Source organism: Xenia sp. Carnegie-2017, unplaced genomic scaffold (assembly GCF_021976095.1).
Source record: "Xenia sp. Carnegie-2017 unplaced genomic scaffold, XeniaSp_v1 HiC_scaffold_4, whole genome shotgun sequence".
In the NCBI taxonomy this organism is placed as follows: Eukaryota; Metazoa; Cnidaria; class Anthozoa; order Malacalcyonacea; family Xeniidae; genus Xenia; species Xenia sp. Carnegie-2017.
This window is the reverse complement of record NW_025813504.1, coordinates 6,825,061-6,897,149: the sequence shown is the minus strand read 5'-3', so window position 1 is coordinate 6,897,149 and position 72,089 is coordinate 6,825,061. Positions and strand designations below refer to the sequence as shown.

General features: G+C 36.3%; 4 protein-coding genes and 2 long non-coding RNA genes across 8 annotated transcripts; 2 read left to right on the top strand and 4 right to left on the bottom strand.

Moving 5' to 3' along the window:
* Nucleotides 1–10,001: 10,001 nt before the first annotated feature.
* Nucleotides 10,002–11,396, bottom strand: LOC124455474 (heparan sulfate 2-O-sulfotransferase 1-like). The gene is given in 3 exon segments (XM_047006106.1): nt 10,002–10,172; nt 10,174–10,670; nt 11,379–11,396. Coding segments are annotated over 2 exon segments (639 nt in total). The 5' UTR covers nt 10,642–10,670; nt 11,379–11,396.
* Nucleotides 11,397–35,262: 23,866 nt separating this feature from the next.
* Nucleotides 35,263–35,688, top strand: LOC124455402. The gene is made up of 2 exons (XR_006951829.1): nt 35,263–35,328; nt 35,540–35,688. It is a non-coding gene; the product is annotated as an uncharacterized LOC124455402 (long non-coding RNA).
* A 3,805-nt stretch (nt 35,689–39,493) lies between these two features.
* On the bottom strand, nt 39,494–40,225 carry LOC124455472. The gene has a single exon (XM_047006105.1). The coding sequence runs from the start codon at nt 40,223–40,225 to the stop codon at nt 39,494–39,496; it is 732 nt and encodes a 243-aa protein (XP_046862061.1).
* Nucleotides 40,226–40,420: 195 nt separating this feature from the next.
* LOC124455401 lies at nt 40,421–41,257 on the bottom strand. The gene is made up of 2 exons (XR_006951828.1): nt 40,971–41,257; nt 40,421–40,730 (listed from the first exon to the last, which is right to left on the bottom strand). It is a non-coding gene; the product is annotated as an uncharacterized LOC124455401 (long non-coding RNA).
* A 3,721-nt stretch (nt 41,258–44,978) lies between these two features.
* On the bottom strand, nt 44,979–50,293 carry LOC124455400 (retinol dehydrogenase 8-like). Its single transcript, XM_047006050.1, has 3 exons — nt 49,935–50,293; nt 46,087–46,360; nt 44,979–45,345 (listed from the first exon to the last, which is right to left on the bottom strand). Exons 1-3 carry the CDS (start codon nt 50,191–50,193, stop codon nt 45,039–45,041), a joined length of 840 nt encoding a protein of 279 aa, XP_046862006.1. The 5' UTR covers nt 50,194–50,293; the 3' UTR covers nt 44,979–45,038.
* Nucleotides 50,294–50,574: 281 nt separating this feature from the next.
* Nucleotides 50,575–57,932, top strand: LOC124455399 (uncharacterized oxidoreductase SSP0419-like). 3 transcript variants are annotated; one of them, XM_047006049.1, is made up of 4 exons: nt 50,575–50,593; nt 51,424–51,720; nt 54,744–55,017; nt 57,561–57,932. In XM_047006049.1, the coding sequence occupies exons 2-4, from the start codon at nt 51,441–51,443 to the stop codon at nt 57,865–57,867; spliced, it is 861 nt and encodes a 286-aa protein (XP_046862005.1). In that variant the 5' UTR covers nt 50,575–50,593; nt 51,424–51,440; the 3' UTR covers nt 57,868–57,932. The 3 variants fall into 3 exon arrangements, with proteins under 3 accessions (XP_046862005.1, XP_046862003.1, XP_046862004.1); XM_047006047.1 differs by lacking the exon at nt 50,575–50,593 and adding an exon at nt 50,620–50,758; XM_047006048.1 differs by lacking the exon at nt 50,575–50,593 and adding an exon at nt 50,875–50,935.
* Nucleotides 57,933–72,089: the final 14,157 nt, after the last annotated feature.

Sequence of the window (72,089 nt, the reverse complement as noted above, 5' to 3'; positions counted from 1 at the left end):
AGATTCAGCGAAGCGTTAAATCATTTTGGCAAATAGAAAAGATTGAATATTTCAAAACAACAAAAAACTTATTTGAGCAATGCTCAGCCTTTAAAAAATTCAAAAAACCTTTAAAATGAAAACAAGTAATTTAGCCTGATTTGAAAATTACGAATAAATTGACTTATAATGGTTACGTTTTGCGCTTAAAGTTTTTACTCCTTTAGTGAAAATCATTTCACGTCTCGCTGGGTCCAGGTTTCCGGGCTCATCTAAACAGCCCCATCTATGATTCACCCTTTCCCTCCGCATTTTCTTCATTGAGCAATGGATTCCAGACACACGAGCGACGGAATTGCTACATCACAAGGAAAAAAATTATTGTAGCGAGAGACTTGCCGAGCGGAAATCGAATTCGTGTGATAAAAATTAATGCCCAACATAAAGTTCTGATGAGAGCCATAGAAATAGACCAGAAAAATTGTAAATTGTAAAATTAAATTTATTGTGACGTTTCGTCTTTACTCAAGACATCTTCAGACAAATAATAAATGGGATGTGAAGAAAAGATATTATATTTACAAAAAAGTGTTAAATTACTACTAAAGGAAGTGGTGTCGAATGATTTAATGAAAGAAATGCTAAAGGAAGCGGAAAGAATGATTTAATGAAAGAAATGCTAAAGGAAATACTAAAGAATGATTTAATGAAAGAAATACTAAAGGAAGCGGTGTCAAATGGATACATGATAAGGAAGTTAGGAAGTGAAATAAAGAGAAATTAAAAGAGGTTAAGTGGAATGGAGTTTCCTTGCACATTAAGTGAAGGATTGTGTTTATTGATTAGAAGGCTTTCATGAATGGAGAGTTCATAAGTATCGTTGGAAGAGGAGATTATTTTAAAGTCGTCTAAGTTGGGTGTGTGTCCAGTTGTGTTAATGTGAGAAAGAATACTTGATGATGCAGGGTGGGAAACTTGGTTGCCTGTAAGGGGGGATATTCCCAAGTGCTCCGAAAATCTGGTGTGCAGATGACGTGTGGTTTGACCCACATACGAGGCGTTGCAGCTTCGACACTTGAATAAATATACTAAACCAGATCTCAGAGGCTTGGGAATTTTGTCCTTAAAGGGGAAGAAAGAAGAGATACGTTGAGAAGGGCGGAAAACAAATTTAATGGATATATGTGGGAAGGCTGCAGCACAAAGGCTATTGATTTGTGTGCGAATTTGAAGGGAGTGTATGCCGGTGAAAGGAAGACAGAAATAGATGGGCATTTTGTGAGCAGTCAAGACAGGTGGTTTAGGGGCGAAGATGTTGTTAAGGAAGCGACGTGTGATTTGGTCAATTATACGTGAAGGAAAACCGTTTTTGGTGAGTGACTTTCTTTAGTATTTCTTTCATTAAATCATTCTTTAGTATTTCCTTTAGCATTTCTTTCATTAAATCATTCTTTCCGCTTCCTTTAGTAGTAATTTAACACTTTTTTGTAAATATAATATCTTGTCTTCACATCCCATTTATTATTTGTCTGAAGATGTCTTGAGTAAAGACGAAACGTCACAATAAATTTAATTTTACAATTTTTCTGGTCTATTTCTATGGCTCTAATCAGAACTTTATGTTGGGCATTAATTTTTATCACAAAAAAATTATTAAGTCAGTCAGTCAGTCAGTCAGTCAGTCAGTCAGTCAGTCAGTCAGTCAGTCAGTCAGTCAGTCAGTCAGTCAGTCAGTCAGTCAGTCAGTCAGTCAGTCAGTCAGTCAGTCAGTCAGTCAGTCAGTCAGTCAGTCAGTCAGTCAGTCAGTCAGTCAGTCAGTCAGTCAGTCAGTCAGTCAGTCAATCAGTCAGTCAGTCAGTCAGTCAGTCAGTCCGTCAGTCAGTCAGTCAGTCAGTCACAGGGGCGGATCTAGAGTATGTCAAATCCGTCGCGCGACTGATGTTTGAAATTCAAAAATTACGTATTCATATTAATTAAAAATTCATTAATTATTATTACTTTATTATCGCATTTAATTCGTGATAAAAATCCAGCTATATTTATTATTGAAAACTAATGACTAATGCAATGAATATCTCGTTGGTAACCAGATCAGTTGAATTTTAATTGACCTGAAATAATCGACTGATAAGCGGGGTGGCTTGACTGGCTCGACTGATAAAGGAGTCTATGAACGCCAAAAACGCTTATTTCATTGGTCAATAGCCAGATCAGTGGACGATCTGGAATAATCTTGACCGATAAGCGGGGTGGCCGGACCTATAAGTGAGTCCACTTGCTATCGTGTAATTGGTTCGTTTAAATTTTTGTCTTACTGTTTTGGGTTTGACCAATTTCGACTTATAGCCAACTGAACTAACATAGTCAAGCTCACTGTCTGAATTGAATGTTTGATCGTTTCATAGTAATTTTCTAAAGCATGATAGAAACTAAACTACAAACAAATGGAATTTATGGAAATCTTTTACAAATTCATATATTGACATGAATGCTGCTTTCCAAACTGGGAATTTTTTCAAGAGGGCGAAAAATTTATGGATGAATTGTAAATGCTTGGCAAAGACGATCTCGCGAGCGACATTTCAGTCATTGATGTTCAAAAGCAAGCCAACATTGTTTTGAGTTTTATCAGCAGAAATTTACATCCAAAATCGTAAGTAAAGGACAAGTGAAGTGTATGCATGAATGTAATATATCAAAGTCAATTTATGCGAGTGTGTGATGCGATTTATGTTAATATGGCGTATGGTAAACAGATTGATGCTTCTAAAATTGTTGTTGCCGACGGACTTTTAGCTATGATTTCTTTAGTGCTTGGGGAATCGTGACCGTTATATGGCAGCAAAATCCTACATTCCTGCAAATATATTTCAATGGACAAAAAATCTGTAGCCATAAGGCGCCATACTATTATTTACGTTATCATAAACAAATGTTTGGGGCTTTTCAGTTTATGATCATTGATCATTCAATCATTAGACAGTTATACTACATATTGTTTAAGATTTGAGAAAACTAACATTGATTACATGAGAAGCTGTTTACTATAACCTGTGAATTTGAGTCTTCTGATCCATGAAGCTTTTTATTTTGACAATTTGACTGGAATGGTATTAAACCTGAGTATTTCACATACATGAAATGTTGTCCCATGTTACATATTGTCCCCTTTTCTAACTGAACACCTCATGTAGAGATGTAAAGGTGTGTTATTCTACGGCTCATACCAGATTGTTTGCCATAAATTCCAAAGGGCTATTGATGTATGAAAAGCATTTTCTATAAAGTAAAAATATCTTCCTATGTTTGCAGATAAACCTTGAAATTTGGCAAAACAGCAAAGTATTTTTCATGATCACTAGGTTATTTTTCTGATGATCATTATAATTTCTAAACTAAATTATTTCAGATTTACATTTAAACGAGCTTTGATCATATGAAAAGATATTTATCATAGCCAGTAAGCATGACACACGAAACAATTTTAACATTCATGTAATTATGTAATTAAAGACATGTTGGTTAGATTCTGTTTGTATTTGATAATACAATGCTACTAGTGATTGCTATATAGCACACCTTGCAGAAGATAATAGTCAAGTGAAATGCCCAATAAACATTTATGGCATTAAGCTGTCCTTAACTGAAAATTTTCACTCTGATAATGTTTGCTTAGTCTTTGGCAGAAAAAAATTTTGAGTTTTTTCTTAAAAGGTGAATTTGCTGGCACTGATGTGGAGATGGGTAAAGGGTTACAATAAACTTGCATGGTTTGAAGTCTGAGCTTTTCTATATCTATGAACTGTCACTTGTAGTACCAAATTTCTAACTTAACTCATTACATAGAGGTTTAAATGGGGGTCTCTAAGGGGGTCTATGCCTGACAACTTGGTGGAAATTTTTAAAGACTATATCTGTTTTTGAATAGCAATATTGTAAAATAAATTTTACGTTCCTAGACATGCTAATGAGCCCTATATTTGGCATGATAATGAGCCTAAATATTTGGCAAAACATTCAAGTATTGTTCACTTCATTTTTTTTTTGAAAAAAACGTAAGCAAAATGTGTTGTTTTTACGCAAAAACGATGACCACAAAATACATTTTGTAATGCTCTAAAACGCTAAAAATGGCATTTTTAAGGCTCTGAAATTCAAAATTTCTCAGGGGAGAATGCCTCAGACCCCCCCATGTGCGTAGCGCCTCCGACGTTTTATGACTGATGTTTGAAAAATCCTAGATCCGCCCGTGGTCAGTCAGTCAGTCAGTCAGTTCCGTCAGTCAGTCTAGACATGTGAGCTATGCGTGCGGCGCTTTTACTCCTAAAGAATTGTAAATAGGAGTTAGACAACTGCAAGTTTCATGTATATATGAAGATTTAACATAGAGCAATACACCCAACTTTTACAGTACTGTATAAAATTAGGCTTACTATTATGTAAACTGGATCACCTGACGTTAAGCTCTTTGAAACAGCATTAATTTGAAATGAAAATACTATTTACCTCAAATACGAGTTAAATGCTTATGACAATCTATAAATTGTTATTAAAATGAATGAAGAATGGATAACATAATGTCGATAAACGAACAAAAAATATCAGCATTCACGTCTTTATATTCATGTGCTAAGTTGTGATTAGTTTGCAGCTTGTGTTTTACACTTAAATCTTGTTGAAATTATGCTTTTACACTAAAATCATATACATTTTTGAACTCTTAATGTCATGCTTTAACTCAAAGCGCTTTACCACTTGTCTAGGCATGTGTCTGGTAGGATATGTGTACCTTGAAAAGAATGTCAGAAGTATTATGGAGTGTGCACAAATTTGTTAATAAAGAAATAGAATATGCCATTCAGCCAACATAAATAAGATGGTCAGTACTGAAGATAACGCGTGTTTCAAATGTCAGTTGAATAGTACACATTCAACTGACATTTGAAACACGCGTTATCTTAATTCGTATCTTAATCCCCCATTTCTACCATAAGCATTGCACTTCAGTCATCGTTAGTTGTCTCTATAGGCAAAGGCCTATGATATGTTAATAAATAAGTTATAAATGAGGCATCAACTATGTACACAATACAATAAAAATGCAATAATTTATTGACATTCCTTTTTTAGAACTGACACTTTGTCCATTGAAATATATTCGCAGGAATGTAGGATTATGCTGCCATATAACAGCCATGATTCCCCAAGCACTAAAGAAATCACAGCTAAAAGTCCTTTGCAACAACAATTTTAGAAGCATCAATCTGCTTACCCTACGCCATATTGACATAAATGGCATCACATACTCGCATAAATTGACTTTGATATTTTACATTCATGCATACACTTCTGTTGTTCTTTACTTACGATTTTGGATGTAAATTTCTGCCGAGAAAACTGAAAACAATGTTGGCTTGCTTTTGAACATCACTGACTAAATTGTCGCTCGCAAGATTGTCTTTGCCAAGCATTTACAATTCATCCACATAGTTTTGGACAGCATCATTCGTGGCAATATATGAATTTGTAAACGATTTCCATAAATTCCATCTGATTGTAGTTTAGTTTCTCTCATGCTTTAGAAAATTACTACGAAACGATCAAACATTCAATTCAGACAGTGAGCTTGACTGTGTTAGTTCAGTTGGCTTTCAGTCGAAATTGGTCAAACCCAAAACAGTAAGACAAAAATTTAAACGAACCAATTACACGTTAGCAATGGGACTCCCTTATCGGTCCGGCCACCCCGCTTATCGGTCGAGATTATTCCAGATTGTCCACTGATCTGGCTATTGACCAATGTAATGGCTTAAATAAGCGTTCTTGAACTCCGTTATCCGTCGAACCAGTCGAGCCACCCCGCTTATCAGATAGCCAGTTAATAAAATTCTAGATATGTTTTTATCTATTGATATGTTTGCTAAGTTGGTATTTGTATAAGTTTTCATACATAAAACAGCATTTTGACGATGAAATCCAAACGATTACAGAACGAAAATTTAATGATCAAAAAAATTGTAATCATTAAACTTGATTAATAATTTTTGAACTATAAACATAAGTCGTGTGACTGATTTGACATACCCTAGATCCGCCCCTGAAGAGGAGGGCTGAGTGTTTTTTGAGAAAGAACTGTGAGCCTATGGACTGGCGATAACCTCAGGATTGATAACTTTCGCATGTCCAGGAATTTCTTTTTTCTAGTATGTAAGGAATTGCATAAAGCATTACTTAAAAAGCATACAAAATTTCGTATAACAGAATTGTTAAATGAGGTGTGTGAGGCTGTAGTCGAAGTGCTTTTACGTAGTGTTATTAAATGGCAGCAGAAGCACTGAAATCAGTCATTATTGGATTTCCGACTCAATGGCAATTTACTCAGTGTCCGCATCTCCATTACTGCCCCTATTAGAATACTAAGAAAATTACTAAAATAGGAAGTGTTTCTATTCCAACGTCAAAAATAATAAAATACAGTAGCTATGAACTTAAAGGCTCTAAGGATTGTGCGTTTTGCCATTTTACAGGAAATGTGTGGTAAAATCAAAAGCTAGGATTTGTTTGTTCTCTCACTGGAAACATATGGTATTTGAGTCACCAGTAATGAAGTTTCAGTAGCAATGTCGAATAGCCTAATCATCTTATCTCTATTTACTACTTTTCCTCGTAAATATTTTTGTTGACTAAAAAATAAATAATCTGGCCAATTCAAAATTACATCAAGTGAAATTAACTTATTTCTTACATCCCATGCATCCTTTTTCTAAGAATATATCTATGCAGTATTATTCAATGGTATGGTGTTCTTAAATTGATCACTGTTTTTTAAGGAGCAACAAACAACCTTTTTGCTTGGCTTTTGAAGTACAAATGTGCAAAAGTGCAGAAACTTGATGAACATTGCTGGGTTCATTCACAAGGCATGGGAAGTGACTTCCGGTAGTATTTTTGTGCAAAATTTTAAGTGTTTCATCATTATTGAGGACTTAGTATTGCTATAAGTATACAGGAATACAAATATAAGGGTACTTAATTAATTAGTGCTATAAGTATTATTAGCGAAAGTATAAAAGCTAAATCTTCCCAAATGCCAAATTGCAATATTAAAGTTAAGAAGGTGTGAAACTTTGCAAGCGATAGAGTCAAAATACGTTGCAAATTAAGTTTGTCTTCTGTGCGAATATATTTTGCATACTTTGTATTGTTTGTTAAAGGATAGCTTCGTTGTTTGCATTGTTACAAAATTATATTTCATCACTCATTTTAGCCACCTTATTGTAATAACTCAATCCATTCTGAGACAACAAAGTTGATTTCTTGACGTACACAAGACTAAACCTTTACTTGTGCCCCTCCAGAGCAAGAGCAGTAATAAAGAAGTAATCATTTGATGGTATATAGATAATATCATACCTAGTATTGTACAACTCCAAGAGGAGCATTAGAAGTCACATTGCTCACTGAACACACTAATGCATCCAGTCTCTCCAAAATTGACACTAAACGTTCTAATGTTGTTGATGCTTGAACAATTGAGGCATTTGTTTTCCAGCTTTTCCCCTTTATCCGTACTTAAATTCTGAAAATTACGAAAGATCCATGTTGATATTTCTATACCCATTATGTAGCACCAGTTGATGAGTAATCTTTGTTTATTTTTTACAAGCCAGAGAGGATATGATGTACCATAACAACAACCACTTTTAAGAAAAAGGTGCAATTTGAATAAATTACAAATATCATTTATTCATTTTGCCAAACATTAATTTTCCTATTTGACAGATTTTCAATATTTTCAGTTGAACTTGCCATGCCCAGAGACTTGATGGCTTCATCGATTGAAACAGCTTTCGATTGGTCACTCAGAAACAGATCCAACTGCTCAAAGAACTTAGGTGCCTTTGCTCTTTCTTCTCCATGTGATTTGCAAACTCATTTTGCCGTCTATTTCTACATTTTTGTGAGTTTTAGCCATCATTTTTCAAACATTCTCCCGGCTTAAAATATAAATTAGCGATAAGACTTCTTTGCTCCTTTGTGTCTCCCTCGTTTAGCCATTTTTTTTAGAAAAACTTTCAACATTTAACAATATAGCCCAGCAGAAAAGAATATTTCGTGAGTGGCGTGATTAATTTACGCTTATATAATTACACACTATAATTTTATGTATAACGTCACTTCCGGCTAAATGGTGCGCTTTGATTGGCTCAAAAACATATTTTGCCTGTACATAATTTTCCTGTAATCGAACACGGACCAGAACGTGTAATTTTACAGTCAAATGTGAACAAACTTCGCAATGCAGACAGGAAAACGCAAAATAAACGAAACAAAAAATAATTTACGAATGTGATTCGAAAAAAAAACACTTGGAAAATAGTTTAACTATCCAGACGATACAATTTGAAAAATATTTTTTTATGGCCGAGAACTAGAAAAGTGAAAGCCAACCGGTAAAAAAGCAATAAGGGCGAAAAAGAAAGCAAGCTTCGTTTCAAGTCAAATATTACCATATAATAAACCTATTAATAACCTCGCTTTCTTGGTCTTCACTGAGAAATATCAGAGCTCTGCATTTTTGTACAAACCTCGCCCTACGGGCTTGGTCTGAAGAAAAAAACTCCTCCGATATTTTTCCGTAAAGACCTCGTGCTCGGTTATTAAGGGCCTAAAGCTGGTCTTATTTAAATCGATCTTAATTGGGTCTTGGCTAGTTTTTGACTGTCTACACTTGGCCCATGGCTCGACATGAGTCAAAATTGATCTCGGATCGATCTATATTGCTAGTGTGAACAACCCCTACAACGTTTCCATATGACTTATACTTACAACTGTTTACGCAACTGCTGAATTTTGTAGCAAATGGCAAATTATTGCAAATATTGCCCATTCTGTAAGAAAATGATTTTTTCCAGTTTTTTTTTACACAGAGCAATATGCAATTCCTCAGGGCTCTTTGTTTTTTTGACAAATTATGGTGCCTCTAATATGAATTTTTTGACATCAATATGTAGAGTCGCTTGAGTCATTTATTGAAATTGTATTACATGATCTCTAAAGCACAAATTAGTCATAACAGATATCCACTATGATGCCTTCCAAACTATTGTTGTGGGATTTTTTCCTAGTAATGGTAATACACGTTACTTTTTATATAATTTTGCTAAATGGTGTTTTAAATAAGGTGTCAAGTCACAGTTTTTTCTGCTTTTATATCCTGCTAATTATGAATATTAACATTTTCATATATCTCATAGATGGCAAGATTCCTTGTAGTAGAATTCCAGTGAACAGAAAAGTATGCTAAGATAATACTGGAAATAGTTGAAAGCTGCAAGATATTAGTTTGGTGTGCCATAAGAATGACGGCGGAGTTCAAGGACGAAGGATTAGCTATATGAGTGCTTTCATGTTTACAATGGTTTGAAAAGACTTTCAAAGAGATTACACAAAAATGTGAATTTTGAAAAAATATTACAATAGTTTGTAGTAGCTATAATTTAAAACAGGTTCATGCAGGCCTCTCTAAATATATTGACTATAAATGAAGAAATGAAGATTGGCCAAAAGAAGTTTAAGTTGGTTAAGAACTACGGAGACAAGTAAAATCTTTTAGTTCTTATCACAATTGACGTCTTATCCATGTATTGATAAGATTCAAGAAATGCTGTTGGCTAGCTAAAGACACGTGCAAGAATGTGATTGTGGCTAGCGGAATATACAATTAAAGGCTAATCAATTTTGTTAAAATCTTGTTATCAAAAACAACGTACAAATTAACGTGTGAAAAACGGTTTTTTTCGTTTTCTTTTTGCAGAAATATGTCAATTGCTTCGACTAACTCTTCTTAATGTCACATTTTTCCATTCAGAGATAAATTCAGGTAAATATTTGAATAATTTTACCGTTTGTTTGTAATTTGAAAACAAAAAATTTTGAGACGTTAATTCCGTACTTATGTCCTCCTACTGGTCAAAGCTCTCATATAGTATGCTTATCATATAATAATTGTTACTTGAATGTCATATAATTTTTACACCACAACTTCTGGCTTGTTTAATAAATAATTCCTTGGCAAAATTGTATAGCTTAATATCCGCTTTGTTGAGCTTACTAATGAGAAAGATAACATCTCTTTGAACATTTTTCTTGACTCCCCTGTTCAAAACTTGTTTTGAAAGTTCTTTTATCTTTTGCAACGAATTCTGGCAAACGCTTTTGTAAAACGCTCACAAACTCGCTCAAGTGTTCAACTACCCCAACACTCGCGTAGTAATTAAGCAAGTTGTGCTTAGCTTGCAACAGTGCTTTCCTACCGCCCGTTTTGCAAATTGCATCTGGTCCACAAAAGAAACGAGTCATCAAGTTCCATTTACAACCTTCGTACTGATTGCTAAGACACTCTTCTAAGCTTACATTCCAATGTCCGAGTGATTTAAGTCTCCTTATTCTTTTCGGTAAACGCTTTAGACTTCTTGTGTAGTAATAATGCGAAACTAGTCGCTCAACAGGGTCACGTAAAAGATTGATATACGTGTGATGGGCCGTAAGACCAGTATTTCTTCTAAAATAGAAGTGTGAGATAGCAAGAGTTCGTCTTTGGTACTTCCTTTGATGACTTGTTGCTCTCATACAAATGCGCCTGATGATCGGATGTGACATTTTTTCACTTGACCATTCTTCTGTTGATTCTACATTAAAACCACTGTTTACTTCATTATTATGCTTACACATTTGCTATGTAAGTGTAATTGCATGCAATCAGAAGACCTTGAGCGCCAAACCTCAAAATTAACATAGTCGAAACTGTCTTAATCTTAATAAGAACAATTGCAACATATTTTATTGGATTTTTTTGCCCAGAATTAGATGATTCAGCTCCGGAAATGACGTCCACATGAACACATGCACTAAAGATATAAAGCTTTCATGATACAAGTTTACAGTAAACAACGAACGCTTAAAAGTTGGAACTGTTTCAGAATCGATTTCCATATACAATTCTATAATAGCGTAAAAATTTTACACTTTACAAGCGAGCATTATCTTTTATAGACGTTATTCCAGCGCCGAGTCACCAATTTCTACGGCATAATTGTACATGAACATTAGATTTAGATATAACAAATATTTTTGCAAATGTTCTTAAATCCAATTGATCTATATAAATAGAAATTATTTCCCTCACCCTCATGTAAGCAATTTAAAGGAGATGTACACTTAATAAGGGTTTCATTCTTACGAATTGCTGCATGAAATTGTTATCAGGGCGTCACTTAATACCAAGATACTTAAAACAGATTGGAAAGTGTTTTGCAAAAACCACATATTTTTGTTACAATTTTAAAAGCATCTTTCAAAATTTATTAAAAGGATATTTTTGACGGAAAGCGAATCACCTTTTTGGACATCGTAGTGCAATTGTTCACCGCAGCCTTCCAGCATCGATGTCATTGTCGTGCTTGCTGTTTTAAAAATTCTGTTGTACAAAACAACTTTAGGATGTATTGCCATGCAGTTGTGGTTTGAAACATTCATTAGGTAGTTATTGCTTTTATTCTTGTTTGAATTAACGGTATTTTTACACCCAGCTCTTACAGTTTTGAATCAAAATTATCCTGAGCTTTGAGTTTTCTGAAGACGACATTGTCACTGAGAGGTTGCCATTAATCCTGAACTTGGAAATTTGTATCAATAATGTTACGTAGCTTTTTGAAATGGCCGCAATTTGAAAAATAACCTCTGGAAGAATTGTTTTTTGCAAAATTATCAAATAAAGAGTGCTCGTTGCAGCAAAGAAAAGTAAATGTTTTAAATGAACTTGGCGGCGTAGATATCTCGGTCTTAATCTTTTTAACATTTCTTGTTTTAAATATTAGCTTTCTAAAAAATAAAACACACAATATTATAAGAAAAAATGTCATCAATATATATAAAAGAACGATAAAGAAAATTGACTAAAAGTATTCAAGATAAAAGAGTGCTTAATATCTTTATGGAAAATACAAATTTATAAAAATAAAATAGACTATATCATTAAATCATTCACTACACAGTGTTTCACGTCTTACGGCGATCGCCGATCATCAGGTAAATAAAAACAATAAAAGTAAATTTCTGCTAACTATATGACGTCATTTGCTGTTTAAAAGAATAGTAATACAGTTAAGCTTTTAAAAATCACTATAAACCTGAGATATTATTGATAACCTGTTTTCAAGTAATACATCACTTCATCTAGATAAGTCGAGATGCACATATTAGAAAAACCCAGACATTGTATGTACGTAGAAACATATTTTTCTTTGTAAAAATGCCACGTTCGTTTTTTTAGTTTGAGTTTCACAAATGTTCGAAAGTATGAATAAAACTGTTTTTAAATACAAAAACGCAAACAGAAATAATTATGGAAAGAAAGCATAATGTTTTATTGACATATTAAATGATAGAAAATTGGCATTCTAGCAAAGAATCATGGCAAAAATGGTAACTTTCGCAGTCACACAAAATGGCTGCTGGAATGAGCATTTTGCCAGTAAGAATATCCCTTACTTATTTTTAACACTCTTTTAAAAACAAGTGAAAGTTCTAAGATAACAACTATTTTCAATGCTTTAAAGTTTGTATATATTGACTCAAGAAAAGCAAATTAAAGCAAAACCAATTAAGAACATCCCCGTAGAAGAACTCGGCCTTTAATAAAAACTATTGCCTCTGTTATCGTTATATTTCTGCTTTCTTAGTTGTGATTGGTTCATTTCCCGTGTAAGATAAAAACCAAGAAATATATCAGTAAATTTGTTTCATTAATGCATTTGGCCGTATGAGATATGAAATTTATAGTTATTTTAACCCATAGAAATATTTTTAAAAGTGTTCCAAAGTTGGATAGATTGTAGAACAGCCTACCAATAAAAATTTTGAAATTTCATTATTAATATTATAAATATTATTTGTTCAGCCAATTTAGGTTGGTCATACGGATTAAGTTGATAAGAATCATTTCAAACATTGTAGATCGTTTCATGGAGAATGAGGTGAATGCTTCATTTCGGAAAAATAAAAGGACACAGAAGAGCTAGAACATATGAAGAGGGTAAACAAACTTTACCAAGCCATAAGCCAAGCATAGTGATGAAGCACTGCAATTATAAAAAAAAAACTAAATGTCTTCTTCTATTGTACAGTCTTCATCTACTGTTAATATATCTGAGAAACAACTGACAAAAGTTTGTCGCAATAGATCTTGAAATTATTAAAATAAGGTGAAAAAGTAATGGCAGGCAGTGGACCTAAAACAGGGGTGTAGCCAGAACGATGATCGGGATGGGGATATTTTCATATAGCCATTCATTAACAATAATGGATTTCAAAGAAACTAAAACGTCATGTCATGCATATATAAATATGCTCCCCACCCTTAACTATCATTCTGGCTATGCGTGCTTGCCTTAAATACGAAAGAGCTTCACCACTAGACCTATGATTAAACATTGCACTTTCTTTTTGACCAAGCACAATTTAGAAAAGAGGATTACAAAAAAACTAAAAATGTCAAAAACAAGATGCCTGTTAAGAGGGATAATCCAAACAAAGCTCTTCCATTTTGAAATGCAATCATGATAGGTTAGGATTAGGGCTATAGTAAAAAATGTAGCAAAACTTGTAAATTTTACAAGTGTATAGCAGGGCATTCATATATTGTTCTCATTTATACTTAACTCTTTCGCGACTGAGATGTATTAATGAGTTCACTTCCGGAAGTGTTGGTTTGTTATCAAATACTTTGACGAGTAAATAGCATACCATCCATGTGTACTTCTTGCCGATATAAATTTTATCATTTATAAAGAAACATAACAGTTGTTCTGCGAGTTCAACATTATTTATATATTGTTACGCAAACACTTAATAGAGTTGATCGTAAGCTATAAGAAAATTCATTCATTTTTGTACATGAAGATGAAATTTGAGTGTTTTACAATAAAAAGCAGAGCAGTTTTTTGAGTATTGATAAAACAACTTCCATTGCCATAGCGTTATATACATATAGCTTATTGCAAAATTGTCGCCCTGACACTTTTATTAAATAAAAGTGCAAAATAAGTCCTTTTATGAAAAAATATGATGCAGAATCCAGATATATATTCTTGAATTTTAGCCGATCGGCTATCCGAGCATACTCGTTACGCCTTGAATGAATGCTTTGAATGAATGCTTTGACTGGATAAAAAATCTTTCAAAATGGCAATACTTTTGATGTTTCTTTGGTAAAATTTGGATGAATATCGAAGATAATACATCAAAATAAATCTTTCAATAATTTGAAGGGACACGCTTTATGAAATGTTATGAGTTTACATTTTCTCAAAGCCTAATATTTCGTGTAAAACGCTATCAAAACATATGAAATTCGTCAGTTAGTAAGAACTGCATGCAAGAAATAATTTGATGGTAAGTTTGTCTTTGTACGTTTGGTATATGAAAATTTATGAGATTATAAACTTTTCCAGAACAATTGTTCAGGAAAAAAGGTCCTGGTAGCGAAAGAGTTAATTGCAATGTTGTTTCAATGATGGACTTATATTTCCTCATACCTGCGTCGACTTCAACATGCAAAATAATCCTACCAGAATACTCATCGGCCACTCTTGTATATGAAATAGTGATGCATTTGCTGTTTACTAAGCCTACTAACCTGGAAATGCTAGATAATTTTCTTTTTAATTTGGAGCGTATTTTAAGTTCATCATCTGAGCTTCTATTTTTCTACTTTGATTTTGTTAATCAATTTTATTTTGATTTTGCTGTTGTAGCGTAAATAAAAAGCTTAAAAGAATTGAAAATAGTGTTCTGATATCAAAACCTTTAAATGCTTTTAAAAGGTGTTAAAAATAAGTGATAATTTTTATATGAAAATTGCTCTCTCATATATGCTCCCATGATGTTTTGCTAACGAGCGAATTTTCTATTCACTATGTTTCTAAGTTAAAGAATGGCAGGCAAATGTCTTATTTTCATGACTATATTAACAGAGATTATCCTTAATCTTATAGTTCATTATAGAACCAGACTCATGTTAGTATGCCTCAGTACTGCTATGGACTATGACGTTAGAAAACAATAAACTATCTACAAGTGAGAATTGACTTAAAAAATTGAGTATGAATCATTTCCAAGCAAAAAATAAAGAAAAACGAATAGGAATGTGGCGTCGGCTATATAAATCTATAGTTCGTGAGCAAAACGTGTTTCAGTTATGACGTCACAGGTATTACATTGGCCACTCGAAACATTCACACTTTATAGTCTGGTGGCACAATCTTAGAATAGCCATATTTGCACGTTTGATGGACATTTATAGTAGAAGCAGGAAAAAGAACTTAAAATAACCAATTCGTGATCATTTTAAGAATATCCCTGTTTCAGCTTCAATGATATCTCTGAACGTGTAAAGAGGCTTTGATACAGGCATGTTGTTTCTTCTACGTGATAACGAGGCTGACATAAAAAACGTTTTAAAATCCAGGAAAAAATTTTTTGAGGCTGTGTAAATGCAGTTAAAAGTATTCAGTGTATAAAAGTATTTGTACCTGTTCAATAAAAAATACGGGTTTTTCACTTTGCATAAACGATTCCTCACGTTACTAAAAAACCCTCGATTCCTCGCTCGATACTTGCTTTACTTTGCCAATAAAATTTCACGCTCTGAAAGCAATTCTCAGTTTAAAATAATGGTATTATCCTCACAAAAAGTTCAAATGTAGACGAAAAAATGTGTACGTTTTTAGACTTTTTTTGTAATGGAACTAAAATGGAAGCTATTGCATCGCTTTCCACAACCGTAGCTACAGCAAGAACTTATTCATCATTAGTGTCGTCGTGCCATATTTACTGGAAGAGATGTTTTTAAAGCGTTCAGCAAACAAACTTTTTCAAGCTTTTTCAGGAGGTATGAAACGTTTTTTAGAATATGCAGGTGTACGAGAAAATTGCAGTTATTTTACGTTCCAAGACACCAATGATAGATTGAAAAATTTGAACGCGAATGAATATGAGAATCAAATACTTTGGCATCAAAGTTGTTTCGGTAGCTTTACAAATAAAGAACGCATTCAGCATCTTTAAAAGCGCGTAACTGCAATACAAACGCAACATGCCAAAGCTAACAAGGCAAACTCAGAACAATTACACGATGAACCAACTCTGAGAAGATCTCATGTCGATTTAATGGATTGGTCAATGGTCCAAGTGTATGTTTTGCCAAAACAATGTTACAGGCATGAAGTTAAATAAAGTTCAAACATTTGAAACGTCTCAAAAAAAACTAGAAAAGGCTTACTTAAATCCTGTGCTGAATAGTAGGATAGCAGGTGCAAATGATTTGATTGCGGCTGAAGGGAAATATCATCTGAAATGCTACGCCAAGTTTCAAAGAACTGCTCAACAAAACCTTCAAGAATGAGATAAAGGAAGCTGCTAAGTCTTTAAGGAAGTTAGGTCTGTGCTCCAATCTGGCATCTCGAAGCGTATTGTATGTCTTTGAAATTTATATGGACATCTTTTTGTAAAAGATATCACTGCACATTTGGTGTTGAACCTGAAACTTTAAAAAGTGATTGGCTTAAGAGCAGAATAAAGGATTGCCTTGAAGATCAAGTTGTCTTTATTTTACCATTGAACCCTTCCGAATCGCTTCTCATAATATCTGCAGATATAGGAGAAGCAGCCTGGCAGTATTTCCTTAAAAATACTCAGGAAAATGATGACTGTGAACGATGAAGACTGTGAAGAAGATTATCTTGGTGCCAATTTAAAAGGCGTATATCTCGACACAGAGTTGTTGAGTTGGCTCTCCGTGTAGCAACGAAAGTTCGTCATGACATTAAGGTTACACCTGGTCAAGAATCCATAGGTACTATAAATATGAAGAGGGCCGAAGCAGTTGTTCTAGACACCTTGTATATGCTGATTTGCATGTTGTACGCTGGAGATGTCGATACAACTGATGACTCCAACGATAAACTAGTTATCAATATGGAGAGGAAGATTCAAAGCATCTGCCAAGATATCGTTTTTCTTGCGTACAGGGGTTGGAAGTATACCCCTAAGCACGTTGGCATAAAAGTAACAGTGCACCAGGCCACACAATTGAAAGAGGTTAATTTTCCAACTTCTTCATGTGCGGGATATTCTATAAGTTATGATACAGAGTAGTATAGGCCATGGGGGTACCAGCGCAAAAAAAGGCCGTGTTTTCAAAGGGATACCAGCGCAAATGGCCGTGTTTTCAAAGCTGCGCAAAAAAGGCCATGTTTTCAAAGGGGGGTAAAAAACTCAAGTTTTCAAAGGGGGGTAAAAAACTCGAGTTTACAATCTATTATTTAAAAAATATGGAATCTATATGTTTTTGAAATATATAGGTGCGTTTAAAATTTACAAACAGTCTTTACAAATAAATGTTAACAAAGCATTGTTTCGGAGGGGCTCGGCAGCGCAGATCACGAAGTGATCGAGCAGGGGATGGAGCCCCGAGAATCCTCAGCGACGGCGGGTGATTCACGAAGTGAATCAGGAGCGCACCCGTAGTGTCCGAAGGACAACAGACATTTAACATATGCTCTTTACAAAATTTAGAATCTATATGTTTTTGAAATATATAGGTGCGTTTAAATTTTACAAGCAGTCTTTACAAATAAATGTTAACATAGCATCGTTTCGGAGGAAACTCGGCAGCGCAGATCACAAAGTGATCGAGCAGGGGAATGGAGTTACCGAGAATCCTCAGGGCTCGGTGGGGAAAATTTTCACAAAGTGAAAATTCGGAGCCCAAAGTGGCATTCGAGAATTCGAAGAATTTGAAGAATAACAGACATTTAACATATGCTCTTTTAAAAAATATGGAATCTATATGTTTTTTAATTTGTCTGTCAAGTGCGTGTTCCTTAGTGGATGTTTTTTAACAATGGTTGTTTAATGTAACCAGCACATGTAAGTCGGCGCATTTTTTATATTATTTGTCTGTCAGGCGCGTGTCTTAGTGCATGTTTTTAACAATGGTTGTTTAATGTAACCAGCACATGTAAGTCGGCGCATTTTAATAATTTAATGTAAATAATTTAATGTTTTATATAATTTTTGTTAAAAGTGTTTGTTACTAATTGTTTCAGGATTTGAATTTTTTTGTATATCGCTTTTGTCTCAAAATTTTACAAAATGTATATGTGGTAAACCGTTTTGTATTAATTACTTATTACAAACAGTTATGTGATATGTAGTCAAACATGAGGATTATTCTTCATCTTAAGTTTTATCTTGATAGTTGTCTTTAATAAATTTTTTTAATTTTTCGATTTCATCATTGACAAATTTTTTAGTTGATAGAATATTATCTTCTATAGTAGCCCCAAAATTTTGTGAAAAACCATTAGATGTCATAGATAATGTAGATTGATGTTGTGAATAAACTTGTATTTTGGTTAATCCATTAAATGCTTTAAGCCATTTTCTTGCCCATTCATTATAACCAAGTGAAGCTGTAGATTTTTTTGGTTCAATAATAATATAAATATAGTTGAAATCATCATCAACACAGTATACGTAATATAAATCTAGTAATGCATTAACTATCTTTTTTTCATTATCATTTGTTAGTTTAATGATAAATTTTTTTTAAATCTTATCTACCATCATATCTAATTCAATTGTTTTAGAGTTATCAGACGGATTTATTAATAAAAGTGTAAATTCAATAAATTTAATATTATTAAAAATAATTCTGATAATAGTTTGTAGGCTATTAGAAGGTGGGTTATAATTTAATTGATTGCTATGGTATACTACTTTACCATTTACTCTGCTATCAATCTCATTCTTTGTATAATAGTTAGTTAAATTAGAAGTCAAAGCATACTTACTATCAGCTTGTGTTTTAGTATAATAGTTAGTTAAATTAGAAGTCAAAACATATTTATTATCAGCTTGTGTTTTAGTATAATATTTACCATCAGCTTGTGTTTTAGTATAGTAGTCATTAAATTTACCATCAGCTTGTGTTTTAGTATAATAGTTAGTTAAATTAGAATTTAAAGCATACTTACCATTTGTTTCACTCTTTGTATAATATTTATTTAAATTAGAACTTAAAGCATACTTACCATTTGTTTCATTCTTTGTATAATAGTTGGCTAATCTTGAAACAAAAACATATTTATTATCAGCTTGCGTTTTAGTATAGTAGTCATTAAATTTACCATCAGCTTGAGTTTTAGTATAATAATTATCTGATAGATGTGTTTTATCTACAAATCCTTGTATATTTAAATTAATATCTGTTTTATCATGCCCATAAAATAAGCTCATTTATATTATTACTCAGATTTTATATCCGGTTTATTATTTTTATGTTCGTAAACATGTTTAACGGTTGTTATACCACCAGATAAAAACCCTAAAAAAGGTAAAAATGGTGATACTTTTTCTACTAAACTGTACACATCTCGCTTTAAAAGGTTGTCTGATTTAAGCTGTTTTGTTAATTCTTTGGGATCTTCAATAGCATCAAACCCTTTTAATATATCTGAAAATTTTGATATAACTAAATCAGTTAAAAACTCATTAGCTTTTTGTAATCGTTTTTTCTCGTATTCAATGTATAATTTATTAATAATTTTTTGACTAGCTTTTTTAATGTAAGCAACTGACTTGTCTAAATCACCATCTTCAGCTAGTTTAAGTAGTTGATCTCTTTTATCAAAACCCTCTTGCGGTTCATCTTGTATATTTTCATCACATACTGCGTCTTTGATAATATCATTTGTGGAATCAATCTCATTAATTATATCATCAATTGTTTCAGGCTCTTTACGCTTTGGCATATATATATATAACACATATTTTATTGCGGAATAACAATTTTCCATTGGTATGGGTATACAAGGTGGATTTCTAAATGTGCATACTTATTATTTTTCAATTTTTTGGTTATTTCTTCTATATCATCTTTTTCAACACCATAAAGATAATCATCAAATATGGTTTTCATATCATTGCGGTTTGTATTATAAAATGTAACTAAATAACTTATATTTTCGCGATAAGGTTTAGAAATACTTGTCAATTGCTGTGTAATTATAATAGTAGAAAGCCCATAATGACGAGCACTAAACCCTAATTTTATTAATTGCGATGTCCTATTTTTAACATCTAAGCAACTAGCACAGTCATCGAGTATAACAAGACTATTAGTGCCTTTATATACATCACTAATATATTTTAAAACAATATCTACCTGATCTTGGTCACATTCTACTTTAATTAAATCAGAATCGTTTAAATATTTCCATTCTTGATAGGTTTTATTATATGATAGCGTTGGGCATAATAAAATAATATAATCAAAATGTCTATTAAAGTTTTCTTCTAACATTTTGAGAAGGTAAAAAGATTTTCCACAATTAGTCATACCTAAAATAATCATATTAAAAGGTGTATTCATTTATATATTACTTGTTATTTTAGTATTGAATACTTTGTAAATCATTATTAACAAATTGAACAAGAGCATCACTAACAACATAGATGTAACAGTTTAAATCTTTTGTATATGCTTTTTTAATCTCAAGAAGAACGCCGTTTTGGGTATTAACGATTCGCAATCCGTTACCAGCAATATTTTTTTCTTGAAAGGTGCGTAGATCGATAACTAGTGCAAATTTATCCTTATAAAATTTTTCAATTGTCATGAAGCAATTTATTGGGATAGTTTTATCAAAAAATCGTCTTGCTTCTTCATAAAATAGTTTTTTATTCATACCTTGGGCAAAAATAACATTAGGAACTCCTTCGACCGTTATTTTCACTTCATCGATGAGTGGGTAAGGAAATTTTTCACTATCACTAACTGAATTTTCTGCGAATAGTAGTACAATGCCTTTCATACTTTTACGAGGAACATTGACTAAGGAATAAGTAATAGTGAAATAGACAAAATAGGTATAGCTAAATGCTATAGTCTATTTTATCAGCATATAACCCTCTTAAAAAAGGAAAAATGGGATAAGTCGAGCACATTACAAAATAAAGTTTCCGGGGTGTCTAGAAACAACACTTCATTTAGATTTCGTTTTTTTCGATTTCATTATTACTTCGTCGTTTATCAAATAGGAAATGCATATTAACTCTAACTCATATTAAGTTAGATATTTATTTGATTATTTCTTATGAAACACAAGAATCTTTTAAAAATTCAACTTTAAATTGACGCGTTATAATAATGTACGTCTTTCCCTCCATTTACCCCCCGCAACACGAAGTTTTGCAACAAATTTCTAAATGCGCATGCGCTATTCTTGTGCGCAGTATGAATGCTTCAGTAGTGTGATAAAATGGTTACAAAATCTAAGAGCTCTGCTTGGAAATAAAAGTAATGGAGCATTCAGAAATCCAACGCTTATGTCAACGCTAGACCTGTTGTCAAACATTCTGAATATTTTGTAAGCTTCGAGTTTAGAATCTCAAGAATATTAGCATTTATCGTATTGCCATAATTACCGAATACTTGAGCTAACTCTGTTTTTCTAGCTACATGACCTGAACATCTGGTATAACTACACTCATGCAATACGTGTTGGTGAATTGGTCTAAGACACAGGAGAGTAAAATTAAAAGTTGCGCAAACATCTGCCTCGGTAAGGAACATTTTAAAGGAAAATAAAGTATAATGTACGTGTCCTCTTATTCATCTGTTTGAAACAAATAGATCACCTTCAGAAGTATTTTTATGTTGTTATAATAAACAATGAGATGCAAACAGATGTGATTCATTAAAGGGGAACTCCACCCTCACATAATGTTGGTCTTAAAACTTTGTCTGTCCGTGAAAATAAATATGCGGCAATTTTTTGTTTGTTTGATTCAATATTTTCACAAAAAATGAGTTGAAATGCTGCAGCTAGGGCATCCGGTGCGTGGGAGCAGAAACATGCCAGCGGCTTGTATTTGAAGTCATATCGTCAATTGCTGCTCAAAGCATTATGTAAAGTCATTGCACAGTCATAACAAACTTGCGTCAAAATGCTTCTCCTAATCACAAAATGTTTCTTTTCGAAACTTCAGAATTTTTTATTCATAGGTATATACACAAGCAACTTTTGTAGCTTACATGCAAGTATTGAGCTGGTTATTTGTATTCTGTTTTAATAGAACGGTTTCACATCCATAAAGGCCATTGTCGCACAGTTTCCGCACTACATATAGAATTTAAATATCGATTAGTATTTTTTGAAAAATAAGAAGGTTTATTTGTTTGGAAACTGTGCTGTAATGCCGTTTGCTTCGTTTGCTTGTCCTCCGAATTCAACCTTAACAACAGCTTCTACTGATGTGAAACCAGTCTATTGCCATGAATAACATTGGATAATAATAAAACATGGTTGTGTAATTTAGATTCATTATGGTTAGAAAATAATCCTACATAAAACCATTGTAAAATTAGCCTTTCGTGTATAGAATTTAGGTGTAGTTTCCTTGACGTAAAGTATGAACTTATAGTTTCTTAATTATTTTTACATAATTTCCCTTTTTTTAAGTCACATTTGGGACAAAAATTTCCAGTGCTATGAAAAACAAACACTCTCATATTGATCACCAATATGATGTGTGGCATTTGTCTAAATCTGTCACAAAAAAACTAACAAAGAAGGCTAACATTAAGGGAAATGATTACTTGACCCATTGGATTAAGTCCATTTCTAATCATCTTTGTGGTGCTCTACAAGTTGTAACAAGAATGCAGAAGAATTGGAAAAATGGAAGTCTATCCTTAACCAACAACAAGCATTTCTGGAGAGGGAATACATATTTTCATCAATGTGGCTACCAACAATTAACAGAAAGACAAACAAGCAGAAGAAGTGGTTATCTCCTACTTCACAAGCATATATTGCTGCAGAGAAGGTGATTTGTGACAAGAGGCATCTAAAAGACCTGTGGAAGCTATCTGAGTTTTGTCACACAGGAGAATTGGAGGTTTACCATTCCCTTTTACTGAAGTACTGCCCAAAGCGAGAGCATTTTTCATTTCCTGGAATGGTAGCCCGCACTCAGTTAGCAGCATTACATCACAACAACAATGTTAACCATGAAAAAGCAGTCATTAAGTTAGGGACAAACAAAGGGCAAGACCGTTACAAAATGATTTTTGCTAAAACAAAGAAGCAATGGGTTGTAAAAGCAATGAAAGAAAAGAAAGAGTACCTGTACGTTGATATAGTACTTGCCGAGGTTGTGAATGCATGCAAAACTGAGGAGATTGAACTTGTACATCATGGCGAGAATCTTCCAAAGAACATTTCTAAATCATGTCCACCCAGGAAAGAAGTACTTGTAAAGGAACATCAGTCAGTGGTGAAGTTACCTATGGCAATAGGTTTTGTCATGCCCATATAATATGATGTTGAATCAGTGAAGACAACTTTTGTACATTCATTCTTAAATATTACCATAGCAAAACCAGCATAGTGGAAGCCTTCAAATTGAAATTCCTCTGCAGGGCCAGGTGGAGGAAATAATTCTCTAACGCCAGTCACTGCACATGATGGCAAGACGACTCTTACTTCTCTACCCAAGATACCCCAGCACCATCTTGTCAACTGTCTATATGCAATATTGCGGTACAGTTTGTCTTCGAGCCAATCATATGCTACCTCATATTGCTGCTTGTACTGGTACCAAGCTGTTTTAAAACCCACCTGTTAAGAAAAACAGGCTAAAAACCAGGATGTTGTGTAATGCACAAAGGGACTTCGGTGGTCTCATTCGTTTCTACTGCCGCTACAAATCTCTTTGCAGCATAAACATTCCTCGTTGTTGTCCATTATTTGGCAGTTACCACATTGACACCTGAATATGCTAAAAGAAAGTATCTTGAAAAGTAAATGTCAAAATTTCAATAAAGATTGTATCTTACAATAAAAACTTTAAAATCTGAAGTATTATGTGTGTGTGGACGTGGTCAACTTCAAAAACTGAAAACGTTCTTTCGAGATCGAAACAATGGTCTAGAATAATATAACATTTTATTACTCACCATTCAAGATTGTCGCGCAGAGGTTCATCCTCAATATACACAAATTCCCCTTCTTCGTTGTCCTCAAGCTGGTGAGCTTCTTCGTGTTCATCAGCCGGCCATTCGGGCTCAAACTGATATGGCCGAATATTGTTTGCTGGATTGTCTTCCATTTCACTATCGATGGGTGAATTAGGTCGAGGTTCTTCCAAAAAAGCCATTATAAGTGATTGTTTTATTTTTTGTGCTAGGCTGTGCGTTATTATTTTACTTTGTTGTAAACACAACTCCAAATCGGTTTGACGATATGACGTCAAAATATTTCCGCTGACGTTTCTGTGCCCACGCTGCTAAACCTCAAAACAGCTCAATCAGCGCACTTGAAGACGCGATTTTGTCAAAAATAAAATAGCTGATGTAAAAATTTCAAAATATAGTAACCTTTGCATAAAAATGGAACTTTTAAGACCAACATTATGTGAGGGTGGAGTTCCCCTTTAAGCTATAAGAAAGCTCTAGCCTTACTGCTACTGACTCATAATAATATAAGAATGTAATATGAACAAATATATATGACTGTTTTAAATATCGATATTTGTGTACCTGCTACGAAAGTGATCATATGACATAAATGTTCATCCACGTAAACTTGGCGAAAACTAGACTTGTTTATCAACTGAAGCAAATTTTATTAACCGAACATTATTTACGTTTAAAAATTATTTTTTTTAACAATTAAACTAGAGATGATTCTCTATTTTCTCATCTAATGTACTTTGGGAAAAATTAGCGAAAAGAATGTCATATGCAAGAATGTTATATGCAGTGCGGTGTTTGAAATTATATGTAGATATGATCTTCGCACTTTGCTGGACAATTTAAGCAATTGTATCAAGAACCTGAAAAATTCAGGTGACTCAACGGGATTCGAACACATTAAAAAGAAAAAGAATGTATCGACAGGAAGAAAAAGGTGGTTCCATTTACTTTGACAGGTATGTTACGATTAAGTGATTTCTTTAAGATAAACAAGCGATTGTCCGTTGCTCGAACATTTAGAACCTCATTCTTTTGTGTTCAATACTTAAAATTTTTACTATAAATACAAGCGCATTAAACAAAACTGCTGTGCTAACTGATTGTTGCTAAGGGATGCCACTTGTGTAAGAAACCCTGTTGTTATAAGCAATCATCGTGCCATATTTATCTTACCATAAAACAGTAGCATTATGGTGTTCGTGAATCACGTTGCTTTCTATTTAAACGCACGTACATTCCGCGAAGAATTTATGTTAAGCTGGACCTTAAACAAAGTTCGTTCTTTAAGGATCACTTTAACAAATGAATTAAATTATCACTATATTTTGCACATACCTTCATTTTGTGTGCGTTCAAAATTTTCCAAGTAATCGGACAAACAAAATTGCTTAGAGCTTCCCTCGATTCAAAAACGCTAAGTGCTTGTCCGATATGGATAAATATAGAATTCAAATGTAGGTTAATACTATTTCTTAAAAAAATACGAAGGCTCCTTGCTGCGGAAAACCTGGGATAATGGCATTTGCTTCTCCTCATGATTAGACCTTAACAACAGTTGCCATGTGTGTGAAGCCCGTCAATGGCATTCATAAATGACTGAATGAGTTGGCGAACAAAACAATACGTTACCTTTACTACTGCTCCGCCGTCCTTGCAGAGGGACGAAACTAGAATGTTAATTGGAAAAAAATTTAGGTACATTTTAGGCAACATTTTTCATTGCTTTACAATTACAGTGTTTAGAACTCAGGTGGTAGTTGAGATTTGACGAGTCGATCTTAATCCAATCAATACGCGTTGCTTTTTTTCCTGACGGTTGGGGGACGGGTTGTGCTTTCTTAATGCAATACTTCAATGATTGAATTAATTTTCTTTTTTAACTTATGTTTAATTAACAAATCATAATACCTGTCCTCTCGTAAGTAAAGCAAATTGAGTGGTTCACGTCAAATAAGCCACATATCAAGCTGTGTGCGTCTTGATATAATTTTACTTCCCACACATAATTTTTTGACAAAGCCCTATGTGTGTAAGTAAGTTCGAAGTACGTCTTTAGGCATGATATCTGAGATACTACTTACTAGATGGCAGTAAAAAGGGCAGTAGAGACTGAAAAGTTGGTAAATGCAATTATTAAAGACAAATTCAAACGTGCACCAAACGCATTACATCCATTACATGGAGTACCGGACAATAGCTGTAGTATACAATACATTTATTTGTATTTCTTGAATGAGCATTTATAATTTTTATTTCAAAAAACTTAGTTGCACGAAATATATAATTTAAGTGTTATTGTTAAAACATAGATAGTAAATCAGGGGCGGATCTAGGCCATGGCGAAAGTGGCTTGAGCCACGGTCAGAATTCTGCCACTTAAGTTTTTCCAGGGTTGACTTTTTCATGATTAAAAATTTTGCTCAAATACAGCAAAATTCGATCAAAAGCAAAAATTGAATGAATATTGTAATTTTTTGTCAAAAATTTGTGTTAACAGAACAAAAACTTCAAATTAAACGTCTTGTTAAAATAGTATTGTCATCCAGTTAAACTCTAAACTGTAAAATCACCGAAAGCGTCTCGAATCTTGCCGAATACGCCGTGAATATGCTCGGAATATGTTCGTAAATTCGAACCTGCAATCTCAGAATGAAATGCCACGGTCAGCGTTCAAAAAATTTCGCAATAGTTGCTAAATATAGTAACCTTTAGCCACGGTGCAGCGTTGCAAGCCAATCACAGGGAACGTTTTGGTCATGTGCGCCACGGTGAGCCACGGTGAATGTATTTTGATTGCGCAATAAATACAAGTCATATGCAATAGCTCGATTCTTGTCGACTTGAAAAAACGTTACTTTTAGTTCTACTCAGCGATTAGGAAAAAATGGAAACTTCTAAAAAGATCGATGTTCTTGAAAAGCTCGTCCAAATCTTTCAGCAAGAGAACGCTTGCGAAATTATTTCTGGTGAATTGTCTAACTTGAGACAACACTGTGGTAAAATAATCAACAATGAAAGGCTTCGTTGTATAAATTCTACTGGCGATATTATGCTACGAACTTGTTCATTTTCAAAACTGCTGTTCCCTGAAAGCCAAATTGAAAGATCGGGACCCAATGATGTCCCTGTTAGGTTACATGTATTGGGGTATTAATTTATATTTTTATTTACGTTTGACATCTTGGCCTGAAATATATGATCAACCCGTTAATTTTCAGCTATTCATATTTAGTTTATCATGTAAAATATATGTCTAAAGCTGTCATTATTTTGCATACTCAGTCTGTCTAATGTACGGCCTAAATAATTTTAATTGTTACTGTCTGTTAAAAAAATGTTTTACTTCAATATTAGTCAAAGCTAGTCCTTTTTAAAATTTAACCCAATCAATAATGTATTATCCTTGTATTCCTGGCATTTTATGTTATTCCCTGATTAAAGAAACTAACATATCATTTTGAATAACTGTTACTTTCTTTCGCGATTTATATAGAATATTGATGCTATAGTAGATGGAATCAATAAGTCGTCTGAATCCCGTTCGACATGCCTAGACTAGTTCCAAATCTTAGACTACCTGCCTGTGACTTTGACATAATCATGATGTTACCAAATTAACACAAAGAGAAAATAACTTTCTCAATTTCAATATTATTAGTCTATCTTTAACAGTATTGGTTACCCTTATTTGTTCTAATGTCAGAGTCAGTCTAGCAGATTTGTTTCCAGGTATAACTTGGTATAACAAAGCAGCCATTAATACTTAAATACTAATTTTTCTTTTAGTACTTTAGCCAATGGGAATTTCTGTTCAATGCATGTTCTATTGCATTAGTTGGGAGTGAGACTCTCTCTATTTACTTGATATTCCTAACTAGTGTTGAAATGTTTGAGAATGCAAAATACTATTCTACCCATCCTCTCATCGAGTCCCAGCATAAAAATGGTGCGTTCACTTCACTTAAAAATGCCTTTGCCATGTGTATATCCGATGCAGCTCTAACCTCTTTAGAAAATGCGAATGAAATTGCCGCAGTTTTACAAGAAGCAGTGGAAAGAGCGAATAATTACACCTTTTCACCCTTGATGTGTATGTTTGCTTTGTCCACAGTAATCCAGTGTGCTATTCAGTCATACTACCCAATTTCTAATGATGCTGAAGTGAAAGGAAATTGGGATTCGTTGGCTAAAATGTTCAATTGTACAATATATCCAAGAGATTTTGTTGATGGGAGTGCAATTGACTATGTCCATATCTTTCGTTGTGCTGCGATGCCACCTTCTTATTTGGTAGATCAAAAAATCCCATCCACCAAAAATCATTTTGTTACTTTGTTTTTAGAGGACCACCTTTAAACAATGCTTTTATTAATCTGGCCATCTTTACCATTGTTGGATAAACATCTTTGCTGCTGTTGGAAGAAGATCACCTTTGAACATTGCTTTTATTAATCTTGCCATCTTTACGGTTGTTGGATAAACATCTTTGTCGCTGTTGGTAGAAGACCGCCTTTGAACATTGCTTTTATTAATCTTGCAATCTTTACGATTGTTGGATAAACATCTTTGCTGTTGTTGGAAGAAGACCACCTTTGAACATTGCTTTTATTAGTCTTGCCATCTTTATGGCTGTTACAAAAGGCATCCTCGCTGCTTTTCGAAAAAGACCATTTGATGGGGCAACAAAGATGGGGAATTATTTTTTTGTAGTGAACTGTTTTTTGGTTATTCACTGCAAAAATAACATGCTTCATCTTTCTCTCACTCCTGTGGCAACAATCCTGTGATTACAGAAAGGTACGGGAACTGCGTTGATTTTACATCAGACACCACAAGGTAAGTAAAATTTTTATTCTCTATCCGAACAGAATTAAAAAACTGGCGATATTAGAATTTTTTTTAGATGAGATTATAACTAAATTATTGTTATATTCTACATTAAGAATGGCGGAATTCGCTTTTCCGAGAGTCTAGATTTCAAAATTTTCTGGGGGAGCATGCCCCAAGACCCCCTAGCGTTGCCTCGCGCCTAAGGCGCTCGCTACGTCACAGGGCCACGGCCCGCCCAGAAGCTGGATCCGCCCGTGAAAACTGCTCACTTAATGGAAACTGCCTACAACATCCCATACCTAACAAACGTAACGAACTTGTATCCTCTTGTCACGATAGACACAAGGCACTTTTATCTAATTTGTAATCGTACATCTAGGTTATCATAATTCTACCTTAAAGGGGAAGTCTTTGTTTTGAACAACTTGGACTCAAATGATAGATAATGGAATTTTTACTTTCCCTAAGAAGTCTGAATAATTCAAATGAAATAGAAGCGGAGAGATTTAGCAAACAAATAATAAATTTTGCGAATTTCGTCATTAATCGTTTATACATTAGAGCAAACCCGCAATCGAACAGCCGTTTCAGCCACTGGCGTCATGCGCGGTTAAGTTACAATTAAAGCGATATTTATTTTACGTTACACTATCAACCACCTGTCAAAGACCCGAAAAGAATGGATTTTTTTAACGAATTTAGAAGAGATAACTCTCCAATTTCTGCTGAAGAGGAAAGCGGAGAAGAAGTAGTAGTTGAATACGACAAAAATTGATTCAGCCGTATGCTTTTCAACCAGTAGAAGAAACAGACTCTGAGGAAGGAGGCATGGCCGTCGATAGCACGTCGTCACACTCAGGTACCGAAATTGCCACAAGCAGACATCAAGAAAAATACTGGTACTTTTTGAAGCTACTTCTGATGTGCCAATAATTTATTAATTATTTGTTGGATTTGACTATTTACTTTCCAAAATATTGCATTACAAATTTAAATTGTGGCTTAAACATTATTTAGGGCACGCTTTTCACATTTGCTAAAATTTGATTGATATAATATTTAGTTGTCTCTGTAGCCATTGTCAGATCATGGATAGAGAAGAAGAATACATTTACTGCCACAAAATTGTAGAATGTGTTCACAAAAAGGAAGAAGTTGTAGAATATGAGAACATTCCTGTTCTAAGCTGCATTACAGATAACCTGTATTTCAAACTGTTTGTCGTGGGTATTAGAAACATCTTGGAATCGATATAGACATCTATATGGTGCGAATGCCAATATGGTGGATCCTGAGCATAAGAAACAGAGACATGTTGTATGCAGGCGGCTTGTTGGGTCGTGCTTTGGCATATTAGGCAAAGAGATAACAGTTCCATTGCTTTCTTGTGCGGTGAGCTGTATTCTTACTTATTTCGCTCCACCTGGATTGGAAGATGATTTGATTTTTGAAGGTTTTAAATTTGCAGATGAATGATTTGGTACGTAATGCTATTTGTTTTCTTTTATTTTTGTTCTAAGTTTTTTCTGCATTACTTTACATTACATACTTAAACTACTTTTATATCACACTATATTAGTTATATTACACTGCATTGCTGTTGACCATATACATAACATTACTTTGCTACAATGCAATGATTTAGCCATGCTACAAGTTTGGTTGTGCTATGTAAATACTTGTGTTCACTCACCGTAAGGGTAATACGATTCTAAAGATATAAACACAAATAATCATTGAAAATATGCATGACGGGACCGAACTTGCATGCTGGCTATGCCAATGTTGCAATAATTTTGTACATGATAAAGAATTGAAACCCACTTCTCACGGAGATCTTCTGCATTGCCCTTTGCTAGTCTGTGCACACCACCAAAGGTGATTGGACATAGACTAGATTCATTGCAAAAGTAATTTGTTTTCATCTAGTTTGGCTTTTCCGTTAGTTTCTTTGTCATCCACTTAGACAAATGCCACACATCAAACTGGCGGATTATTAATGGTATTTCTTCTTTATTTCTGCCGTTATTTGTGTATGTCGATCTGTTGTCAAAGATCTAACTTAAATACCGTGATCCATTATTTTGTTTAATGACCTATGACACCCTTCGTTTTCCAATGCATTTGATGATGAAACTTCTGATACTTGAACTAGAGAGAAATCTATAATGTTGCCAGAAGTTTCATACATTAATAAATAAGTACCGTATTTGGCACTATGCACTGATCGTTTATCACCACACAGATCAACAGACTTTTTCTTGCCTACTACTGCTTTCAATATGTTGTTTTGTTGCCTTTTATATGCTTTGACAATAACAGGGAAAACAAACTTCTTCTGTGTATCATAAAACCGGTCTTTTCCAACACAGCATAAATTAAGAACATTCGCAAATTGCTTTATTGATTCATATGACCCTGCAGTTAAAACAGCAGCAGCAGGAATCAAATTGTTTCCAGAAGGCTTGTTATAAAGTTCAGGTTGGAATTTCCATTTAAAGATATGATTGTGGAAACAAATCGCTGTAACTATAACCATACTACCATTGTATGATGTTTTTAACATCCCACAAAGAACCACAGATTTTGAACGTCATAAGTAATTGATCCAGCATGATCTCATACACAATACCTACATTCCTGCAAATATATTTCAATGGAAAAATATCAGTAGCCATAAGGCGCCATATTATTATTTACTTTATCATAAACAAATGTTTGGGGCTTTTCAGTTTATGATCATTGATCATTCAATCATTGGACAGTTGTTTGCCATAAATTCCAAAGGGCTATTTATGTATGAAAAGCATTTTCTATTAAGTAAAAATGTCTTCCTATGTATGCAGATAAACCTTGAAAATTGGCAAAACAGCAAAGTATTTTCATGTTCACTAGGTAATTTTTCTGGTGATCATTATAATTTCTAAACTAAATTATTTCAGATTTACATTTAAACGAGCTTTGATCATATGAAAAGATATTAATCATAACCAGTAAGCATGACACATGAACCAATTTTAACATTCATGAAATTATATATTTAAGACATGTTGGTTACATTCTGTTTGTATTTGCAAATACAATGCTACTAGTGATTGCTATATAGCACACCTTGCAGAAGATAATAGTCTAGTGAAATGCCTAATAAATATTTATGACATTAAGCTGTCCTTAACAGCAAATTTTCACTCTGATAATTTTTGCTTAATCCTAGGCAGAAAAAAATTTTGAGTTTTTTCTTAAAAGGTGAATTTGCTGTCACTGATGTGGAGATGGGTAAAGGGTTACAATAAATTTCCTGGTTTGAAGTCTGAGCTTTTCTATATCTATGAACTGTCACTTGTAGTACCAAATTTCTAACTTAACTCATTACATAGAGGTTTGAATGGGGGTCTCCAAGGGGGTCTATGCCTGACAACTTGGTGGAAATTTTTAAAGACTATATCTGTTTTTGAATAGCAATATTGTAAAATAAATTTTACGTTCCTAGACATGCTAATGAGCTATATATTTGGCATGATAATGAGCCTAAATATTTGGCAAAACATTCAAGTATTGTTCACTTCTTTTTTTGAAAAACGTAAGCAAAATGTGTTGTTTCTACGCAAAAACGATGCCCAAAAAATGCATTTTGCATTGCTCTCAAACGCTAAAAATGGCATTTTTAAGGCTCTAAAATTCAAAATTTCTCAGGGGAGAATGCCTCAGACCCCCCCCAGGTGCGGAGCGCCTCTGACGTTTTATGACTGATGTTTGAAAAATTCTAGATCCGCCCTGCCAGATTGGGCTCCATCTCAAAACCTTAGACATACATATGTCGAAAAAGTTGATGTCGATCGCTATGCTCGTATTTCGGAAAGAAATGAAAAACGAAAAAAATTGAATCCGTTGAAACAGTACTGTCAGCAGTGACCCAATCGACCTTGACAACCCATCTTGTAGACGAAGAACACGGAGTCATATCAGTCACATCTGCTTCATTGTCAGTATCAGAATCGAACAACAAATAATCACAAACAGAACTGAGTTTGGATAAAATAACTGCAAGGAAGAGCGAGATAAATCGCTTGACCTAAGAAAATCTTGAGTTAAAAAACAAGATAAGTGACATGATGCTTGACGAGAAATCCTTCTTAAATGATGACGAAAAAGTCCTCTTTTACACTGGTCTGCCAAATTGGAAAATCTTGTCAGCAACACTGGAACAGGTACGCCCCTACTTTATGCATTCTCCCAAATGCTCTTTGTCACCATTTAGGCAGTTGCTTTTAACAGTTATGAAACTGTGACTTAATTTAACTGGTGTAGATTTGGATTATCGATCTGGATAAGAAAGTGAATTGCTACACATTAAGCTTGTTAAATGAAATTAAAATAATTTACAAATGTACTTGATAGTAATACGCATGAATTCTTTTAAGTTGTTTTGTGCCATCACTTTTTACTTCAATGCAAAACAACCTTTCATCTGTTGAAATTTCAACTGTCTCATCTTTATGGCAAAATGGACACTATCAAAACATAATCAACAGGTGATGTAATTATGTTGACCTTTTACCCATGACACATAGACGCAATGAATAACAAATCTTTATTTCACAAATCCCATTGCCACAACATTGGCAAGAGACAAGTCCATCTTGAGAAGAACCAAGAGATCCATGGGTCAAATGAATCCAGAATCCACTGTTTGTTACTGAAACATTTTCATGGTTTTTGTTTACCCATTTCCGATATTTGTCTCTTGCCACCTCTTCATGCTGGCAACCCCATCTTGTTGCTGCAGTTAAAAATTTCTTCAGCTCTGGATAGCAAATGCTTGTGATCAGACTCTTGGAAGGTTAATCTCTGTTGGTGCGACAAGCTGCTTTGAGCTATAAGCAAGCAATAATCGTCATATTTTTTCCACCAACACTTCACGCACCCATCCATTTACAAAATTTTGATAACTATCAAGACTCTTATAGTTTTTAACTGCTCTTTCGTGTACGCACTGACCGAAAATAATAAATACATGCTAACATGAATGTAGCTGACAGCAGGTCACAGATCGATATCGTCGAGCCATTGATTTTTTGGTATTTCATACGGATCATCTCCATTGCAATGTCCTAATTTCATTTTGTAACGCGCTTTACTATCCTTACAATGAATATTTTCTATATATCCAGGCAAAAAACCTTTTTTTGACCTAGAAAGCGCTGACTTTATGTTACTAGCCATGTTACCATATAAAGCGTGCACATGTGCTTGTCCTCCAGATGCTCCCCCAGCAACAGTTGCTAAAGCGTGCGTGACGTCACTGCAAAGGGTCTATATATATATATATATATAGGAGTTTTGTTTATTTGAATCTCCGTAAGTACAGTGCTCGATGCTTAAGAGCAGAGCGTAAATATTGATGAGAAAAAGAAAATACACAAAAACTACAATTTCATCCCGACAAGCCTGTTTCGTGATTTCTCACTCTTCAGGGATAATATTAAATGAATACAAAGCATGTGCTAGATATATATACAAGAGGAAGTTAGGTTAAAATTGAGATAGAATTACATAATATATTGAGTGTACGATTACAAATTACATAAAAGTGCTTTGTGTCTATGGCGACAAGAGGAGACAAGTTCGTTACGTTTGTTGAGTGATGATAGTTGTGGTTGGTAGGTGATGAAGAGTTTTTCTTTCAGGCATAGGTTGCATCTTTTGTTGGCGCTGTTGTACGGTTTGCTGTGAGTAATGATGTTCCATGAGATATTGTGAGCGATGTTGTTGTCTTTTAGTGTCCATATGTGTTTGCTGAGTTCGGTGGAGTTTCTTAGTTTTTTGTGGCGAAAAGAGGCAGTATGGTTTCTGTGTCGAGTCTTAAATTCGTTTTCTGTAAGTCCGATGTAGGTCTCAGTTGTGTTATTGTCTAAACGTTTAACAGTTGCTTGGTAGATGACAGATGATTGTAGGCAGTTTCCGTTAAGTGGGCAGTTTTGTTTTTGACGGCAGTTGCATGTTTTTGTTTGTGTATTTTTGTCATTGATGGTGTCATTAGTATTGTCAGGTTCTCTCAATATGCGTTTGTTATGGTTATTAATAATATGTTCCATATTGTTCATGCAGCTGTAACTTAATTTAATTGTGTTGCGGTTAAATAGTTTTCTGAGTTTGTGGTCTATGGGAAAGTGCTTGTCAATTAGTGAAATGAATTTGTAGCCGATGTTTGTGCTGACGTTCTTGCTGTATGGTGGGTTGTACCAGAGTATGTTATTTCTAAGTCTGTTTTTCCGTTTCGTAGTAGCGTTTGGGTCATATTTCAGCGTGTAATGATATCCATTTTCGTCAAGTGCTTTTGGTATGGAGGATTGCTTGGTCGAATGATGCTCTGTCGGATGATAAGGATGAAAGGCGTTTGTTAATGGTATCGGGTATGTTCTTTGTGATGCTTGGAGGATGGTTGCTTTCGTGGTGGATGTATTGCAAAGAGGTGTTAGCTTAGTGTAAGGTCGATGGGAAGAATTCTTTAGATCGAACGTAATGTCGAGGAAGTTGATGACTTTTTGTTAGCTTCGATAGTGATACGCAATCCGTTGTTGTTAAATACGCGGCATATCTCTTTTAATTTTTCTGTTTCTTTAGGTGTTGCTTTAGTAATGGCTAGTCCGTCGTCGCGATAGAGTCCTATGTTAGTAATGATGTTGCAGTTGTGAGAGTAGATAGCTTCCTACGAGTTCGCATGTTTCGGCGCCGTCGAAGCTGCCCATTGTCACGTCGAATGTGGAGTTGTATTTCTTTGCCATGGTTGTTGGTTGTGAATGAGGTATGAGTTCTTGGCATGTATGATAATGTTTTCTCTTGGTTTGTGATGTTGTCGTAGGTTGAGGCGAATTCAAGTGCTTTGTTTAAGAGGTCTTCGTTGATAGACGGGTAGAAGTCTACAATGTCGAAAGATATGAAATTGTGATTTTGTTTGTGTTTGATGGAGTTGAACCACTTGATGGCAGATGACGAGTTTTTCCATTGGTTCAGCGAAGTGGCTTTTATGATATTGTTGTTTATTCTGTCAAGTATTTTTTTGCTAATTCTTCCAATTTCAGATTTCGTCGGGTTGATTAGTCGGCACGTGGGTTTATTTGCGAAGTTCGGTTTGTGATCTTTGAGTGTTATGAATGCGTCTTTGTTAGCGGTGGAGTCTACTCTGTCAGATATACCCAGTTGTGATGTGATATTTTTGTCTTCGGTGTGGATGGCTTGTATTGTGTCGACGTTTATTTTCTTGTATGATTTCGTGATATTTTGTTGTAGGAGGTCGTTGTATGCTGGCTTGTCTAGTTTGTAGAAGTTTGTTGTTTTGTCGGCTGCGATGAGTAGCCTTTCTTCGTGTTTGATGGCAGTAGTGTTGTCTTTTATTTCGGTGAGAAATGCGTTGTGTACTTTTTTAAATTTTACTGATTGGATCATCTTCATCATGTCGTTTTCGAATTGTTTTAAGTCGTCAATCGGTGGAGGGTTTTTTGTGCTCTTGAAGCCATAGGTGTCTTTAGAAGCTGTGGTGGATTTCGGGTTGAGAAAGAAATAAGCCTTCCAACGCATATTGCGTAGGAAGGACTCAGATTTTTCGATGAGTCGTTGCAGGTATTCATTTGGTGATGGTAGAGGAATGTTCTTGATGCTGTAGTTGAAGTTTAGTTTCTCCATTGCGGATTATCATACAGTGCTCGACAAAATTTATATTGGAGCGTAATATAACACATATGGACACTAAAAGACAACAACATCGCTCACAATATCTCATGGAACATCATTACTCACAGCAAACCGTACAACAGCGCCAACAAAAGATGCAACCTATGCCTGAAAGAAAAACTCTTCATCACCTACCAACCACAACTATCATCACTCAACAAACGTAACGAACTTGTCTCCTCTTGTCGCCATAGACACAAAGCACTTTTATGTAATTTGTAATCGTACACTCAATATATTATGTAATTCTATCTCAATTTTTAACCTAACTTCCTCTTGTATATATATCTAGCACATGCTTTGTATTCATTTAATATTATCCCCTGAAGAGTGAGAAATCACGAAACAGGCTTGTCGGGATGAAATTGTAGTTTTTGTGTATTTTCTTTTTCTCATCAATATATATATATATATATATACAAAGTGTACAACAATGTGCCCTCCAAGCTATCACCATAATAAAATGGTTACTCCTGCACTTGGGACACAGGATGTACGGTTACACATTGCATGGATTGTATTGTGGAGTCACCAGAGTGCTCTAACCTATAAAGGTGAGCTTTGCTTAAAGCGAAAGCGGTGAACGTCTCTTTATGAGACTCTACACAATTCGAGAACGCTCAAACTGCGCAAGCGCAGCGAGCGTAATATACATATGAAAAGTGTACAACAATGTGCCCTCCCGGCTATCACCATAGTAAAATAGTAACTCCTGCCCTTGTGACACAGGATATACGGTTCCGAGAGCGCTCAAACTGCGCAAGCCGATGTACATATATATACATACGTCCTGTGTACCTCCTGTACGTCCTGTGTCCCAAGTGCAGGAGTCACCAATTTACTATGGTGATAGCTGGAAGGGCACATTGTAATACACATTCTAGAAGACTTAATAGACCATAAACTCAGGAAAATATTTAACCGTAACACCATCAAACTCAGCTATTGCTGCATGAACAATATCGAACAAATAATCAACAATCACAACAAACAAATACTGAGAACATCAGACAAAACTAACGACAACACCGCGAACAAAAAGACACATACAAAAACATGTAACTGCCGACAAAAACAAAACTGCCCCTTAACAGAAACTGCCTACAGTCATCCGTCGTCTACCAAGTAGTGTGAAACGCAACTGTGAAACACAAGCACAATAGCACAACTGAGACGTACATTGGAATTATAGAAAACGAATTTAAGACTAGACATAGAAATCACACTGCCTCTTTCCGCCACAAAAAACTACGAAACTCGACCGAACTTAGTAAGCACATTGGACCCTTAAAGACAGCAACATTGACCACGACATCTCATGGAACATCGTTGCACACAGCAAACCATACAACAGCGCTAGTAAAAGATGCAATTTTTGCCTCAAAGAAAAATTCTTCATCCTCTACCAACCATCCAAATCATCCCTCAATTAAACGCAACAAACTTGTTTCCTTTTGTCGCCATTGATCCAAAACACTCCTATGTGATTTGTAACTATACACCTTAATTAATACGCTAACTTCCGTGATCTAACTTGTGACTATAGACCCATTGCACTAACGTCACATTTTTGCGACGTCAGCGCCGGAAGTTATGTTCTGGGGGTCAATGGCATTGTATTCTCTATTCAATGATTATGGCAAGCCAATGATTTATTCTATAAGCAATACTGTGTGAAAGGTCCAATTGAGTAAAATGCCTGCAAAAAAACCAACTCATAAAGGTTTCCTGCCCGGTTACTACGCTAGTATAAGGTCAAAAGAATGTAGGGAGAGATATGAGGCAAAAATTTCATTGATACATTCTGTTGACCCATACAAGATACCAAAAAACGACTGGGAAGATTGTATGGAATTATGGCCGAATATTTCTTACATAAACGTGGGCATGTATTTATTGTTTGCGGTAAGCTCATACTCACAGGACGAGCTTATAAACTACAAAAGTCTTTTGTGCTACCAGAACTTCGCGAATGGCTGGGTTCGAGAAGTTTTGTTAAAAGAATTTGGCGATAATCGGCTGATGATTGCGAAGGTATGTGTGTTCATTAATTATCTTCACTTTTCATAAGCGATATCTGCTTCTATTTCTAATAGATAAATGTGAAACGCTAAATTCATTACATTTAAAAATTAGCAATGATTTGTTCAAACACCCTCCATATTTCTTATCAATCATTTGTTGCTATCTAGGTAAATCACTCGCAAAAAATGTCAGAGAAGCCACTGACTCCATGGGTTGTCTGTGAGAAGGAAGGGAAGATTTTATTTGGTCGCTGTGATTGTATGGCTGGTTTAGGGGAAAGCTGCTCCCATGTAATCAGTGTCAGCTGAGTCAACACACAAATATATATTGCATACATGTACTAAACAGTAATGTTGTAATGTCATTTTATTTCAGGTCCAAGCTCAATTGTTTTGCAGTGCACGCAGCTATTGTGATTTTGTTGTGTGGAGTGAGAAAATGCTCTACATAGAAAGAATTTTGCCCGATGAGAAGTTTTGGAAAAAAAATGTATCTCGAGTAGAGAAATTATTATCAAAAGGATCCTTCCCGAGCTGCTTGAGAAATTTTACTCTCGCACACATCAGGAAAAAAGAATACGACTCAATGTATAAAGCTACATACATTAGCAGATCCAGGGTAGGTCAGAATACATTATAGTAGCTAATTTTAAATTCAAAATAATTTAACAGCAATGTTGCTGGTTAGAAATTTCAAAAAAATATTTAAGAACCAGAACATCATCAATAATGTTAGTTGTAAAGTATTTTAAATGGGAAATATATTTATATCAACGTATTCTGACCTACGCTAGATCCACTATTGCCTCTAAATAATAAACATTCATTCAAATAGGACTACTGAATCACACATGTTATTCAAAGCACAGCTGACTGTTACTATTTTGTCAAGTGTGGTCTTTCCTCCTTTTGAAACAACAAAGTCTATTGGTTGAGTTGCAGAAAGGATTCCATATTTTTTTCGAATATTGCCAATTACACGTTCCACATCGATTCTTACATTAGCAATCTTCCTAGCTTGTTCCACCTCAATCCCGCTTAATTGCTTTTTTCCTTTTGTAAAAGCTGGTATCTTTACACGAGCACAATACAATCCAACAGATTCTTGTATGTCAAACCCTCTGTCAGCTAGAATTACATCCCCTGGGGTAAGCTTTTCTAGAAGACCACATTCTTCTGTTAAGTGTTTGTTACTGACACGACCACCCCATCCATCAGATATGAAGCTTAAACTACCTTGGGGAGTAATTCCTATCAAATACTTGACAGTGTTATGGTGTTTGTATGATGAGTATGTCTTTGCCCTGGCTAAAGGATTAGATGCACGGTCGATGAAAATCTCAAAACAATCAATTATCACAGCACATGCTGGGCAGTTCTTGCGAAAATCCATGGGCATTGTTTGTAATAAAGCTTCTCGATCAGGCCAATGGATAAGTGGACAAAGCCTGCTATGTAGAATATCCATCATTTGAATAAAAATTCTGGAAACAGTTGCCTCATGAATTCCACCAAACCTATAGGCTAAGTCTTTACCAGAAAGGTTGAGTCTCATCTCATTAATGTAAGAATGAGTCTCTGGAAAGGGCTAAGCCTACACCTGGATGATTGTGACAAGAAGCCAGACACAAAGTTGTAAAGGCACAAAAGAAGCTTCCAGGTAGGCAAACCTGTATAGAAGAGTACCTTTTCATCATCATCTTTAAATGCATCCTCATTTAGTTCCTTTTGCAATAATTTTTTCTTTAAATCAGAATTTTCCATCCTTAGAAAATCCACCTCATCTTCAAGTAACCTCAGCTCATTGACAGCTTAATCAGTCTGTGTTGACATTTCATTTGCCTTTGGTTCAGAGGTGTCCATTTTATCAACAACCTCATTGGGCTGCTCGCTTGACATTGCTATAAGGGCATTAGCAGTTTCAGATCTTCTCGTCTTTTCAATTGTCCCTTGGTAGCGAGACGATCGTTCTGTGTTTATCTTTTTCACATTGTTGTGGCCAAGATTTTGACTTGGTGCCCAGTCTGGGTCATCTTTCTTTTGTAGGTCTGCTGGTTTGCCTGTAGGAATTAATTCATTCTACTTTATGACATTTACAAGAAAGGATGATCGAAACTTAAGGCAAAATCCCATTTGCTGACTGCTTCCTTGCATGGAATACAAAATGCCATACAAAAATATAATACAAAATATATGCAGATAATACAAAGATAATTATCAAAAATAACACATCACTTATTTAGCTAACCATTTAGCTGAACACTAGTATCTTGGTACTGATAAAGACAAGTGTTTTTAACCTGATATGAAGTGGTCGCTACACACACGAGCATTCGCAAACTTTTCTGGCGTAAGATCTTCCCTGCGAATTCGTCAAAGCCATTCCTTTTGCCTTTCAAGTTGAAGTTGCTTCTTGTTCACATTCACATTACTTTTGACAGCAGGTAGGCGAAAAAACCGTCTATTATTTTCTCTATTAGATCGATTCGAGCATGCAAAAACAGCGCAAAAGTGAACCATGATGACCGAAAGTTTTACTTCCTAATACTTATTTATAAATGGCGGCACCTTACTTGACCCCCAGAAGAAGCTGAACATCAGCTGTGACGTCATGTGCAAAGGGTCTATACACCTTTATTAATACACTAACTTCCGTCATCTTGTAAATATACTTTAAGCATTTAAAGTGCTTATATTACGAACTTTAGTCCCTTTTTATGAGCTTAATTGAAAATTTGGATTATTTGAAGAAATATGACATATCCTGGACTTAAACAGATAAATATAAGTTCCTTAATTTTGCCTCCAAATTCGGGTACTATTTGCGAATTTTTTACGACGCCATATTGATACTTGTGACGAACATAGTTGAGCACGTCTGTTTCCGTCAATATAATATTATATTATAGGAGGTAATTTTGTTGTCGTTCTTCTTGTCTTAAAAACAAATATTGACAGTATTTTCAATAAAATATTAAAAAACAAGTTTTCCGGAAAGTATGGCCTCAAATCAGTGCTCAGATAATTCGAATTCGATGTCTGAATGGGTATCTGATTCGAGCTCGAAATCCGTGGGTTATTTCAAGCATTTAAACGACTTCGCATATGACGTTAAACTGCTCGCAGGAGATGGTGATGAAGTGCATACTCCAGATGATCCCGATGGAATTCTCCCTGCGACACTAGAACAACGAAGTGATGGCGTAATTCCACTCGGTGAATGGTAAGTTGTTGTTTTCTCCTGTTTGTAATATACATGAAGTTACTTTATAAACCACAATGCTCCCACGTTTCAGGTGTAATTGTCAATGCTGTCATACCGATTTGTTAGAAGGCGCATTAGAGTACAGATGCTGTAAGGAAATAGGACAAGCCTTGCAGAAAATGACATTCGATGGCAGCATTGAGAAAACATCATGCATAACACAGCATGCCAAATTTGGGCCCTTAGTTCATGAGTCTGTCTTTGAAAACGTCGGGCTACTATTGAGAGATAGGAATGGACGTGCTTAAGACGATGGCACGATTTAAATGGAGACTAGGATTCACAAATATCTTCACCAACTGCATGTAGTTCTTCTTCCAATGGCGAATCGTTTGCTTCTCCAGTGCATACTTCAACATGCTCAGCTCCATCACTAGTAGATGGTACTTCCTCATCAAGAGAACATGTTTCCTTCAGCGATGGCTTATGGAGAGTATGTCGAATAATCTACAAGACTTATATCAAATTTACATATGACAAACGAAAAATTAACATAAACAAGCGTAAACTTACTTGTCTTCGCTTTCGATCGGTTATTTCGTCCTTTAATGGCTCAGGAATCCCAGCCACGTCAATGGTTGGGATAGAATCTTTCTTCAACCTTCTTTTGAGCTTGACTTGCACGCTCAAATTAAAGTCAAAACAAGAATCTTTAAAATGCGCAGAACACAGACACGAGGTAGAGGAAGCCTCAAAACCCGGTCTATGTTTACGCACAAAATTTATCCATTTTCTATGTCTTTGCGGCTTGGTTTCTTTTTTAGGAAACAGATGCATCGACATTCCTTCGGTTTTTGAATCATTGGCGCAACTGATTTGAGTAGGTCCGCCAGCAACACAGCGTTTTCCTCCGCGTTTCTTCTTAAGTTTACTAGTAGAATACGCCATGTGGATATATGTGTTCAACTTTCTACGTCACAAGTCATTAGCATACCGATCAAAAAGTTCGCAAAAAAAAGGCTGAAAATCGTGACTTTGAACGTCCGTAAAATCACTTTCACCAATCCAATTTCAATTATAATTGCAGATTTAAAATCACTGAAAGAAGGTCTTTCAATTTAGCTAATAAAAAAGGGGGGCTAAAATTCGTAATATAAACACTTTAAGTATTTATTCATTAAATCCCCTGAAGAGTGAGCAATCACGAAACAGGCTTGTCGGGATGAATCTGTAGTTTTGTGATTTTTTCTCAACACCACTACATATATATATATTTATGTATACAAAGTTAATAACAATGTGCCCTCCCGGCTATCACCATATTTAAATGATGACTCCTGCACTTGGGACACAGGATGTACGGTTACACATTGTATGGATTGTATCGTAGAGACACCAGAGCACTCAAACCTATAAAGGTGAGCTTTGCATAAAGCGAAAGCGGTGAACGTCTCTCTCTCTCTATATATATATTAGTCTCTATAAATATATACATTCAACAAACTATACCGTTCATGGTTCAAGCCAGCAACAAAAATCATAAGAAAAAAACACTTTTCACGTAACTATGTAGCAAAACAAAAAAATCTTTATAGTGGAATATTATCTTGCATGTTTGTAAATAGAAAATGATTGCAATTCCGGCAGCCGTATATATAAACCGTGACTTTTGACAAAACTTAACTAAAAACACGTCATGATAAGATATGGACATTAAAAGATTGAACAGTGGAGGAGAGAGTTTGAATATCCCACTGAAACCTCAATGGAAAGTTCAAAATAGTGGACGAATCTTCGAAATTCAACAACATGATAACTTTTAATAGACTATCATGTAAATATATTGTCTTTCTCGAAACCAATTGAATCCTTCATTAAAAACAAACACACAATAGAATATGACGATAAATTATCGTCGATAATCTTTGGTTAGGTTTAGCTACACGGCTTTGAAAGAGTTTATTTGTAAGTTATGACAAGATAGTGAGCTGGAAAACCATTACTCCGCTGCTTGACAAATAGTCCCATCATAGCTATAAATAGTGAGAGCAGCTCGTTATCAATGAAAACAAATATCAAATAACAGGGCATATTACTTACATGAAACACAATAGAAAGGCAGTCGAGCGTAATTAGACTTATGCAAAGTTTTTCTTTCCACCCTTGCGTTTTTGGCTGTTTCCTCTGATGAGATAAAAAATCGTCCCTACATTCATATCGTTCATTCATCCATTCGTCCTTTTGATCAAACAATTCATCCATTGTAAGTTTCAAAGAACAGGTACTTTAAACACTTGCTGCTTCCCGTTAGAAATAATATAACACTGAAAAGTCAAAAACCGCGAACAAAAAGGTGACAAAGCACAGCGCACATGCAAAATAGCTATAAATACGAATTGTGACGTTATAATTCATCGTTTGTCGATGTACTATAAATTGAGAAGCAAATTGGATTCAATATGCCAGTTTTGTCAATCACTGGAAAACGAAAAACAAAATTCAATTTTGATTTTTCATTTGATTGAAAAACGAAAACCAAACTTTTCATTTGATTTTCCTAAATTGGCTTTTCAATTCCAGTGGAAAACGAATGGCGAATGTACACGCATTTCAAAGTGAACATTGTCAGAACATTAGCTTTCAATGTAAATTCAAGTGGAAAAAGTTTAGGACTTTTCAAGTTGACTTCATACAAACACTGCATTGTTATCTTTTCAAACTTCTTGAAGGAAAATTAGTTGTCTGATTCAATTGCTCATCATTCATCCAAATACGATCTAAAGGTTCGTGCATAGGGCGTATTAACATCGATAATTTTAAGGATTCCGAACAATTTTTTTAGTGGTTTTTAATGCCCTACACACGACGTGGCGTAACATTTTGTGTTTCCACTACGTTTTTGCGTTTCGATGATCCTTTTGCCGTTGCAAGAGAAAAAATGTTACGTTTCCCTGATACGACATCCCTGGATTGCATGCAACTTGTTGTCGATGATTTCAAACTCATTTCAATATCATTCACTCGAAACCTCTTCTTCTAAAAAGAATTTTCACTACTTCTGTTAAAACCGTTTCCCTGTACAGACAAAAGAGCGAGGCTTATGCAAGGTTAAATGTAAGATTTATTCGGCACTAATTACAACAGTAATGCATGTAACAATGAATTATGCTAAAAAGCTCTTGCTCATTTCAAAAGGAATTCTTCCAGTTAGATCACAAAATTTTGCTTTGCCAAATCCTTCTTCAAATCCTTTATTGGTGATGTAATGCGGCTGCGGTTTTTCGTCTGTCATCGCTTTCAGGATATACTCGGCCACTTCTGCGGGAGATTGAGCTTGAGACGCCATTTTTTGAGTGTTTGCAAAAAATTTTTCCCCGAGCACTTTCGTTGGATCATCTGCTTTTAAATCTCCACTGTAGAACTTAAAGTCGCCGCCTGTTGCTATAGCACCTGGTATAACGGTTGAAATACTACAAAGAAAAAGAAGAAAATGTTTATTTGACACAATGATTTTGCAAACACTATGCTACACTAAAATTTCTTATGGTTTCTTCATTGTTACGGACGTGTATATTGACGTCATAAATGACGTGATTACAAAATGTAAAATCGCTCAAATCTAAAGACAAATGTTCTGCCATAAAAGAAAAGAAAGACAATATTGTCAAAACACACAGACGATGTGTTGGAACTTTGCTTTTAAAAAATGTCATCTGGGATTCCGTACTTTTTATTGGACTGGAAGCAACGAGTAACATTGAATAATGATTATTTTTTTGATGTTACGTTTCTGCCGGTACACCTAGGGAAATAAATTGTTGAACATGTATGTTGTTCGAAAGTTTCTTCCGGTCTCAACGCTAAATGTGAAGTGAGAAACATAATAGTTGGACAGAAAAACGGCACATCCCTCCTTCCCTACAAAATATACATAGTTACTTAAAGACACAGTGCCTCACGTTGTGATGCAATTCATACACTAGTCTGCGCATAAACTTCAGAGATGAAAGTTACTAGAAATTAATTGATTTTGTGTGCTGCAATTATAACTTATCTAAGACTAAAATATAACTTTTTTAAATAGTCGAACCCTCCGATAACAGACTGAATTCACATTCAATATTTGAGAGTGAAACGTGATTCCTGCAAGTTATGAATGGAAATGTTGTACATAACAACATGCAGCTTAATAATGCTACGTAGTTACTTACTGAACATTAAACACTGCAAGCTCAGGCGCCAGGGAATCTGTAATTCCTTCCAAAGCACATTTTGTTGAGGCATACACCGTGATGAACGGAAAAGCATGTAATGCTGAAACTGAGCTGATGTTGATGATGCGGCCTTTCTTGTTTTTCTTCATAGACGGAACAACAGCACGGATGACCCGCAATGGGCCAAAGAAGTTTGTTTCGTATAGGTTTGTGATAGTTTCCCAAGGTTGCACTTCAAGGGGACCACACCAGGCAACAGCCGCGTTGTTCACTAAATATGGATTATTAGAACGATAATGGAGCATCTGCTACTTCACACCTTTGACAATCATGTAAGTTTAACGAAAGTGCGTCAACGGAATTATATTAGCACTTTGAAATTAAAATTTAAAAAGTAAAGTCAGGAATGTTAGTTCCACTGCGTGATATCTGTATTCTCTAAGATTTTAGACCTGGATACTATTTCAAATCACATCCTCGCAATTTTAAATTTTCGGATTTTTTTTCGAATTTTCGCCTTTTTGAATAGACGGTAACCAAAGATTTCGCATGGTTATCTTTTCAAACTTCTTGCAAGTAAATTAGCTTTCTCAGTTGACTTCTCGTCAATTGATCTAAATGCGCTCAAATAGTTTATGCATAGTGCATACATATCTGAATCCAACTAACTTGGACTCTGGAAAGGGTGCACATATCCAATCCCTTAGTTCCTGAATCAAAATGTGTTCACATTTTAAAAACCATATGCTAATTTTAATAAAGATATGTATGCTATATTTTATCTCTCGAGTGATTTTCTGCCATGATTCAGTTCATTGAATTCATTTTTGATTTTGACTGTATATACATCATGTATTTATAGCTTCAGAAGCATGTGCCAGCTTTTAAACGAATGTTTTTTTTGTTCTTTTTTTAGTACGTGTTACATTTGTGGACAAGATGTAGTTTAAAAATTCTTCTTGACATTAAAATACTTATTATAAAACATTGTTATTTCCGACAAATTTTCTTCCATTTGAAATCCAATTACCTATTTCCACCAAAAAATTTTTGAATTCCTGCGGGCTGATAAAATTAGCAACGTTTTCTTCACTGTTCAGTTTTCTATACACCCAGTACAAATGCTAATGATGTCAACAGGTTCACTATTGTTTCAAGTTTCACTAATGTTTCAAGTATTCAATTAAGTCTCTTATGATTGTGACACCTGCAGTGTCATTAAGAATTCGCCATAGGTGGGTAAGGAACCACTGATCTGATAATAGAGTGGATATAGGTTCTACAGATAGCAAAAGTGAAGCCTAATTATATGTACAAAATTCACTTCCGGGTACCGGCGAGATACAAATTATTATAGAAATGCATATGTTTGTAAATGTAGATCGTCCAGGTTGGTATAGTCCTGAGAAGGACTGTTTTTGTTGTTGTCGATTACGTCTCGACAACCTTAGCGGTAGTCATCTTCAGAGTCAAATGAAATAACGATACTCCCGGGTTCGAACCATTTACTTTATAGAAATTACGGCGGATAAGGTTTACAAACATGGATTTTTGAATATTTAAGACCTTTCGCCACTCCTTATTAACCTTAAGTATTACTCATGGATAAAACAGGTTATGCGAATCGATTTGACATCAAAATGATTCATACAGCTGTAAAATATCGATGTTAGTGTTGTTTAAAAGTTGTAGATGCGAGAATGTATTTTGTTCCATCGTTGCCAATGCAAGATAGTTCACTGCTCGCTTTCCAATTTCAGAGGTAGTTATGATCTAGTATACGTTTCAATTCTTTAGAAATGAGACGAGTTACTTTTTTTAACATTTGTTCTTTAAGTTGAGAGATTGTTGACAAATTATTTTTGCTGTAACTTCATTTTTTCATGAGCCAAGTACTACTGATGCTTAAACAAGACAAGTTTATTTAGTTTCTTTCACACTTCATCTTTAGTTTCCATTTCTGTTGTTGTTTTTCCCAAATGGTTTAGTCGCACCTTGCTGTAGCATTTAGATATGGTCTTAATTAATGAGTAAATGTGATTTTCGTGAACAGTAGCATCCAACATGTGTGCATTCTTTTGCACCACCTGGGCAACATAGCCAGCCATGTACGGTATTACTGTCTTTTTACAGTCAGTATATTTCATTTTCCTCTTCTAAGTGCTAAGCAAATTCCAGAAGATCATAATTATTATAAATGTAATATTAATGCCTTAAATATTTTTCCAAATTAAAATTATTCTTAAGATATGAATGTAGTTAGGGATGGTATGAATATGAATTGCCGTTGACATTACAATCCTTTTCAGCAATAGTTTGATCATCAGTCTCGAGTCTTGTAGTAATAAGAAAGACAAGAGCTTTATTCCACTTGTAAAATGTGACTTTAACAATTGAACAGCTGACCAATTTACTGCTGTAGACAATAAACTGTTGCTGAGAAGCAGTGTTCATGGCTGTAAAGGAATTAGCACAAGACAATGTGTAACAGGTATACTAGATACAATTGAATACACTTATAATTATAAACTGTGGGCACAGACTTATGTTGCTGTTAATAATTTAAATCTGCTTAAGGGAAAAACCACAACCAAGATAATTATAACGATTAAACAATGCACCCAGCATTTGCACTCTTTAAGGGCCTGCAAATTCATACCTGGCTGGCTACATTACCTTGATGTTTCAAACGCAGTTTACTAAATTGTCCTAATGTGTGTAGAACGCATTTGTTAGAGTTTAATGTCAATGAAAATCATACTTCTTTAAAAAATTAAGCGCAAAGTGCGACTATACCATTTGAGAAAAACAACTACAGAAATGGAAACTAAAGATAAAGTGTGAAAGAAACTTAATAAACTCGTCTTGTTTAAGCATCAGTAGTACTTTGGTCATGAAAAAATGAAGTTACAGCATAAATAATAAGTGAACAATCTCTCAACATAAAGAAAGAATGATAAAAAAACCTCATTTTATAAAGAATTGAAACGTACACTAGCTCATAAATGCCTCAGAAATTGGAAAGCGAGATGTGAACTATCTTGCATTAGCAATGAGACAAAATATATTCTCGAATGTACAACTTTTAAATCAACACTAAAGTCGATATTTTACAGCTATCGCAATCATTTTGATGTCAAATCGATTCACATAACCTGTTTCATCCATCACTAATACTTTAAGGTTAGTAGGGAGTCGCGAAAGGTCTTAAATATTCCAAAATCCATGCTTGTAAACGTTATCCGCCATACATTTCTATAAGTAAGTTGTATCTCGTCGTGGTACCCGGAAGTGAATTTCGCATATATAAGTTGGCTTCACTTTTACTACCTGTAGAAGCTATATCCAGTCTATTATCAGATCAGTGGTAAGCAACAGGCTTATAATTCGTAACGCCAGAAGCAAAATATTCCACGCTTTTAACCTACTTAAATTGACCGGTGTAAATTATTTTTCAAACATCATTAAACGCTTCGCTGAATCTTGACTAGCCGGGATCATGTAAACAGCCCCTAAGACAATTAGCAAATAGTACAGAGTTGAACAAAATAAATGCAAATTCATCTGAGTTAATGACTGTACGCTTGGGTAGTATTGAATTAGACTAATTTGCATTTACGAAAGGATAATGCTGTTGTTTGGGTGCGCGGCACAGTTAAACAATTTAAACACAGTGCTGCGTTAAAATATGAATGACATATCTCGCAGTTGTTTTGTTCATGTCTAAATATTATCGTCATGTGAATACAATCAAACAAATTTTTTTCGTAAACTTCAATCGAAGATCAAAATGCGCAGATTGTCAGACAAGTAGCTATCAACAATACTCAGAACAGAAATCGTACCAACAAAATCGATTCTTCCCTCCTTTTCCAGAATTTGTTTAACAGCAGCGTTGACAGAAGCTTCTGAACAAACATCCACCTCGATTACAATAAGATTGCTACAACCCGCAGTTTTCTTTACGAGTTCACCTTTCTTACTCGTATTTCTCATTGATGCATATACTTTAAATTTCCTCTTTGTTTGCTTTGCCAGCATCTCAGCGGTCGAAAGACCAAGGCCATGGGATGTTCCAGTGATAAATACAATTTCTTCTCCCATTTTCTTTTGGAAGCTACACACCACGAAATTTCTTTAACAAATGAAAGTCTGAAGTGAATTGCAAGGTAATTTGTATTGCAAATTTATAACATTTTAGAGGGAGCAGCTCATCACGTGATGTTAAAACTTACAAAGGGGGCTATTCTCATTGGCTGCATTACGTAACACAAAACTTGTTTGTTTGTATCAGTGATGTCAGTATTGACAGTATATGTGGGCATGGTGGATAATGCGAAACGCGGAGTATGGAGTGGGGAGTCGGAGTGGGGAGTCTCTCCTAACGCAAAGATAGATACAATTTTAACACGGACTCAGCAATTTCCACTTTTTGCTCCCAAGCGGCTTTTAAGCCTTTTATGTTTGTTTTAGAAAATGATCAAGTGTTAAAGTATATATTGCAGTAAGTATATATTGTAGGCTATACAAAGGTATGATTTATTTTTCCAAAGTTACAGCATTTTGCCAGATATTTGAGACTGAACAAACACTTCTGGAAATTAAATGTCACCACATGTCAAATTAATTATCAAAGGCTTGAAAGAATATTGTACCGTTTCTTCACAAGGTTTGTATTTACACTTCAAAAAAATAATTGCGCACCGTACCTAATTATTTTTGGACGTGGACCAAGATCTAAGCGTACTGTACTAAAGAAAAGAAATCAAGAATGCAAGAAGAAAATGATTTTGCATATATATGTACATATACATATGCTGTGTTTATGCAACAAAATGTCACGCTGGTAGTGTATTATTACAATTAAAAACAAGTATTCAGAGATACGAGGAAAAGACTGACAGTGCACAGACGCAGATGTTTACGCAACTTTCAAATTTCTATTTTACTCTTTTGTGTCACAGACATTCTAACAGCGTCTTTACTTCTAAATGTAAACAAAAGTGTGCGATATTACGTCGCCACAATGGGGGAAAATTCCATTTAGTGAAAATAATTTGTGCTAATTGCATGCTGTGACGCTTACAATGTACATCTGCACTCCAACATGGCTGCTTTACGTCACACGAACTCCGGCAAACACTCAACATGCCACGCCTTTGAATTTTACCGGAAATATTACTGAGTAATTAGTCTGTGACTGACTATAGCCAATGAGAAAAGCCCCCCTTTGCGCCTGTAAACTTCACGTGATGAGCTGCTCCCTGTAAAATTAAATGATGTAAATTTGCAATGCAGATTGATGATACATTCACTTCAAACTTTTGGTTATAGCTATTGTGAAAGCGGAGATGTGTAGCTTAAGCAAAAAAAAGTCAGAAGAAATTGTACTAGTCACTGGAACATCCCATGGCCTTGGTATTTCCATTGCTGAGATGCTGGCAAAGCAAACAAAGAGGAAGTTTAAAGTTTATGCATCAATGAGAAATACGAGCAAGAAAGATGAATTAGTAAAGAAAACTGCGTGTTGTAGCAATCTTGTTGTAATCCAACTGGATGTTTCTTCAGAAGATTCTGTCAACGCTGCTGTGAAACAAATTATGGAAAAGGAGGGAAGAATCGATATTGTTGGTACGATTTTAATGAGTCTTCTCGACAGTTACTTTTCTGACAATTTGTGTGACATTTTAATCTTAAATTTAAGTTTACGAAAGAAATTATTTGATCGCATTCTCATGACGATAATACTTAGTCATGTACCAAAGTGTGTGCAAGATATGGCATATATTTTTTAGTGCGGCTATGTGTTTAAAATGTTTAGGTGTATCAAACCCTAGCAACGGCATTATTTTTTACGTAAACGCAAATTAGTGTAATTCAATACTCCCCAAGAACACAGTCATTGTCACAAATGAATCCGCAAGTAATTTGCTCAATTGTTTGTACTTTCTACTACATGTCTCATTTAGTCACCGTCTTAAATTTTAGCCGACTAATGTCTACTAAAATACAAGAATGTTGTTTTACACGTCATATATTGATCTTAGACAACTCGAGTAAGGTCGCTGCCAATGGATTCAATTACACTCGTATCAAGGTTTTTCACATGTTCGAGAGCTCGAGTACATCAGTCAATTTAATGAGAGACTAGAGTGAAAAGTTCAGAGTAAATATATTTTGCTTCGGACAATACGACATTGCCTTGCTTCCTTCCCCGCCTATGGTGAATTATTAATGGCATATTGACGATCGTGACTAAAACACCACACGAGTACATACGAGTACATACGACTGACATACGACTGACATACGACTGACATACGACTGACATATATACGACTATATACTGGTCACAAATGAGATATAGCACAATTTCTTCAATAATACATTGATATTTGCATTCACTTTTGCTTGTTTTGTCTGGACTCTGGGGCAACTATTTGATGGATTTAAATTCTGAAAAGGTATTTTATTCGCACATTCATTTGTATGTTCCAGTTAAATTTGGTGTCGGATGTGCGCAATGTCTTAGTCTATTAAACGGTTTAAATGTATCAACAACGATAGTCTTTTTACGTATATGTATCATATTATGCATACGATTTTTGATTACTTTTAATGTTTTTAAAGTTATAGCTGATGTAATTCAGTCTTTGAACTGCAAAATCAGTATCTTAAAGACTTAAATTATTTGTAAATTCTACCTCATATTTCTTTGGTAGAATAAATAAAATGAATGCAACATTTGAGGAGTAAATGCACATCAATTAATTATATTACAAATACATCTAATTGTTATTTTTGTCCAAGATTTTTAACTTATTAATATGTTAATATAAGATTACAAATAGTGTACACATGTGCTAATAGTTCTCAGAATAGCTGCTCAATATTTTTTGTAAGGGAGTTTACTTTGTGGCAACTCCAATATTAAATAACAGTTACAATATTTAGTTGCAATTAATAAACTGCAATATTATAATAAATAAATTACAATATTTAGTTTATAATCCGCTCGGATGCTCCTCATTAATTTATCTTATTTCCTTTTTATTGATGTAATTTATGTATCATATTACTTTTATATAAACCTTGTATCACCTATTATTTCACTTTCACTTACTGAAGATGGCATCATGAGATGTCGAAACATGTCTATTTTCAAAAAAGTTGTTGTTTATATTAATAGATTAAGACATTGCGCACAACGGACACCAAATTTAACTGGAACATACAAATGAATGTGCGAATAAAATACCTTTTCCGTATTTAAATCCATCAAATAGTTGCCAGAGTCCAGACAAATACAAGCAAGTGTGAATGCAAATATCAATGTATTATTGAAGAAATTGTGCTATTTCCCATTTGTGACCAGTATATAGTCGTATGTCACTCGTATGTACTCGTAAGTCAGTCGTATGTACTCGTATGTCACTCGTATGTACTCGTATGTACTCGTGTGATGTCTTAGTCACGATCCATATTGACACTGTTTAAAAGGGAATTGTTTGACACATTAGCGACACTTGAAGACATTAGTGAAACTTAAAACATTAGTGACCCTGTTGACATCATTAGCCTTTCTACAGGATGCATAAAAACTGAACAGTGAAGAAAAAGTTGTCAGCCTACAAGAATTGAATTTTTTTGGTGGAAATAGATAATTGGATTTAAAATGGTTCCTATGACAAAAAAGTGTTTTATAATGAGAATTTGAACACCAAGGATCATTTTTAATATAACTTGTGGACATAAATAGCGCAGATGAAAAGCAAATCAAAAACATTGGGTTAAAATCTAGCCCATGCTGCTCAAGCTATTAATACATAATGTATATGCAGTCAAAAATAATTTCAATAAAATGAAGACGGAATCATGGCAGAAAATCGCTCGAGAAATATAAAAAATAACATACATATCTCTAAAAACATCATCATATGGTTGTTGAGATGTGAACACATGTTGATCGAAGGTTGAAATGAAATGGTGGGATGTGCACCCTTTCGAGCTCTCTAGTTAGGTTGGTGCAGATTTCAATGCAAATTACCAAACAATCTAGCGAAAGAAATATTCAACAGTGTTCAATGGAGCACACCTAAAAAAAAACAGCGATTCATAGTAAAATTGCCACTGCTATCTGGTCCAAAGGATACCACTGCCTCCTATCACAAAAATCATCGAGGGCTCATCCCTATTCTTAAGCATACGTATAAGGAGGTATATGTAGAGGCCTCTTTTTGAGAATTGCAAACTACTACGTGCAGATGTCGCTAGCTGCAACATTAGTGCTTTTTAACTCTTCACTGTGCATGGCTTTTGTACATTAGCACAAATTTTGTACAAATTTGGTACAATTTAATAAATGGCTGATTGGTGGTGACGTATACGGGGCAACCCCCATGACCAAATAAATGGCTAGCTAATTGATACTATGTAGAAAGTGAGTAGGCGTGAGAAAGTGATTTTAAATTAGATCGAGTTCTAAAAACTAAGAAAATGTAGACATCACGCATTCCACTCTCCTGACTTTACTTTTTTAATTCTAATGTCTACGTATCTAGAAAATACTAATGACACACGTTAATGAAACACATTGACCTTGTCAAAGGTGCTGAATTTTAAATAATCTATTATGCGTAATAATCCATATTTAGTGAACAACGCTGCTATTGCCTGGTGCGGTGTTTTCGAAGAGCAGCCTTGGGAAACTATCACAGGCCTCTACGAAACGAACGTCTTTGGCCCACTACGCATTATTCGTGCTGTTGTTCCGTCTATGAAGAAAAAGAAGAAAGGCCGCATCATTAACGTCTCCTCAGCTTCAGGATTACATGCTTTTCCGTTCATCACGGTGTATTCCTCAACAAAATGTGCTTTGGAAGGAATTACGGATTCCCTGGCGCCTGAGTTTGCAAAGTTTAATGTTCAGTAAGTAACCACGCATAATTAGTAAGCTATATGTTTTTTCAATAATTTCATTCACATAACTTGGCAGGAATCATTTTCACTCTGAAATATTGAATGCGAATTGAGTCTGTTTTTGCAGGGTTTGACTATTTCAAAAACAAATTTTTTCACTGAGCATATGTAAATTGATATACAGGCTATAGTTAGTTTCTTAATAATTACTATGCCGACTTGCTTCTCGCATTTAAATTGCAAAGTCAGCAACTACAGATATGGGGAGGGGGTGAAGGCTACTTATCTTCTTCGTTTTTGAATTTTTCAATTGAGTCTTATTAGCACACTAATGCGATGGTTGGAAGTGCACCCTTCCTCCTTTGCCCTATCTAAAAATATGCTTCAAATTCCGGGAAGGACAGTCTTTTTGTTTGATTGTTACTAGAAGTTGCTATTGTGCAAGGAGATTGCTGCCTTTGCATTTTACATGTCACCAGAAAATTAATGCTCACAGGCCCAAAGACTCACACGCAAGCTCAACAGGGAAATCATTGATAAATTTATAAAAAAACTTATTACGAAGAAAACTCCTTCAGCACACTATATTAAAAGTACATGGTTCTCTAAATGACCATATGAAATATGTTAACAATGACGCAATTTCATTGCCTCTAAATCAGGGATTGGATATCATGGATATGGATTCTGGTATCAATGGCATGGGTTAGGTCTTTACAAACTCAACATTGACATATTCATTTCATTTAAAAAATATTTTGCACTGATTTTAGCCTATGTAGGTATGTTTATTAAGTCATCCATTAATGAATTTTTAAGGCTAGTTTGTGTCTCTACATCATTTCCTAATAATTGTTTAATGATTGTTTATTCCCAGTTATAATTATACTACACACGACTACTAAAACTGTTTTAAAACTTCACCCATGCTGTACAATTATGGCAATATTATTTACTATTATGCTTGTAAAACTCGACAAGTGCATTTAAAATTAATGATTTGGCCTAAAAGACATAATACTATAAATTATATTAATAATTTTATAACACATAACACATACGACAATGGGATCAGTAGCAAATCCAGCAGAGTACATTACCACAAATATATTTCCAATTCAAATTACTTAACATCCGATCATACTGGTAAAATTAATGTAGGTCTTAAATAATCAATAGACATTTATAAACAACAACATTAATTATTCTTAAAGTATTTTGAATTTGAAATTAGTTGCTGTAATGTGTTTTTATTTACACTACTGGGCTGTATCTAAAACAATCATTAGGGTGGTGATTCATATTTTAAGTAGTGCCTAGCTGATTTCTTTGGAAAATCAAATCATTTTCTAGGCAAATTAGTTGGGCACAACTGAATATGTTAAGGACCTACCACTGGAATTAGCAATCTAGCTATGCTATTCTAGATACACCACTGATGAGTATTGTGCATTCTACATTCATTTTTGGGGTTGGTTGCACAGAGCCTGGATAACGTTATCCATGGGATTGTAATTTTTTCAAAATTATGAAAAAAGTTATATTTTCTTTAGTATGATAAAACTTTGTAATTCTAGAACCAATATTACATTTTATTGATTGTCCAGTTCGAATCGCAGCTTTTTCGATTCGAAACCTTGCAGTAAATGTTCATACATCAAGCACTCCTTAGTCCTTATAGTAGGTAGATTGCTATATTGCATGAGCTCTACCTTTTTGAGTTATTATTTTTCATACAAACAAAGTCATAAGAATTAGGAACTATACCATTAACATATGATGTAAACGCAATTTAAATATGATGTAAATACAATTTATAAGCGTCGTTATTTACGCTACCAAAATACATCTAAATCTTTTCTGCATTTAAATACAATGCGTAAGTTCGTTACTGACATAAATATGCGCTTGAGATAAGCTGAGTTTGATGAGCATGAAGGATCAAGTGACCTCCATCTTACAAAATGTTATCAACAGCTCAGCAGTTCCATTCGCAGACGGGAATTGTTTGTTGGACAAACAGAAGCATTAGACTGATATGTGCACTTTTTTCTCTCTAAAATCGATACTAAAATGTTCATCACCTTAATGTACACTTTCACTGGTTAAAAGCGACATTCTATGGGGTGAACAGTATTAAAACGAAACAGCATTTTTTTACTTTAATATTTACAGTTGAGACCGAAAAAATTTTCCAACGACATATACATTCACCTCTTTTCCTCCCTAGGTATTTTGGCTGAAACACACTCATTCAGAAAATAATCATTATAAACCTTACTCGTTGTTTTTGGTCTAATCAAAACTACATAATGTCAAGCAGCTATGTATAAAAACAAAGTTGCAACACCTTGTTTGTGTGTATTAACAATATTAGGTCGTTTTCGTTTATGGCAGAACATTTGTTAAAAATTGTAGTTGAAAAATTGTACATTTTGTTATCACGTCAATGCACGTGTAGCAAGTAATTTTTGACGTCACTACGCGTCCTTAACAAGAAACTATAAGAAATTTTGGTGTTGAATATTGTTTATCTTCTTTTTTGTTTGTAGTATTTCATCCGTTATACCAGCCGCTATAGACACAGGCGCCGAATTCAAATTCTACAGCGGGCAACTGAAAGAGGACGACCCAACGAGAGTGCTTGGCGAAAAATTTTATGCTAACACTCAAAAAATGGCGTCTCAAGCTCAACCTCCAGCAGAAGTGGCCGAGTATATCCTAAAAGCGATTACTGACGAAAAACCGCAGCCGCATTACATCACCAATAAAGGATTTGAAGAAGGATTTGGAAAAGCAAAATTTTGTGATACAACTGGAAGAATTCCTTTTGAAATGAGCAAGAACTTTTTGGAGTAATGCATTGTTACGATTACTGCTGTTGCAATCATGGCTAAATACATCTTACCTTTAACCTTGCTTTAGCTTTGCTTCTTGTGTCTATGCAGAGAAACAGTTTTAACGAAAGTAGTACAAATTCTTTTTAGAAGAAAGGATGACCGCGGTGAATGATATTGGAATGTGTTTTAAATCATTGAGAATAATATTTGCATGCAATCCAGGGGTGCCATAGCAGGGAAACGTAACACTTTTGTTGCGTCAATATCAGGGTTATCTGTAAATTCGGCAAATTATGAACAAGCGATTGACATTTGCTTGATCGTTTCGGTAATAAGCAGGTGTTAATTTCCGCTCACATAGACTCTTTGTTTGCATATTGATAGATATATGTCAATCGGCAATACTAAATATTTAAGAAAACTTTACAAGCACGTAGAAAATTGTATTAGAAATTTACGCTCACTTAAAGTTGATTCTAGAGGGTATAGGAATCTTTTTATTCCGATACTTGAAAAAAGTTGCCTGATGAAATAAGCATCATCATTGCACGACAGTTTAGCGGACAAGTGTGGAATTTGGATTAGGCAATGGAGCTAAGAGCTCAGGAAAATTGCCAATTTTCGGGGAGTAAACCAGAATTAGGAAGAAGAGATACTTCTACAACCAGTGGAATGTCAGTCAAAATAATTAGTCACATAACTTTCCCGCAGAAAAGCAAAAGATGCTTTATAGGCTTCAAAAAGGGCTATGTAGCAAAATGTCGTAAGTCAGCATGTCAATGTAAACGATGCAAAAAGGGCATGCAGACATATTTCAATATGTGAGGCTCTGAAGCTGGCTTAGACAAGAAAAGAACTAAAGACAAGAGGTAAAAGAGCACGATAAGAGTAATGGTGACAATGAGTTTGTGGGTCACACCGGAGAAAATGCAGCAGCATCTTGTTACAAATGGCAATTGCTGATATTTGCCCTAAAGACAATACTTTGACTAAACATTTCACAAAGATTTTATTCGACAGTGGCAGACTGGCGTAGCCAACGCTCTTGTTTGAACTGCTGCTTTTTTGAAGGGAAAATTACTAAGAAAACAGTGTTTAATGGGCGAAAAATTTGTAATAAATCTGTCTGTTTTGTTTTCCGTTGCAATTTAGTGTTAAAATAAGCTGGGGGCTTGCCTGATGCTGACCGTTATAACCAATTATTTTCTTGTCTGCGCGTCTAATAGCGTCCGTAAAACTGTTGTCGTTTTGGTTTTCGATTTTTATTTATGGCAAGCCAAACTGGACAAAAGTATATCGAGAAAGCATAAGTACGTATGTCGAGAAGTGCATGCAGTTGTCGAGGTTTACGTACCATTATCGGGAAAAGTCTATTTGATTCATGAAAATTGCAAATACCACACTTGAGAAATGCGTGCAGTTATTGAGTAGTGCCATTGAGTTCTATAAGACCTGGAGGAGAAACGTCAACAAAATTACTATAAATTAATAGCGCGCGGCCGCGTGGTCAAAAACATGGCGGATTTTGGTTTTCAAAGTCAGCGGAAAGACGCGGGCTCATAAAATAAAATTTTTTTCGCCCACCCGGATTTGACAACCACAATTTCGATAAAATAAAAAATCAATGCCAAGCACAAAACTTTTAGAAATTTTATGTTTAAAACATGCTGCAAACTTGTTTGGTATACGGATGCTGAAGTAAGGCCAGAAAGGAAACATTTCATGACACCGTTAAGCAACGTAAGATTGTTTACGATTTAAAGTGTTCAGTGTTTTGTTTTAGGTCAATACTTGAAGTGTGATGTTATATATTTTGTGAATGTTTTTACTCCTAAGTTATGATTTAAGTTATGTTTATCCAGTCTTATTTGTTCTTTACTTAATCGGTTGCTAGACGAGGCAAAGCAACCAGTTCTTATCGAGATATGCATATCTTAAAACTCCTCGTTTCAACTGAGTTGAAATGGAGGATATTTTCATGATATTTTTCTGAAAATATGAAGCAAATATTAAGGACAGAGCTGTATTGAAATCAAATGCATTGCAGGATTAATTAATGAACTCTTTGGTACATGTCGTACAATAAAAAATACCTGTATTAAACAGCTAGCCTGGACAATTTGACAGATTATGGACAATCATGATTGTGTGTAAAGGTTTGCTTTATGCTAAAAGTTTTATAAATGCCCTCTGGTGTTTCTTTAAATGAATTATTTGTTATACAATGTAGTAAACAGGTTAGTACTTCAAAATCAAGGTAAGAACTACTTTGTTCAATAATGTGCGAAATTTTGCTCCTACCTTGAAATATTTGCTCAAGAAAAGCTTATGATGACATGCATGAAACATTAAATACAGTTGTGCATCATCTGTCAAAATCCATATGTTTTTCAATTCCAGGTGATTAAAAATTCACATAAGATGCATTGGTTGCAATGAAGTTGAATGTGGAAGAAGCAAAAATTGGTGGCGAACAACTTTTTATGTCTTTTGAAGAATTACGATATCATTTAAAAGAATAAGAGTAGCAATGTAGTAAAAGAAGCCACATCTGCCTTCAACATGAGACTTCCAATTATGTATAGTTACTTTGTACAAAATACTACTTTAGATAAACTTGATTTTTAAGTCATTCACTGATATTTTTACCAAAAGACAAAAAGAAAAATTCAAAGGCATAATGTAAAATTCAAAAGTTTTCAAGTTGTTTGAACCTAGAAAAAATAAGTATAGGTAACTGTAATTTGTAAGGACACAAGAGAAAAGTAGTGCAAGAAGGTTGGCATTTTTGAGAATTAATAAGTTCTTGACATAAATTACACAAGGCCATAATATTATAAATAATGTCTGTACAATAACAATTATACAACATGCTAAATATTTTCACCTACATTATAATTATTTAAACAGGTTTGCCTTCATGTAGCAATAAGAAAAGTGTTATGTCAGAGAAACCGACGCACTTTAATTTAAGAAATAGTATTTTCAGCAACTTTAATGTAGTTCTGTTCAGTAGTAGATCCATGGTTGTCAATAACAATCAAGTTTCTAATACCTTGGCTCAAAACAGAACCATAGTTCAAGACATTTTCCGCATAAGTTCTCAGCAGATTTATCAGAATATCATAATACCTTATAAGACACCCAGAATCAATCCTACAAAAAAAAACTCAAAAAAAGTTACATACCTACTTATAATATATTTCCAGTCGACTTAAGTCGTAGGGGTAAGCTAACTTTTCCAACTCCTTTTTGAACATTCTAACTAAGATTTACCCATCTATTTAAGAAAGACAGTTGCACCAAGCTGTTAACAAACAGTCAAAAACACAAGTAATGCTAATGGTTATGCATTAAAGCTTAACAACACATTGACAGTGTAAAGAATGCCGTTTGATATTTATTTTTAATATAGCTAAACATTACTTGACAAAATATACGTTATTTTCCAGTAGAATTACCTCATTTAAATGTGTGTGTCTATTTCCCAAAATCTGAAGCATTACTTTCAATATTTTATGCTTACGGTATCGTGGTTGTTTTCGATGGTTGTCATTAATATAAGCAGTAATAGAGATCCGGATTCGGGAGGGAGCGAATGTTAAAAATTTTTCTCAAAGTGGAAGTTTTAACAACCAAAATCCGCCATTACCGCTATGTTTTTGAGCACGGGGTCCAGGCCTCTTTTCCCCTCCAGTTATTATAGAGCTCAATGAGTAGTGCACGCAATAATCGACAAACGCGTACAACTGTTGATAAACACGAGTAATGGTGAAAAAATGCAAGCAGTGGTCGAGATTTTTGCCAGTTTGATTGGTCAGTGGATGGCAGTTAAAAATCGGAAATTATTGACTTCATGTGCACACGCTGCGCGTTTGCATCTGCTGTTTTTGTGTAAACTATATAACACTTTAAAATCTAAACTGTGCGTCTCAAGATGACTGAAAGAAATAGTAAACAAGAGCGGAGATGTTATCAGGAAACTGTATTCCAGAATAACAGAGTTGTCCAGTAAAATAAACTCGGCTGAACTCGGCTCTGAGCCCGCACGTAGCTGAAGACTATACCGTCATGACCGGCGTTGGCCAGAGTCTGGTTTATAACTTTGATGAGGTGCCCGACCTTTGTGTATGTGCCCGTGAGGATGCTGAGCGCGGTCTCGCTGTCACCAATAACAACGTACAGCTTGTTGCTTTCAGGCCCGACATTCAGATAATGGAGCTCAAACTGGGCACTTTCGACGAAAATCGCTTTTCCCGCATTGTTCAGGTCCTTAACCCGCATCGTAAAGTTGGGCTCGAGGAGGCCGCGGCTAACCGCCGGCGAGTTATTCACCGCGGATAGGACTACGCTTGTTGCTGCTGCCATGTTTAAACATGACCAAACAACCCCCTTACATACAATTGGAGGTAAGCCACTGACGCATTTACCGAAGGTGAACCATGGCGACGACTCTTGACACATCCCAAATCCCCGAGCCCTTCCGTGGTCTGCTGTCACCTGTTAAGGTAGTCCAGGATGCCATCGAGGAGAGGACCGAAAATAAGGTCTCCCTGCTTGAGGGGCGAGCTAGGGTCACTCTCTATCCGGACAATCCAAGTCTCTCGACTGGGATAGACATCAGCTCGGCAAACAACTTTATGGCACTTTCGGAATCCTATTTCATCGTCAAGATGCGGTACGAGGTAAAAGACAATTGCAACCACCCAAACACGGGCGATTATCCCAAGTGGATCACTCCCACGAGCCCAGCCTTTAGTTGGGTAAAACACATCCGTGTGGAACTCAACTGACAGAGTGGCGTCGTGGCTGATATGCAGCCGGTTCACCACATCCTGAGTCTTATGGTTCAGCACATCCAGGGTAGTTCAGAAGTCGTTGAACGATGACTCTGGCACTCTCGCGCTCCTACACAATGCCCCAATCCTCAGGAAGATGATTCTCTTCTTCACCAACTCGAGGCTCGGAGACGCACCAGGACTTACCCCAATTGCCACCGCCGACTCCAGCAACCGATCGGCTATGATCCACGCCAACTTAGCCAGCTCCACATCATCGTGAACGAGCAGAGCCTCTTTGATCACCCCCTGAAGTTTTCGTGGCAGAGCTGCGCGGGCGAAGCTAAACAAACAGGAGCCACTTACTTCTACGACCCCAATAAAAGTTCCTACTTGAGAGGCTACAACTTGGTCCAAGAGTTCTTCGGAAAGACGTACGGCACAAAAGTGCCCATCACGGCCGAGAACTACTGCAACAACTGGCTCATGATCCTGATCAATCTCAATCTGAACCCTGTAACAGACAACGCAAAAGCGCGAGGCAAACTCACAATCCATTATCAGTTCACGGAAGTGGCGGACAGTCCTATTGCGCTCCCCCCTGACGCCACCACGTCAATCAAAGTGAACCTTCTATGCCTCGATCAGTATATGTACACGATGTCGAAAGAGAAAGGCATCAGCTGGAGTATCATCTGAGTTATACTTTAATTATCACATCAGAACTAATTATCACATCAGAACTAATTATGCTTGCATAATTACATTTGAAGTGTGAAGTTTTTGTTATAGTGTAATTATGCTAGAATAATTACAAGAAGCAACATGGAAGGTGGTGATCTGAAAACGAGCAATCGCCGTTATCGCGGAGGTGACCTCGCGACGATAAACCAACAATATGGCGGGTGTCTTCCCCTCCTACGCATGTTAGGCCTGGGGGCTCGTGTGTCGCCGTCAGAGCTGCAAAAAGCGATGAGCGACCTGATCATGTCACAAATGCTCATGCAGTGTGTAGACTTTCATTGGGCGTTGGCGGGGTTGAGCCTGCTCCCCATGCTGATGGGAAAATGGCGGGAGACCGGATCGTCAACCAAATGAAGACGCCCTCGCCTGAACGGCAAACCGCAATCATGATCCACGGGGGATTGGCTTTCCCCCCAAGGCTGTTGGGAGCCGCCACAAGGATGCCCCCTTACGCGAAGAATGCCGCTATCCCCTTCGCCCTCGGTGCGCTCAGCTCGTTTGGGGACAACATCGTTGACAGTATCTTCGGCGCGGGTACTCTTAACGGCAACATCTCTCACCCCTCCGACGACTATCGCGTGGAATATGTGCCATCCCGCGAGCAGACGACGGGCGGTGCTGCAAAAAGATCGAGGGCTGGAAAGACTCGCAAGACGACGGGACAGTTCGAAGAACACGCGCAGCGACAAGGACGACAACAAGACGGAAGACGGGGGGCGTGAAAGTGCACAGCGCCTAGAAGGACGGCAGGGACACGACGGTAGACGACGGGGCGAGCGAAGAATGGCGGTTTGGATGAATTCAAGAACATGCTCCTGGATGCTGCAAAGAGCATGGGCAAGAAAGCAGCAATCGCGCCAAATCGAGGGCCATTTCTAGGTTGAAATCGTCAGCCACAAGTTTGGCACCCAATGTCCTTGCTTCGGCGCCCATGACGGCTTCACATTTCCATCAGTCCATTAGCAACAGCATCTCCCAGGCCTTGGGGCTGCGTCCTCGACCCCGACGAATGCCCACATCGGCCAGTCGCTCAACATTTAGAGCAGTGCATATCATTCCGAAATGGATATTCGGCTGTTATTCCCCGGGTCAGTCGTCCCGACGCCATCACAGGCGCCCGCGCCTCCTGTTCTTCCAAGTATTGTTTAGTTCGCGATACTACCACTGGTGGGGGCAAATACCCTGCTATCCCCGGGCTTGAATTTCACAAAAAAGAATGGTTTGACGAGCTTCTGCCTTCACTCAAAAAATGGGGGCAGAATGTTTAGCTCTTGGGTCAGAGCAATATGGGCAAGAGCTTTCATGAAACGGCTCCTTGCTCACGTCCGTCCGAAAAGGCTGTACGTCATTTCGAACACACCCGCTGATCAATATATCCAACCAAACACGGTCTTGAAGCATTATTCCGTCATGCCTGAATCGATCGAGGATACGAGAATAGAACCGGAGTCCTACATCATCATCGACGACATCCGCGTCATGAATCTTAAATGCGGAACGCAGAGGGAATGCCTCTATAAGTTCTTTACGATGTATAGCCATCATCTGAAATTAAACGTCTTCTTCCTCTCCCAGAGCTTCGGCAACATAAAGGACATGAAGGTTAACACAAACATTCTCTATCTCTTCCGATTCACGGATAAGTCGAACGTGAAGCGGTTTTTTATACGCTCTTCGGCGGCACGGGCAGTAAACCGGATCTCATCTTCAAACTGTACGAGAAACTCTTGAGCCACTGCGAGCGCCCGATCCTCGCTATGGACTGCACCAATCAGCGATTCACCTATTATTGCGACGAAAAATCTATTGCGGTGGACTTTCAGTGAAAGCTTTGCTTTCTCTGTCATTACCAGAAAAAATCTGAACAAGAATTAGAGAAAGAAGTTCAGGAGGGATATCACCAGATTTTTTAGCGTATGTTTGAAGAAAATGGAACATATTCGAGTCCGGATCGTCGATGGTCTCCCACAGCGGCTTGAGCGGGTAGCGGATGATTATCTGTCGGCCTCCCTCATCCCAAAGGCGCGGCGGCTGGGGGTCCTCCAGTTCATCGAGAGCCAACCCGAGCACATTATCAAACGCGCTAAGTCCTTTATGGAGGTATTGGGTTATCTCCCCGAATGGGTCCCGAGCAAAGGGCGCTGGAGCACCTAATCGCCACCGGGATTTCATCTCCGTCCTGCGCAATGCATTGCAGTATATACCAACCCATCCCCTTGCTAAGTTGAGCTTGCTGGAGCTGAAAGAACACCGAAACGTAAAAGAGCTCTATGCCTTGTTCGAGGGCCACCCTGTGCTTATCAATGAAGAGTCGGTCCTGAGCGCGGTCAAATCCAGGTTGCTAAACTATTCTGAAAATACAGGCCAAGTTCGCGACAGCGTCGCTGATGTCCGTTTGAAAAACCAACTCCCGGCAGTCACTACAACCGCGCCTTCTCTCCAGACTCGGAAAGAGGGGGTGTTCGATCGCTTGCTGCTGCCCGTCCGTCTTTGGCCGCTTTCTGGCGGAACAGAAGATTCCCGAGGCCTTTCTCAAAAGCAACTATTTCACTCCGCGTGCGCAGCTGGTACAATTGTTTACGGAAAACCCTGAAGGGTTTGAAGCCAATCGCAGGGAGCCTCAGGCGGATCAGGATATGCGTCTTGCCATCGTGGCTGACTATCGCGAACAACGTAAACCAACAGTTTCTCAGCAGGTATCCCTTTGAGGTGGCCGCTAAAGCCGTAGTCGACTTCAGCCATCCCCAGTTTCGCCTGGCGAGGCTGAAGTTGCAGGAGATCAAACAGCACGCTCTTGTGCTACCGGGGTTAGGGCAGAAGTTCGGTGATTTGGCGACCTTGCTTGAGACACCCGAGACACCAAAACACCCGAAAGCAAAATTATATATTATGATCGTCATTTTATGCCTGGAGGCAACAGAGGCAAGATGACTAGCGATGACGCCTTTATTAATGCGCTCCTCATTAACGGGAGCCGCATCACTAGCAAGTGTATTGATATATTGAACGCTCGAGGCCTTGTTTGAATGTTTCATAAAAAACCATTTTGGAAGACCACTTGGAGGAAGACGGCGGCTGCTTCGGTGATCAGTGATCAGGAGGTGCAGCGTGCTCGTTTGCAGAATGCTGTTGTCCGAAACGAAACTAAATTTGGGAATGAGGATACCGAGGGCACTCTCTCATACTGTCCCGCAGCTGAAGGTAGTAAACAAGCTCGACCTCCATGGCGTTGATGACCGTTTGGGTGGTTTACCGCAAATTGCTACAGGAACGCTGCCTGATCGTACGACAGGACGTTGTGGTGGCGCGGTTTGGGGAGGGTGCGAATCTGAAGAATGGCAAGATACAGATTCAGAGTCTATGGATTGAGCGGGCTGAAAACGAGTGTTATCATATGAGCAGCGGTAAACTGCAAGAGGCTTTGGTTTGGAGATTCAATGTCTTCTGGCTGGGTGATGGCATCTCTCTTCTCACTCACTATATCAAGATCCCACTGGCAGTCTTGAACGAACAGGGCACGTTCGGATACAATTGGAGACGTACCTATAGGGTGTATTATCTTGAGTTCCCCTGATACATATAATCAGCATGGCGTTAGATTTGTGTATGACCCAAGCAGTCGAAATTTGGCTCCCAACAAGGAAACCTCCTGTGACGAACTTAACACGCTTCCCCTGCCAATACGATGCCGAGCAAGATCCGCCGAGCTCAATCTCTGTATGGGAATATGCTTTTGACCGCCCCATTCATACGAAGCTGGACACCGTTCTCACCCAAGCTCAGGCTGCCAAGCGGGTTGAGTATTGGCGTTCCGATGGCGCTGCGAGGAGCGTGAGACGCCCACCTACGCGTATTACTCTGCAGGCAGAGAGGGGCCCGGCGGATGGTCTCCGCTTGGCCCGGTTCTCAGCTCGTGTCGAGTGCTTCGCATGGGGATCGCAGCTGCTGTAAACGATGTTGCGACAGTCCAGCTGAAGGTGAACGATGTCGAGAAGACAACTTTCGAAGTGCGCAAGCCACGCGGGCAGGTTTCAGCCTTCACAGTTTTCTACTCTGCATTAGAGGTTGACGCGGGGGCCGTTATTGGGTTTTCTTTAACAGACGCTACCGTTGGTTTTATACTGGCATTGCTATTGGAGCAGTTTGACCTCGTGTGAGCCCTCCGCGCCCCCTTCTTCATATCCGGTGTCGACGGCGCCTCTCTATCCTACGCTGCCTACTGCGAGCGATGCCGGAAATACGTACCGATTACAGAAGATTTCAGAGGCTGAAGCTCGCTTGAACGCAGAAATGGAAGCCCGGCAAACGCTCTACAAAAAGTACAAAACAGCTGTGAACGGGTTAGACGGCGCGGGCAATGCCCTGTCTGCTATCACTGTGGGCAGCGCTGTTAGCGGCGTTGCCGTACTTAGTACCGTCATCTTAGCTCCTGTCGGGATTGCGCTCGAAGGTCTAGCAGCTGTTTGCGGCACGGCCACTTTCGCTGGTCGGGTCGTGAGCCGCAGACTGGCCAAGAAAGCTGAAAAACACGATCGCATTCAAACATCCGCTGAGACCCTGCTTCGAACAATCTCGCTGACCACGAGCCGAGCGCTTCGAGATGGGAACTGCAGCAAAAAAGAGTACCAGCTCGTTTTGGGCGAAGCAGAGCGCTTCGCTTCGTTAAAAGACGACATTAGAAGCCAGACAAAGAGAGCTCTCCGCGAACAGACGAGAGAGCTAGAACGACAACTGGACGCTGCAGGTGCGAGCGGGCGTGAGGATGGCATTCAGCTCAGGCGCATGGACAATCTGAAAAAAATCCAGCGTCAAGTGGCGGATGGCGATTCACGCTAGACATAAACTTGGTGCGTCATTAACAGTGTTGCGTTATCTTGGTGTGACAGTTTTCATCACCCCACCTACGCCAGGGCTACAGACCGAAGCTGTGATTATAATAAATCATTGCGGTGAACATTTCTTTTGTTTGTATTGTATAATTTAGGATATTTCATTTATATTTTTTATTGCATGCCAGAATTTATAAGTTCCCATGCAGAGTTTTATGTGTGCCAAAATTATAATTAAATTAGGGTGTATATACTTAACACCTCCTAAGTATTTTCTCTCTTAATTAATTCATGTTGTAGTAGTGCACGTAAGTCACGAAATGTAAACATATAAATAGACTCAAATTTGTAATAGTCGGGGAGATTGTGTAGATTGTTCATTGCTAATAAACTCCATAAAACAAACCGAATCAGAGTGCAGATCAATTTTCTGGACGAACTCAGTGAATTCTGCGACAGTTTGCAAGGGAAAACCAGTAGCTGAATAAAACGGTGTGTATGAAATAGCGTCAGTGGTATGGAGTGTTTGGCATGTCAACTGGCGCTATGAGCGCCATGAATCTAGCCGAGCATTTCAATGGTCGGCGGCATAATCGTGCGTGGTTGGCAGGCAAAGCTATTAAATTCGTTTGCCGCTTGTGTGACGACAACGGCGGGGATGTGGAATGGTTATGTAAGCATGTCGAGTCGCCTGGGCACTGAGAAAAGATAGTTGAGGAGCTGATGAGCTCTAGGGGATGGCCTCACCGCTTCCTCCGGGCTGCTCCCGAGGAACTGCAACGGCAAGTTGTGATTTCACGGGAGCGAGTAGATGCCCACCTCCGCATGTTGGACTGGGTCCTCGAGGGGAACTCTCTCGACGAGTACTAACTAACTAATTATCACATCAGAACTAATAGACCCCCGACGGCCGGCCGCGCGGGCGCGGGGGTGGGCCGGCCGTCTTTGGCACCTGCCGTTGTCCAGGGTTTGGCTTTCGCTGTCTTGTGATTTTTGTGCCGATATATGTGCCTACTATGTTCTTACTATGTTAACCACGTACGCGAACTAGGGCTGGGGCGCTTAGATTTGCGTATAATAGGTCTCAAGGTGTGGGGTGGACCAGAACTGGTAGTCTCTATACTATTTAAGGACTCTATTAAGTTAAAGGGGAACTCCACCCTCACAAAATGTTGGTCTTAAAACTTTGTCTGTCTCGTGAAAATAAATATGCGGCATTTTTTTTGTTTGTTTGATTCAATATTTTCACAAAAAATGAGTTGAAATGCTGCAGCTAGGGCATCCGGTGCGTGGGAGCAGAAACATGTCAGCGGCTTGTATTTGACGTCATATCGTCAATTGCTGCTCAAAGCATTATGTAAAGTCATGGCACAGTCATAACAAACTTGCGTCAAAATGCTTCTCCTAATCACAAAATGTTTCTTTTCGAAATTTCAGAATTTTTTATTCATAGGTATATACACAAGCAACTTTTATAGTTTACATGCAAGTATTGAGCTGGTTATTTGTATTCTGTTTTAATAGAACGGTTTCACATCCATAAAGGCCATTATCGCACAGTTTCCGCGCTACATATAGAATTTAAATATCGATTAATATTATTTTTTAAAAAATACGAAGGTTTATTTGTGTGGAAACTGTGCTGTAATGCCGTTTGCTTCGTTTGCTTGTCCTCCGAATTCAACCTTAACAAGAGTTTCTACTAATGTGAAACCAGTCTATTGCCATGAATAACATTGAATAATAATAAAACATGGTTGTGTAATTTAGATTCATTATGGTTAGAAAATAATCCTACATAAAACCATTGTAAAATTAGCCTTTCGTGTATAGAATTTAGGTGTAGTTTCCTTGACGTAAAGTATGAACTTATAGTTTTTTAATTATTTGTACATAATTTCCCTCTTTTAAGTCACATTTGGGACAAAAATTTCCAGTGCTATGAAAAACAAACACTCTCATATTGATCACCAATATGATGTGTGGCATTTGTCTAAATCTGTCACAAAAAAACTAACGAAGAAGTCTAACATTAAGGGAAATGATGACTTGACCCATTGGATTAAGTCCATTTATAATCATCTTTGTGGTGCTCCGCAAGTTGTAACAAGAATGCAGAAGAATTGGTGGAAAAATGGAAGTCTATCCTTAACCAACAACAAGCATTTCTGGAGAGTGAACACATATTTTCATCAATGTGGCTACCAACAATTAACAGAAAGACAAACAAGCAGAAGAAGTGGTTATCTCCTACTTCACAAGCATATATTGCTGCAGAGAAGGTGATTTGTGACAAGAGGCTTCTAAAAGACCTGTGGAAGCTATCTGAGTTTTGTCACACAGGAGAGTTGGAGGTTTACCATTCCCTTTTACTGAAATACTGCCCAAAGCGAGAGCATTTTTCATTTCCTGGAATGGTAGCCCGCACTCAGTTAGCAGCATTAGATCACAACAACAATGTTAACCATGATAAAGCAGTCATTAAGTTAGGGACAAACAAAGGGCAAGACCGTTACAAAATGATTTTTGCTAAAACAAAAAAGCAATGGGTTGTAAAAGCAACGAAAGAAAAGAAAGAATACCAGTACGTTGATATACCCCTTGCCGAGGTTGTGAATGCATGCAAAACTGAGGAGATTGAACTTGTACATCATGGCGAGAATCTTCCAAAGAACATTTCTAAATCATGTCCACCCAGGAAAGAAGTACTTGTAAAGGAACATCAGTCAGTGGTGAAGTTAGCTATGGCAATAGGTTTTGCCATGCCCATATAATATGATGTTGAATCAGTGAAGACAACTTTTGTACATTCATTCTTAAATATTAACATAGCAAAACCAGCATAGTGGAAGCCTTCAAATTGAAATTCCTCTGCAGGGCGAGGTGGAGGAAATAATTCTCTAATGCCAGTCACTGCACATGATGGCAAGACGACTCTTACTTCTCTACCCAAGATACCCCAGCAGCATCTTTTCAACTGTCTATATGCAATATGGCGGTACAGTTTGTCTTCGCCCCATCATATGCTACCTCAAATTGCTGCTTGTACTGGTACCAAGCTGTTTGTAAAACCCACCTGTTAAGAAAAATAGGCTCAAAACCAGGATGTTGTGTAATGCAAAAAGGGACTTCGGTGGTCTCATTCGTTTCTACTCCCTCTACATTTTTGCCACAAATATTGGAAATCTCTTTGCAGCATAAACATTCCTTGTTATTGTCCATTATTTGGCAGTTACCACATTGACACCTGAATATGTTAAAAGAAAGTATCTTGAAAAGTAAATGTCAAAATTTGAATAAAGATTGTATCTTACAAAAGCAACTTTAAAATCTGAAGTATTATGTGTGTGTGGACGTGGTCAACTTCAAAAACTGAAAACGTTCTTTCGAGATCGAAACAATGGTTTAGACTAATATAACATTTTATTACTCACCATTCAAGATTATCATTTTACTTTGTTGTAAACACAACTCCAAATCGGTTTGGAACCGCTGACGCTTTCTGTGCCCACGCTGCTAAACCTCAAAACAGCTCAAATAGCACACTTGAAGACGCGATTTTGTCAAAAATAAAATAGCTGATGTAAAAATTTCAAAATGTAACCTTTGCATAAAAATGGAACTTTTAAGACCAACATTATGTGAGGGTGGAGTTCCCCTTTAAGTTTCACCTAACTTTGTCGATAAATTTCTACAACTTATTTTTTTGTGCACTCTCCAGATTTTAGATATGTTATAGATAATAAAAATATCTACAATATGGCCAAGTTTAAAAAAATTCTAGGGTGTAGTATTTATTTACAGGCCTTTGTTTTGTAATGTTTTGGAATTCTCACTTTAATTATATAAGATTATATTACGCGTATTCGTGTCACCTAACTTTGTCGATG

Excerpts from the sequence above, each read along its gene's own strand:
- LOC124455472 (XM_047006105.1), bottom strand. The coding sequence starts at position 40,225 with ATGAGACTCAACCTTTCTGGTAAAGACTTAGCCTATAGGTTTGGTGGA.
- LOC124455399 (XM_047006047.1), top strand. The coding sequence starts at position 50,695 with ATGTCACCACATGTCAAATTAATTATCAAAGGCTTGAAAGAATATTGT. Across the intron at positions 50,759-51,423 it reads TTGTACCGTTTCTTCACAAG|CTATTGTGAAAGCGGAGATG; the intron begins GTTTGTATTTAC and ends TTTTGGTTATAG. Across the intron at positions 55,018-57,560 it reads TTTGCAAAGTTTAATGTTCA|TATTTCATCCGTTATACCAG; the intron begins GTAAGTAACCAC and ends TTTTGTTTGTAG.
- LOC124455400 (XM_047006050.1), bottom strand. The coding sequence starts at position 50,193 with ATGGGAGAAGAAATTGTATTTATCACTGGAACATCCCATGGCCTTGGT. Across the intron at positions 46,361-49,934 it reads GGGAAGAATCGATTTTGTTG|TGAACAACGCGGCTGTTGCC; the intron begins GTACGATTTCTG and ends ATCCATATTTAG. Across the intron at positions 45,346-46,086 it reads CTTGCAGTGTTTAATGTTCA|TATTTCAACCGTTATACCAG; the intron begins GTAAGTAACTAC and ends TTTTCTTTGTAG.